The sequence below is a fragment of the Nicotiana attenuata genome, chromosome 7 (genome assembly GCF_001879085.1).
Source record: "Nicotiana attenuata strain UT chromosome 7, NIATTr2, whole genome shotgun sequence".
Classification (NCBI taxonomy): domain Eukaryota; kingdom Viridiplantae; phylum Streptophyta; class Magnoliopsida; order Solanales; family Solanaceae; genus Nicotiana; species Nicotiana attenuata.
The window spans coordinates 114,164,467-114,236,555 of NC_031995.1; the positions used below are offsets into that span (position 1 = coordinate 114,164,467).

The following is a 72,089-nucleotide window of genomic DNA, read 5'->3' on the forward strand; positions in this document are numbered from 1 at the left end:
CTCTATAATTAACCAACTTGTTTCCTTTGTTTCTCAGTTTATTACTCTAGATTATCTTTAGTTAAATATTCATACTTTGGATTCACTTGAATAGATTAATTGTTGGGTTTAATTTAGTTGATAGTTAATCACAAGTCCCTGTGGGTGCGATATCTGGACTTACAATCCTATATTACTTGTTGACCACGTATACTTGCGTGTGCGTTTGGGAGCAACAATGATGCCTGTCTGAAAGCATTTGAAGAGCTCAAAAAGAAGTTAGTGGCTGCCCCCATTATTGCGGCGCCTGATTGGTCCTTACCATTTGAGCTTATATGTGATGCAAGTGACCATGCTATTAGGGCAGTGCTAGGACAGAGGAAGGACAAATTTTTTATTCCATCTACTATGCGAGTAAGATTCTTGATGATGCGCAGCTGAATAACACCACCACTGAAAAGCACTTGTTAGTTGTGGTGTGGGCATTTGAGAAGTTTTGAGTATACTTGGTGGGAACAAAAATCATAGTCCATACCGATCATGCATCAATCAGGTATCTATTTACAAAGAAAGAATCTAAAGCTAGATTGATCCATTGGGTTTTGTTGTTGCAGGAATTTGATATGGAAATACGAGATCGAAAGGGTACTGAGAACCAAGTAGTTGACCATCTATCAAGGCTGGAAAATCACAACCACGTGGAGGAGGGTGACTAAATTAAAGAAGTATTTCCTGATGAGAAACTTTTTGCTATCACCCAAGACCCTCCCCCATGGTACACGGACTATGTGAATTATCTGGTGAGCGGGGTACTTCCTCCTGAAATTGAATCTGAAGCTAGAAAGAGGTTTCTACATGATGTGAACTTCTACTATTGGGATGAGCCATATTTGTACAAGCAGTGTGCTGACCAAATGATGAGGAGATGCATACCTGAAAAGGAGGTCGAAGTAAGGTTGTATGATTGTCATGCATCACCCTATAGGGGCCATCATGGAGGCGATAGAACAGCTGCAAAGGTATTACAATCCGGTTTATTCTAGCCAACAGTATTCAAGGATGCCTATGAATTTTTTAAGAAGTGTGACCAGTGTCAGAGAACAGGAACAATCACAAAGAGGCATGAGATGCCTTTTAATAACATTCTGGAGGTCGAGATTTTTGATCTGTGGGGGATAGACTTTATAGGACCATTCCCATTGTTCATAGGAAACAAATACATTTTGCTAGCAGTTGACTACGTGCCAAAATGGGTAGAGGTGATCGCATTGCCAACAAATGATTCCATGGTGGTAGCCGCGTTTGTGAAAAAGAACATATTTTCGAGATTTGGGACTCCACGTGCTTTGATTAGTGATGAAGGGACACACTTTCGCAATCGGTTGCTGAATAACCTTCTAGCTAAATATGGAGTCCGCCATAGAGTTGCGACGGCATATCATCCTCAAACAAGTGGACAAGTTGAGGTGTCTAATAGAGAAATAAAGCAAATCCTAGAGAATAGAAAGGATTGGGCTGCAAAGTTAGATGATGCCTTGTGGGCATATAGAACTGCATATAAAACGCCAATTGGGGCGTTGCCATATAGGCTAGTTTATGGGAAAGCATGTCATTTGCCTGTTGAACTTGAACACAAAGTATATTGGGCCATTAAGAAGTTACATATGGACCTTGAAGCCGCGGGCGAGAAAAGACATTTGCAGTTGAATGAGTTAGTTGAGTTCAGGCTCCACTCTTATGAAAATACTAAGTTTTACAAAGAAAAGACAAAAAGATGGCATGACAAGCATATCAAACAGCGTCATTTCGAGCCAGGCCAACAAGTATTATTGTTCAATTCTAGATTAAAGCTATTTCCTGGGAAGTTAAAATCGAGATGGTCAGGCCCGTTTGAAGTGGTGAGAGTCACTCCTTATGGTGCAATTGAGTTGCGAGCTTTGAATGGAGAAAGAAAATTTTCGGTGAATGGACATAGAGTCAAACATTATTGGGGAGGAATAATTGATCGTGAGATGACCATGGTTGTACTCACTGATGAGTAAGCGAGATTCTGCGTTGTGTCGCGACGTTAAATCAAGTTCTTGTTGGGAGACAACTCATCTTTACTACTTTCATTTTATTTCTATTTTTTTCTTATTATTGTTGTAGTATTTGTTTTTGTTATGTAGGATTATAAGCATAGAAGGTAAAGCCATTGAAAGAGTGCAAAAGCGGGTTAGATGGTGAGACCTAAATGTGGGGTGCCACACAAAGGACCATGCCTGGGGGAAGTCTGAGTACACGTGAGCCGTTATTGCTTCGGCCTTTGGCCTTTCAGGGAGTTTCTTGTCCACCCTCGTTATTATTTTGCTTATTTGTGCATTGGGGACACTGCACTCTTTTAAGTGTGGGATGAGAGAATTCTCTAGATAATTAGTAGTAGCATGTTAGAAAAATATTACTCCCTCCATTCCAATTTATGTGAACCTATTTGACTGGGCACAGAGTTTAAGAAAAAATGAAGACTTTTGGAATTTGTGGTCCTAAACAAGTCAAAAGGGGACCAAAGTATTGTTGTGGTTATAAAAGCTTCTCATTAAGGGTAGAATTATAAGTTTAAGCTAAATTGGTACCAAATTTAGAAAGTGGTCATTCTTTTTGGAACGGGCCAAAAAGAAAATAGGTTCACATAAACTGGAACAGAGGGAGTAACTTTTTATTTTTGTTTTTGTAGTTGTGTAGTATTTTAGTAGCTATGAGAAAAAAAAAACGAAAAAAAATAGAAAAAATTGGACTCTTCCCGACAATGGATCTCCTAGATAGTGTTCTTGAGCGATTTAAGTATAAAGAAAAAGGACAAAAAGATTTTTTTTTTGTAGGTAGTGTAGTAATTCCCCCCTTGATTTTTCTTTGTGCCGCGGTTCTTTTTCAAGGGTTTTGTTTAAACCGGGTGTAGTTAGTTTTAGTTTTTTTTTAGGAGTAGGAGCCACTGTGAGATAAATTGATTGAAGCAATATCTCTTGACTTTGTTATGCCTTGAGAATAGTGAGTACTTTGGTTGTGACACTTAGGCTCAGTTTTTGACTCTTGTATAAGTACCTTAATTCGTATGATCTTAACTTTTCTTAACTGCTTTGGCTAGAGTGTCTAGAAAGGTCCAATCCTGAGTGAGTTATGTGTCATGTGTGTGTGAGGTTTGTGTGTTATTCTGTGTGTTGCATTTGATATCTAGAACTTGCCCCGTGTGTTTTCAAAGTGAAATAGTAACGTTGTTCAGTCTTGAAAGTGATATAGGCGTTTCTCTATTGAGCCAGATATATATAGTTTACCCGCCTAATTGTTATGCATCGTAGTTAACCCCTTTGAGCCTATAATCTTGTTTCTTTGGCAACCACATTACAAGCCTTACCCATTTGTTTGAATTAACCGTCTATTTGAACCTTTTCACCTCTCATGAGCACTTGAATTGTTATGAACTTTGTAAAAGTTAAAGTGTGGGGTGGTTGGTTTGGCTTTTGAGTAGAACTAATAAAATATGGAGAAATGTGCACTGTTTTGAAAAAATAAAAAAATAAAAAAAATAAAACCACTTGAATTGAAAAAGAAAGAAAGGAAAAAATAGTTGAATTGCTGTGAAAAATATTCCTTGATAGTGGTGACTCTTGATGTAATTGTGCTTAAAGAAGTATGCAGTTAATATACATTGATGTGAAGGTGGAGTTATGGTTTGACATAAATGTAGGGTTTAAATGTTGAAGTGTATGTATTAAAGTGCTTAGGGAGGTGTAGTCACTATTATATCCAAATGTATCCTACCCAACCCGCAGCCTACATTACAACCAATTAAAGTCCTACTTGATCCTAGCTGAATGAGCTCGATTAGTAGAGTAGTGCACCACGGGCAAGCCTATGGTGCATCTTTTGTGACATATGAATGTTATTTCTGAGAGTGAGTGAATTCTTTCTATATTGAGTTCCTAATTGTTCTTAAATTTTATTGTGTGTGGAACTACTCTCTTTTGTTGTGCGAGGGCACTTGATTCATGAAGGAAAGGTAATGTCATTGACATCTATGTTAGAGTAGGTGAGTGAGTTGTGAATAATGCGTGGTACTTGTGAGTCAAATCTTGAGGTGAAGATGTTATACTCATGTGCTTAGTCTATTTTAAAGATTCTTGGTGTGATGAGTTAGGAGAAATGTTTAAAAAGGTCATGACTATATAAAGTGTAGTTTGATTGCTCGAGGACGAGCAACGTTTAAGTGTGGGGTAGTGATGTTTGGTTATAATTACATATTTTTTGTGCATTACTTACCTTACATTTTGGGGCTTTAATGCTAAGCTAAACTATATTTTTGCTTAATTGGGTTTATTTTATGGGTAGGTACGTTGGAGATGAATCTTATACCAAATGACGAATTTGGAATACATGGTGAATTAATCTTAAATAGTTTCTTTATAATAGAGGACCAAAATTATTCAATGAATTGAAAAGAAGGAAACAAGACAAAGAAAGATACAATTTAGAATGAAGAACGCAGAAGTAAGGCAGCAAGAATTGAAACGAAGCAGTGGGCGACGCGAGCAATCTTGCTCGGTATAGAGCAGGCGTAGCGCTTTTAAGCTCGCGTTAGAGCTAGCTTCGCGAGGGATTTTTCGCGCGTCAGAGGTTGCGGCGCACAGTGTTACGCGAGGTGAAGCGTGCGTTTTGCCTTGCAAGGCGAGGCCCGTAGCGAGCGGGTTCCGGGTTTTTTAACCCTTTTTTTTCTCTTATTTGGTTTTGGACTTGGTTATTTCGTTTAAGTCTTTTCCCTACACATATAAATAGTCATTAAACACCATTTTTAGAGGAGTTTTTGGCGACCGGAGGCAAGAGCATCACGTGAAAAACTTGTGGAGAAGAAAATCATCGAGTTCTTCATCACTTTATCTTTTCTTTGTAGTTTGTTTATGCAAAATACTTGGAAGGTTGTTACTACGATCATGAGTGGCTAAAACATAGTTCTGGGGTTGTTGTTTAACGTTGACTTAACCTTGATTACAATTCACTAATATAGGGTTGTTTCTTCAATTCTGTAATTAATTGCTTAATTGTCTGGCCAGCAATTAGGTTCTATTTATTATCTATGCTATGCTTGGGAAAGTCATGTTTAGATTAGAGAAGAATTGAAGAGAGCATGATCTTAACTCTTGGGGGGGAGGGGGGGAGGGGGGGGGGATTGTGGTTAGGATAGGAATATACCTAGTCACCGTGCTTAATAAAATATCGTAATCTTAATGCGTTCTTGATAGATTGATTCATAGGAATATATGCGTTAATCTATTTTGAATAGGCGATAGTACTTCGGGAGAAGGTTATGAAAGCAATTGTTCGATTAATTAGCAACCATGAGTGAGTTGTATGAAAGGGAGAGTTAACTAGAACACAATAGGATTGGTGAATCGATCACAATCTTGGAATATTTGTCTCTATTGAATACACCACAATTATTTTGCTACTTGATAATTTAGTTACTACTTAGAATTATAGTTTATTATAATCACATTCTTGAACTCAATTTTGACTTGACTGAATAACAATCTTGGTGATTTTAGTGGGTAGTTGATACAAGTCTCTGTGGATTTGATACTCGGCTTATCATTTTATGACTTGTACGACCACGTATACTTGTGTGTGCGTTTGAGAGCAACAATAATTCCCAAGGTTGATGGAAGTAGCATCACCAACTATCCAAGCTGTCGCTTTGGCACGAAGAGTACCCCTTTTTTTATATTGACCCATAAAAATGAGTGAGAGGAATTGATATTATGCGCCACATACTTTGTGATCAAGTCAGTTCTATTAATCGTCACACAATTACTAGAGAAGAAAGTGAGAGCAACATTATAACGTAACTAGCGAGATTTTACCATCAAAGTCCAATTAAGAAATCATGCTAACCAAAAGCCAAAAGGGAGCGACTACCTTTAATTTCCACAAATATAAAGATACCTTTAAGCATCTACATATAAAAAAATGAAGATGGGTTACAAAACGAGAGGATCCAACTAGAATTCACACAAGCGCACATGGAGTACTATGAAGTCTAAAATTTATCACTAAAATCCTAATATACATTTGTTTCCTCTTCATCAGTTAAACTAATAGAATAAAACTGACGATGCCTCTTTCAATGCTACCAAATGTATTTCTAACAAATGTTTAGTACTATAAAAACTTTTAAAACTGTCAAATATTGGATGGAGACAGGTCCAAATAATACGACATGGATAGTAACTTGAAATTTGAGGTGTAGAGTCATGATTGTTGTATAATTCAAGCTAATAGAATACACTCTAACACGTAGCAATTAAATTTCTTGACATATATTTTGGACTTTTATTAGTCTCTTAACATGTATTTTAGACTTCCAAAGAATTTGAACAGGACTTTTACACAAATAGATTATACACTGATTATACATATTACATATGGATTACATGTCAATTTTTTCTAGTTTGAGTGGTGAGGCGAGCAACTATTTTGGTCAATTCTTCACTTTAAAATATTAAAAGTACTCTCAAATCTCAAAAGAGAACTATGCCTCAAAAAGCAACGCCGTCCTACGACAAATTCATTTGATAAATGTTTTATTATACTGTATAAATGCTAGTGGGCTACTATAGCCTTCAATAGCAGCTCAAAGTTGGCCTCCCGAACCCAATAACAAGTGTGGTCCAAAGCAAGGAACTTTAGTTTTCATCTAATTATTCTCTTCCTGTCGCTAGAAATTACAAATCTCAAATTTTCAGTAGAAATATGTAAATCTTTTACTTTTCTATTTTTATTCACCGTTGTTTTTCTTCTGATCAACTAGTAAAAAAGCTGCTTCAGAAACCTGCAGACTGGCCTTCGTGTTTAGCATTACTAAAGAGACCAATAAAGTCAAATATGAACGCCATTATTCTAAGCACATCATTTGTTCATTTATCCGAGGGACCATCTAGGGATAGCAATGGGACGGTGCGGGTGCGGGGCGGTGCGGGTTTAGGCATATGCGGGGCGGGGCGGGTTTAGATATATGCGGGGCGGGGCGAAGCGGGTTGAAATAATTTTTTTGCAGTTCTATGCGGGTGCGGGGCGGGTGCGGGTTAAGATTAAAATTTCTTACAAAATTACAATTTTTCCGGCTATCCTTATTTTCTTCGGCTTTCACCTTCGGAAGGTGACCTTCCTCTCTTTGTTCTAATCTATGATGACTGAAGCTCTCTAGTCTTGTAGTTTATAAAAAAACTTTTGACAAGATTTTTCAGTTCAGATTTTTTAATTCTTATCTTAATCAACTTTTGTCCTAGTTTAATTGAAAATACTTTTAGCACTTCAAATTCCTCTGCATATGTGACAGCTTACAATTCAAATTTAAGTAAATAGAACATAAACAGAATCAAAATAGACACAATGTTTTCGGTCAGTTGTTTATGGCTTTTGGTTTCTATTACAAAAAGATTTTATAGTGTATACCATTGTGAAATTATAAAAAAACACCTCGACATTTTCAGCCAAGTTTAAATCCTGTTCACAATGAAAATTCCAGTCAAAAGCTTAAACAGAGACTAACAAATGAAAAGAAGAAAAAAAATCAGCGGGGCGGGTGGATGCGGGTGTAGATGTGGGGCAAGTGAATGCGGGTGAAAGTCCTATGCGGGGCGGGGCGGGGCGGGTTGAAACAGGACCCGCCCCGCACCCGCACCGCACCGTTGCCATCCCTAGGACCATCAGAGAGCTCAGTTTTCAGTATATGAATATTGCAGATTTGAGTTCTAGATTTATTGATCATTAAGTTCGAAATCTATTACTTGTACTTTTTTAAAGAAATTTTAAATCAATGTCACCCCATAACATTAACACTACATTAGCTCTGTCTGTTGTATGATTCATTACAAATATTATTGTTTACCCTAGAATTGGAGTAACAATTAAACTTAAATTGCGGTTTTAAGAATATGTGATTTAATCCAATACCAATTGATAAACAAGGGATTAAATAGATAAATTAGAGAACAAAGTAAACCAAACCAGCATGTAGGCCAAATCTCGACCTCGACTTGCGATAGTCTCGAGGTGTGATAATAGGAATAGCAAATTATAAAGCAACCATGATGAACAGTATGTGAAATAGCAAGGGAGTAATGTGCGTATATTTTCTTATCAGTCAACCATGTCTTACAAATGAATGGGATCCCCCTTTATATAATAGGGGAGTCCTAAATAAGGTACACTTCTAATTATAGTAGGAAATCATATTTGACAACTGTTTAACCGCCGAAGACCACCATTCCGAAATTCACGCTGTGATCTCCAGCGTGTTGCGGGTATCTTGCTCTTTCCGTTACTGAATCATACCGGCATCATCTCGAAGCATGCCTTCCTCTGACCTCGGTAAGTGATATCGACCTCGACATTGGAAAGGAACTTCGACCCCGAGCTCGACGTCCTGGTCTTCCGACATGGTACCATTTTCTCCATCGAAGAACGAAATCGGTTAGCCCTGATTTCCACCATATACAGATAGTCCCCTCGTTTCTTAGAATAAAATGATAAGAAACGACTTGAACCTCGATTTTCTGGAGACCCCGATAATGACGTCATCCCAGTGACGTAAGTGCTCAAGGTGATAGAAACGTCCCGTCAGTTTGGTTCCCCAAACCATTAATGCTTGCTAGTGATGGTCGGCCACTAGTGCCACCGAACCATCGTCGTGAATCTATAAATACAGGTTCCCCATTTGAATCAAAACTTTACTTCCATCTTCACCAAGTTTTCTAAGTTTCTTCCTCTCTCCATCTCTTCTCTTTCACCGCCCGTTGATTCAATTTTTTAGCAAAAACACCAATTTTCATCTCTTTCCGCTTCCCTTTACCTGTAACAATGGCAAAAACTTCCAAGACCGTCCCGCAAAAGGAGAAAGCTTCTTCCTCTTCTTCCCGGCCGGCCGGTGACAAAACGTCGGTGGAACCGCTCCTTCACAAAATTGTTCTCGGCCCTTGTGTCCTAAAAAATGACTTCAAAGTCGAGAAACTTCCATCGGTCCCTGGCCGATGTGAACACATATCGAGTTATATTTGCTCGATAACGGCGAAACAGCTCGAAGTCGTGAAGGAAGACTACAACTGGGGGCCCAAGGTCGTGGTACAGATCCCCGCCCCCGAAGAAAGTATCACCACTCACGTGGAGGGGTTTCTAAGTGTTTGCACTTACCCCTTCACATTGGGTCCTCTTGACCCAGTGATCGTCGATTTTTGCAAGATGTACCGGGTTACCCTCGGCCAGGTGCATCCCTCATTCTGGCGTATAGTGATTATGCTCTGCTTCTTCTCGGGTAAGGCCAAGGGATTGGAATTCACTCTCAGCCACCTCATAAGGTTGTATCGACCTCGACTTTATCGAGGATTAATCAAGCTTCAAAGCCGATCAAGGAAGTCCTTTTTTGCAAGTATCGATGAGGACAAGGACTGAGGTTGGATGAGCCGGTTCGTGTAGGTAAGGACCTGCGACCTCATCCCCGAGGAGAAACTACCGTTCCCCGAGAAATGGAACCCCGATCGTAAGTATTAGCCATTAATCTTCGTACTTTATTTTTTGCTTCGTGTAACACTTTCATCTGTTATGCAGCGGTTGCCTGGATGCCTCATGCGGTCCCCGACCTTGAAGACTTGGCTCGAAAGCTAGCTGCAACTTTTTCCCATGCCGAGCGCTGCTGGCGTGACTTGGCAAGGGGCAGATGGGAGGCTAAAAATCATGGTAAGTTTATCCTGTATGCTTACGACATCCTTTTCTGAAACATTTCTTTTCAGACATACTTGACTCCCTTTTACACAGGCCTCGGGGATGTTGCTGAATTGAGACCGGCCTCACCTGGAGAAGAGGTGGTTCTCAAACCGGCCAAGGACAAGAAGAGGAGAAGGGCCTCGCCTTGTGTTACCCCGGAGCCTAAGAAGAGTAGGGATCATAAGCCGAAGGACGACTCTGCTGCTTTGTCTGTCGGCGTAGCCCAAAAGCTACGAGATGAAGAAGAGGAGGGGGAAGATGCCGATTGTGAGCTGGTGCCTCGAAAGAGGGGGAGCATCAAAGCTTCAATAGCGGCTGGGCTGGTGATGGGTGAGGAGATTCACCCTCGGACCGAGGAGATCTCGGAAGGTACTCCAAGCAAAGCCCCCGAGTAATCGGGGATAAAAGATACCTCATGCCGTGATAAACAACGGCGAGCGTGCCCGAAGGGTTCGGTTCTAGGGCTCTTCGGAAGGGAGAGAGTGCCCTAAGTGACTCGCTTGGGGCAATTAATATTGATGATTAGCCGCCCGGCCCGGAACTCTAAAGGGCAGTTTCGGGAGGCTCAATCCTTGGAGACACCCGATGTGGGAACGGCCCACAATGGGGAAGACATATTTCATGGCTACCTTGCGGGGGTCGATGACGTTTCTGACCTAGATGCGCCGATGGTTTTTGACGAGGCACATCGCCTCCTGAACCAGGTAAACTTCATTTCCCGTTATTACGTTTGCTTTTATCTCCTCTTTCCTGATTTCTTTCCTTTCTCCATCGGTTGTGATGCTTCATCGGGAAGCGTTCAACAAGTCCCAAGCCGAGCTGATCCGGTGTGAGGCCGATCTCAAAAGGCTTGCTGGGGAGAGAGACGCCCTCAAACGCCTCTATGTGCAGAAAGAAGAGGAGCTTAGAGACCTCTGAGCTGAATTGGCGCAGGCTCATAAGGAAGAGGTCGAGCTAGAGGAGCAGCTAACTAACCTTTTGAAAGAGTACGGTCTCGATCCAACTGTGGAGGCTAACACTTCAATATCTCAGTTACAGCAAAAGCTGGAAAGGATCGAGTTGCTCCGAGGGGAGGTCGACCAAGTCAAAGCTGACTATGATTGGTGGAAGGAGAACATGGAACGCCTTGCTGCGGAGAAAGAGGCTGCTTTGGCCAAACTGTCGTCGGCCGAGGTCCAACTTCGGGGCTCTAAATAGAAAGGTTTAGCCCAGGCCAAAAGGATCGAGGAGCTCGAAGCTAAGCTTGTAGAGGCCGAGGCAGAGGTCGGGGAGACGAAGATCGTGGATGATAAATCCATAGCCGTGTACTTGGCCGATACCAAGGCTGCTCAAACACAGCTAAGGGAGGCTTCCACTTGAGAGCCATGGAGCAATGACTTGGCGAAGTTCCAATCCCGGAGGGAGACCCTCGAGGAAATCCACGCTTGAGGTTTTGACCTCTCCGAAGAGATAGCTCAAGCTAAGGCGCTTGAAGCTGATGCTAGTTTTTTTGTCTCCTACAATGATGACGATGATGATGAAAGCAGCCAAGGCGGGTCCGATATCGACGAGGGGCCCGAAGAAGAAGCTGCCCCCGAGGGAGAAACCAGCCCCGGGCATAGTTAGGATTTTATTTTTCCTTTCCTTTTTTGTAAGACCTCTGTCGGTCTCTTGTACATATCTTTCTTCATCAATATATAAAAGAAAATTTCTCTTGAATGCCTTCTCAATTTTTATAAACATGTTTTTGCCTTGTAAAATTTTTAACACAACCTTATGCTTTGAACGGTGCATTCGAGACTTTGGTTTTGGGTGACTTCCTCGAAGTCACCATGGCCGAGTTCGAATAAGGTTCGAACTTGAGGCATAGGCCATTTAGGGTTTGTGTCGGATAATGGTGAGTCCCCGAGCCATAGTCAAGTTATTCTTTATTTGGGCTTGGTATAGTCGAACCCTTGGGTTCGGATGGAGTGAGAACAAGATCTCGAACTCTAAGTGTATTGGCCCTTAGGCTCTTTAGATCGGGCCGATATGGCCTCTAAAAGATGGTTGTTATTCCCCTCTTTCGGCTTAAAATACTTAGTGAAAATATTTTTATGCCTTAGCATGTATTTTTTATCCATTGGGTTTTTTGAGGGTTCGATGTCGATTGAAACCCCTCTGCTTTTTGTGCCTTAGCACATTTTTGTTAAGATAATTTTATACCTCTTAAAAGTTTTTTGAGGGCTGATTTAATCGAAGCCCTTTTGATTATTTGCCGAGGGTAGCCTTTTTTAGCTGGTTTTTTAAAGAATGTGAAGGCCTGTTGTGATTGCGGGATTCGGACGTCCCCGAGCGGCATTAATCTGGTCGTAGCCTTTGGGTATGCTTCTTGGGCTTATTTCCCAATAACACTTCGAACTTACTCAAAGTGTTAGTCCCCGAGAATGATGGCCTTGGCCTATAGATCGAGGGGTGCCTCTTTGAGGTCTTATGAATTCGAGTTTAGATAACTCGAATATGTCGATCGTCGATGGCAATCCCCAAGTGTTCGAGGTATATTTGCGCTTGGCCCTTGAGCCATTTCTCACAAAATCATAAGCACGGAGCTCGTATAGTAGAAAGTTTTCTTTGAGACACAAAATGTTTGATATAGAAAGAATGCTTCTTGAAATAATTTATACATGCATACATGTTTTGCCATCGGGGCTTGACTAATCTATATGGACACGGTTCATTCAATCGTTTGGCCATTACAAAGTTTCCCCATCAAGATCCTTTGACATGAAGTATTTTCATTGAAAATATAACCTCATAGGGTGATGTCCCCCAGTATTCGAGGTTGACTGAAAAGAAGCCTTGGATACTGTTGAATTTTCCTTAGGTAGCACATGATTGTTTCCTCGTTAAAAACCTCACCGAAGAAACCCATTTGGGATAAAAACCGATCTAAGGGAAAAAGAGTGCAACGCGTGCTTTAAAACCTAAGGTCCTCGTACTGAACAGTTTCTCGACGTCCTCGATCGTAGACCTGAAATAAGTTAGTATCAAATACAAATGGAAAAGGGGTAAAGTCATACCTTAGCAATAATACCGTTTGAGGAGTGACACATTCCAATTGTTTGGCAATTGTTCGCTTCCATTGTGCCAAGTTTGTAAGATCCTTTTTTGATGACACCGAGGACCCGATATAGTCCTTCCCGAATTAGGCCTAGTTTCCCTTCATTTGGGTCTCGAGAGTTGAGGGTGACTTTCCGTAGAACTAAGTCCCTGATTCCGAAGTGGCGAAGGTTGGTTCTTCTATTATAATATCTCTCGATTCTTTGCTTTTGCGTAGCCATCCGAACGAGTGCAGCTTCTCGTTTTTCATCCAATAGCTCGAGGCTAGTATTCATAACGTCGTGATTTGATTCTTCCGTCGTATGTCAAAATCTAGCACTAGGTTTCCCAACTTCGACCAGAATCAAGGCCTCGGAGCCGTATAATATGCCCAAAAGACTACGGGTAACATTTCTCTCCACTTCCGCTTAGCGTCGTTCAACCTTTTCTTTAAGTTTTGAAGGATAGTCTTGTTCGTCGATTCGGCCTGTCCGTTCCCAATAGGATGATACGGTGTTGATAATATCCTTTTTATTTTGTGGTCCTCGAGGAATTTTGTTACCTTGCTGCCGATAAATTATTTCTATTTTCACACACTATTTCGGCGGGTATCCCAAATCGACATACGATGTGATCCCGGATGAAGTCTATAACCTCTTTCTCTCTTACTTTCTCTACCGCCTGTGCTTCAACCCATTTAGAGAAATAGTCTGTCATAAATAAAATGAACTTAGCTTTACCTGGGGCTGTTGGCAGAGAGCCGACGATATCCATCCCCTATTTCATGAATGTCCACGGGGATAGGACTGAGTGAAGTTATTCTCCAGGCTGATGGATCATTGGTGCAAACCTTTGACATTTATCACATTTTCGAACAAACTCCTTAGCGCCTTTTCCATGCTATCCTAGTGCTCTAATGATTTTTTGAATTAACGATTCGGCGCCAGTGGTTCCCACAAGTGCCTTCGTGGACCTCTCATAAAACATAATCGGTGTCTCCTGGTCCTAAACATACTGCCAATGGTCCATCGAATGTCCTTCTGTATAATGTTCCATCTTCATCCAATGTAAATCGAGCAGCTTTGGTGCGAAGGGCCCTTGACTCTTTAGGGTCCGATGGGAGCTTTCCGTTCTTCAAGTATTCAATATACTTATTCCTCCAATCCAGGTCGAGCTTGTAGAGTTTATCTCTGCATCACCTTCCTCGATCACAGATCTCGAGAGTTGAACGACCGTCCCCTAGCTGATCTCATTTTCCTCGATCGACGAACCTAGATTTGCAAGTGCATCGGCCTCACTGTTTTATTCTCGAGGTACATGCTGCAAAGTCCATTCCTTGAAACAGTGCAAAGTTACCTGCATCTTGTCCAAATAACTTTGCATTCTATCTTCTCGAACTTCAAAAGTTTTGTTTACTTGATTCACCACCAGTAAAGAGTCACACTTGGTTTCAATGACTTCAACTCCCAAGCTTTTAGCTAGCTCGAGACATGCAATCATGGCCTCGTACTCGGCCTCATTGTTAGTCAACCTAGAAGTTTTGATAGACTGCCCAATGGTGCTACCCGTAGCCGGCTTCAAAATGATGCCTAACCCGGACTCCTTCACGTTCGAGGCACCATCGGTAAAAAGGGTCCAGACCCCTGATGATGTATCTTGTTTTAATAAAAGTTCTTTTTCAACTTCGGGTACAAGGTTGGCGCGAAATCATCTACGAAGTCTGCCAAAATTTGAGACTTGATGGCCGTTCGTGGTTGATATTCCATAAAGTACCCACTGAGTTCGACGGCCCATTTGGCCAATCGGCCTGAGTCGGTCTTGTGCAAAATATTACGAAGTGGATAAGTGGTTAATACGCATATGGGGTAACATTGAAAGTACGATTTTAACTTTCTAGAGGCGTTTATCAGTGCAAGTGTCAGTCTCTCTAAGTGTGGGTATCTAGTTTCTCCTTCTCCTAAGGTTCGACTTACATACTAAACGGGAAATTGCGTACCTTGCTCTTCTCGAACTAGGATACCACTTACCGCGATTTCCGATACTGCCAAGTACAAGTAATGTTTCTCATCTGCCTTTGGAGTGTGAAGCAGTGGTGGGCTCGATAGGTATCGCTTTAATTCCTCTAATGCTTGTTGGCTTTCCGGGGTCCAGGTGAAATCGTTCTTCTTTTTGAGTAGAGAGAAAAATATGTGGCTTCGATCCAACGACCTCGAGATGAATCGGCCTAAAGCTGTTATCCGTCTAGTTAGCCTCTGCACAGCTTTTACACTGTCCACGGCGGTGATGTTCTCGATGGCCTTGATTTTATCAGGGTTGATCTCGATCCCCCAATTTGATACCATGAAGCCCAGGAATTTGCCCGAAGCGACCCTGAAAGCACATTTCTCGGGGTTGAGCTTCAATGTTATATTTCCTCAAAATCTTGAATATTTCCTGCAAATGAGCCAAATGGTCCTCTGCGCACAGGGACTTAACTAGCATGTCATCGATATAAACTTCCATTGACTTACCTATTTGTTTCGAACATTTTATTTACTAGGCGTTGGTAAGTAGCTCCAGTATTTTTTAGCCCAAAGGGCATTACGTTATAACAATATGTTCCATACTTGGTGATAAACGAAGTCTTTTCCTGGTCTTATGGGTTCATTTGAATTTGATTGTACCCGGAGTAGGCGTCGAGAAAGATAAGGATCTTGTCGCTAGCCGTGGCGTCGATCATGCGATCGATGTTAGGCAATGGAAAAGAATCTTTAGGGCATGCCTTGTTTAAATCCTTATAATCTACACACATTCTAAGTTTGCTCCCTTTTTTAGGGACTACAACTACATTGGCTAACCATTCTGCATATTTCACCTCCCGAATGGACCCTATTTTGGGAAGTTTAGTTACTTCATCCTTTATGAATGCGTGCTTTACCTCGGACTGGGACCTTCTCTTTTGCTTCACCGGTTTGAAGCTAGGGTCAAGGCTCAGCCGATGCGTTGTTATCTCTGGTGGGATCCCTGTCATGTATAAATGGGACCAAGCAAAACAATCTAGGTTATCAATAAGAAATTGAATAAGCTTTTTCCTGAGTTCGGGGGTTAACCTCGTTCCCAGGTATACCTTTCACTCGGGCAGGTACTCGATCAATATAACCTGTTCCAGCTCTTCGACCGTCGATTTGGTGGCGTCAGAATCTTCGGGAACAATAAAGGTTCGAGAAGTTAGAAAGTCTTCTTCATCTTTTTCTTCTATCCCCTGCTTTCCTGATTCGGTCGAGGCTGGTGGCTGTAATTGCTATTTGGCTTCCTGTTTACTTTTGATGCTCTATCTTCCCGAGGTTGATAGCGTTGATATCGATGTTACCTCATCGACCACAAACATTTCCTTTGCGGCATGTTGCTCCCCGTATACTATTTTTACACCATCTATCGTCGGGAATTTCATCATTTGGTGGAGATTCGAGGGGACTGCCCTCATGTTGTGGATCCAGGGCCTCCCGAGTAGGGCATTATACCTCATGTCACCCTCGATCACGTGGAATTTGGTATCTTGAATGTTTCTAGCCACGTTCACGGGTAAAATAATCTCCCCTTTAGTTGTTTCACTGGCCATGTTAAAGCTGTTTAAGACCCAAGCTGCCGGCACGATTTGATCTTGTAGGCCGAGTTGCTCCACGACCCTCGATCGGATTATATTCGCCGAGCTTCCTGATCCACCAAAACACGCTTAACTTGAACTTTATTTAATAAGATAGAAATTACCAGAGCGACGTTGTGTGGCTGAGAAATGCATTTTTCTTCTTCGTCGTTGAATGATAAGGAGCCTTCGGGCACATAATCTCGGGTTCGTTTTTCCATAGTGATTGATACCTTAGTGCGTTTGAATATGGGTCCCTGTAGACTGTCGACCCCACCGACGATCTTATGAATGACATCCTGGGGTTCCTCCTGTTCATTTTTCCTATTGGCGTCCCTTTCTCTGAAATGATTCTCGAACACTGAGGAACTCTAGAAGGTGGCCCTCATTGAATAGACGGGCTACCTCCTCCCTCAACTGCCTGCAATCTGCGGTCTTGTGAGCATGCGTGCCATGATACTTGCACATCAAATTTGGGTTTCTTTGGGAAGGATCGGTCTGTATGGGTCTGGGTCACCTAGTATCTTTGATCCTTCCGATTGCCGATACAATGCCTGATGTGTCGATGCTAAAGTTATATTCCGATAACCGAGGAGCCTCTATGGGATCGACATGTTTATCAAAACCACTTTTGCTCATAAGTCCCCGAGAATTCTGTCCTCGATAACTTCTTCGATCGTTCAGGGCGAAATTGCATCCTGAACCGTTGTTCCTTCAATCTGCAGTATATGGTTGATATCGTTCTCCGTTCGACCTTGGCTCCCTGTCGACGTCCCTCAGGGTTTTAACTACTGACCTGTTTGGATGTACTGAACCGGAAGGGGCTCTTAATTGGTCGTCCTCGACCCTGATCTTCGATTGATATCGATTTTGCACATCTGCCCAAGTTACACCTGGATACTCGACCAAATTTTGTTTCAACTGTCGTGATGCTATCGAACTCTGCTCGTTCAACCCTTGGGTGAAAGCTTGAACGGCCCAATCATCTATGACCGGTGGCAACTCAATGCGTTCCATTTGAAATCGGGATACGAACTCCCTCAGCATTGCGTTATCCCTTTGCCTTATCTTGAAAACGTCTGATTTTCTTGTTGCGACCTTTATGGCCCCGGTGTGTGCCTTCACGAAAGAATCTTCTAACATGACAAACGAATCGATAGAATTTGGTGGTAAGTTGTGATACCAAATCATTGCTCCCTTTGATAAAGTTTTCCCAAATTTTTTCAACAAAAGGGACTCGATCTCATCATCATCTAGTCATTTCCCTTTATTCCGCATGTGTACGAAGTGATGTGTTCATTAGGATCGGTGGTCCCGTTGTATTTAGGTATATCCGGCATACGGAACTTCTTGGGAATGGGCTTCGGAGCCGCACTCTGAGGAAAAGGCTTCTGCACGAACTTTTTTCGAATCCAAACCCTTTAGGATCGGGGGTGCCCCCGGTATCTTATCAACTCGGGAGTTGTATGTTTCCACTCTTTTATCATTGTCTTCGATCTTCTCTCTCCTGACTCAATTCTTTTGGTGAGCTCCTCAAGCATTTACATTATTACAGGATCAGTCCCCGATTCGTTACCATTTGACCTTTCTGGCACTGGATTGGTACGGCGAGTGATTTCTGGCTCGACCCCACTCGGAGTCCTGTGTTGATTTTGCAACTGAGCAATAGTGGCCCACTGAGCCTGTAGTATCTCAAATATCACCTGAAGACTTACTTCTCCGTCTCCTCTGCCCTGCGTACCTTGACCACCAGATCGTCCTTCCCTGCGTACACTCCCTTCGGGGTCCACGCCTAGGTCCGCATTTGAAGCAACGTGTGAACTAATATCAACTGGATCGGCAACCGGTGCTCCTCCGAGATTAGCCGGTGGCACCCCGACTCCTGGGGCAATTACATTATCGTTTTCCCCATGAAATCCTTGACCATCATCACCATGTACGGGTGCGTTTTGAGAGTTTGACATGTTTTGACCTGAGAGCAAAAATATTTGACAAGAACAAGTGTGAAATAACGTGTGCTATCAGAATCAGCACTGAAACAATCACTATTATCCTTAGCCCCACGATGGGCGCCAAACTGTTTACCCTAGAATTCGAGTAACAATGAAACTTATATTGTGGTTTTAAGAATATGTGATTTAATCCAATACCAATTGATAAACAAGGGATTAAATAGATAAATTGGAGAACAAAGTAAACCAAACCAGTATGTAGGCCAAATCTCGGCCTCGACCTGTGATAGTCTCGAGGTGTGATAATAGGAATAGCAAATTATAAAGCAACCCTGATGAACAGTAAGTGAAATAACAAGAGAGTAATGTGCGTATATTTTCTTATCAGTCAATCATGTCTTACAAATGAATGGGATCCCCCTTTATATAATAGGGGAGTCCTAAATAAGGTACACTTCTAATTATAGTAGGAAATCATATTTGACAACTGTTTAATCGCCAAGACCAATCCATTCCGAAATTCACGCCGTGATCTCCGGCCTGTTGCGGGTATCTCGCTCTTTCCGTTACTGAATCATACCGGCATCATCTCGAAGCATGCCTTCTTCTGACCTCGGTAAGTTATATCGACCTCGACATTGGAAAGGAACTTCGACCCCGAGCTCGACGTCCTGGTCTTCCGACGTGGTACCACTTTTTCCATCGAAGAGCGAAATCGGGTAGCCCCGATTTCCACCGTATACAATTATTTTAGTTATGACCCTTTTTACACGAGTTTGGTAAAATATAACACGAGTGACAAATAAATAAACACGGTACATATTTGTAGTGTAACTTTCTTTCAAGTTATATTGTCATAGGAGATCATTTCCTTGAGAAGCTATATATAAGGTTAATCATTTCAATCTGTTTTATGGTTTATTCCAGAACATAGTAAAATTAGACTTCGAAATTCTTATAGCACCTAGGTCCTACAACGAAAATGAAATTAAAGAGAGTAATCTACAATTACCATTTCTTCTCAAATAGGAAAGGACATTGGAAAAATTATAACCAAGAAAAAACCCTGAATATTACGGAAGCGGCTCCCCTCCATTGCATTATCCCTCCAGTTTATCAAGTGCGCCTTTAATTTTATTACACCTGTCAACTATTAGATCTAAGGGTCAATATTTGTTTAACTGAAACACTCCCTTAATTATACCATGGTTAAGTCCCACTAATTGTATGTTTTATTCTTTCCCTATTTGGCACATAATATCTAGGCTAAAATCGTGTTGCTCCTCCTGGAGATTTACTACTTTACTACTGCCCAGCAACAATCAAAAAACTCATTTTCATGATATTATTATATTTTTCTATGGTTCATGTCTCCAATAATCTGTAACTTCTCCCCTCACAAAACCGAAGCTCTTTCAAATTGTTGTATCGCTGACTACAAAAGTAGAAGATTGATCCTTTTTTTCATTGAACCATGGTATAAGGGGGTGTTTTAGTTAAACAAGTATTGACCCTTAGATCTAATAGTTGACAGGTGTGATAAGATTAAAGGTGCACTTGATAAACTGGAGGGATACTGCAATGGAGGGGAGCCGCTTCCGAATAGTACTAGTTTATACAACTTACAGTCAGCTAAGGATACAGCAGGAACTAATTATTTGTGCACCATTTTCCCCCAATTAAAACTAAGGTACACAGTTAGGAGAATTGAGTAGTAAACTTGAATTTCTGGAGACCAGTCTTGATACCTACTGTCTTCAAATCATGTTGAACTTGTGCTCGAAAATCGGCGTAGGTAAAAGGCTTGTAGTTTGTGCTATGAATGATAGCATCTTCGGCAGGGAATACAAAATAACCTATTGATATTCTCTCTTTGTGTTTGTTCACCTTCACTCTATGCTTCACGCTCATATACTTGTCATCACTCATTGCCTGTGATAAAATTTAATATATTTACACAATCAGGTTGCTTATAAAATAATTACAAGTAAATCTTTATCATAAACATTAATTTTAACCTCATAAAACGATGACAACTTGCCTAATAGATAAACAACATTAATAATGTAATTTTTTTATATTGTCAGTGGAATCAATAAATTATAGTTCGGATTTGTCTCTCTACTATGGTATATTGTTTACATTTATTCCCGTTATACTTTTCGTCCAGATCAACCCCTACCGTTAACAAACTTGTTAGAATTGCCCCTAACCCTAACGGTCCTCCACTATGGCAGCCGACCCCTCAATTAAAGTGGGCTTATTTCCCTTGAATATTCAAAATCCAAAGTCATGTGAGGACTACTACAAAACTACACCAGGATTTACTCTTATTCAAAAAGTTGTTCCCCCTTTCGACCAATCTAGTCGTCATTGTGAAATTTCATCGAACGGTTGGGCTACACATCCCTTCGGAGCTCTCTCCTTCACTGACACCATTCATAACCCCTCAACTGAAGCGCCAAAAAAACCCTCCAAAGCTCTATAAACACTATTTTGGGGCAATTTTGTGGAGCTGAAGTGAAGAGCTATGGAGCTACAGAACACAGTGAAAGAAGCCCTAAATGCACTGTACCATCACCCAGACGACGCCGTCCGAATGCAAGCCGATTGATGGCTACAGGATTTTCAACGCACTATTGATGCTTGGCAGGTTTTGACACAACTTCCGATGGGAATAGTTCAAGGAAAAGGGGGTGGGTTTTGTTTGAAACTTTCTGTGTGGCCCTTAAAAATTGCTGACATGGACAATTCAATTGATGACATGGACAATCTAATTGAGGGGTCAGCTGCCCCGGCGGAGAGACGCTAGGGTTAGGGATAATTCTGACAAGTTTATTAATGGTAGAGGTTGATCTGGACGAAAAGTATAACGGGAAACACATATAAACAATATACCATAGTAGAGAGTAAATTCGAACCTTTTCCAATTTTCTAATATAGTTGCGACAGTAATTGTTAGATGACTGCTAAAAGTGCGCACTCCAATGTTCTATCTAGTACTAGCTAGGTAAGTAAGTTACAATACGTGCTATCAACGAGAAGATGTAATACTACATGGCCACTAGTTTTTGTTTCTGGTCCTTAAGGTTAAAATTGGACTAGTAGATGACTTAAACGTTTGTCCAATGAGTTATATAATGATTAAGAAATATTACTAGATATATGCTAAAAAACACTATATAAGTTAAAATGTCAGCCCACTCATTTGTACTATAATGATGGAAAGATTGATTAATGTTATCATGGTTGGTAAAACTCTCTTTCCTAAAAAATTTAAGGAATATATTATATATATTAATTAAAATGTCAGTACATTAAATTGAACGATGATGATGAAAAGATTGACGAGATCATGGCTGGTGCCTGGTAATACAAGATCTCCTATTCTCAGTTCATTATATTTTCCAGAATATTTTATGATAAAACAAGGACAGCGGCCATTGTGCGAGTTAAAAATTAGAAAAAAAAAAAAGAAAGATAAAATGCAATGGATAAAGTAACAATCAAGAGATGTGGTAAGATCGATAGGATCTATTCACTTTTAAGTAGAGGTTTAGGCCTTTAGGGTTCGAGCTCGAAAATGGAAAAGATCCTAGTATAGGAACTGCTTCCTCTTTAATGAGTTTTACGCGGTGCAAATCCGAATTAATCGAGGTCCCAATGCGAATACAAAATATCGAATAACCCTAAAAAAAAAAATCGAAAAAGTGAACGAATTACCTGCAACATGTCACCAATATTGACAATAAGTGTATTGGGATGAGGATTGACGTCAAGCCATTGATGATCTTTGCTGTAAACTTGAAGGCCTCCAACTTCATCTTGGTGAATAATGGAGAGGACTGAGCTATCTGTGTGCACGTCAATCCCCCACGCTCCTTCTGGCTCGTGGCAACGAGGGTAACGATACACCCTCAGTAAACCAGTGGCTACTGAGAGATGAGACTGAGTCTGTAATGGTCCCAGGTTCAGGTCTGATGCCAAAACCTTGAATATTGACGTAGCCAGCCTACCCTGGTGTTTCCCATATTCTTCTAGCAAGCATCTATTACCACCCAAAATATGTAAGAAATAATTTTAAGCAGTACTGGAATTAGAATTTCCACAAAGAATGTATGAAGAAAAGTCAAAAGAATTCAACAAATAGCATATATATATTATAAAATTTAGTTATCTACATCGCGTAATTTTCAAGGGAAGGAGTGTCAACCTTGAACCAGGGTGGCTATGCGACTGGTTTGAATTTCTATATACTTATATGTATTAAAAATAATTATACTTTGAGGTTTGTGAAATTAATTAAGTGACTAATAATAGCATGTAACTCTTTATATCAAGTCAGATGTGATAATTTTAAAATTATAATAATAACATGCTATATAGTTAGTTATGTTTTATTGACAGCGTTAAAATTCTTTTTGCTATCAATTCATATAAATTAAGCTCCGTAAAGAATATGAAAATGAAAAGAGAATGACTTGACTAATAGAAAAAATTACTCCCTATTTATTATTTTATATGGTGGTATTTGATTAGATATGAAGTTTAAGAAAGAAAAAAAAAAGAATGTTGTATAAAATGAAATGAAGGTAATATCAATATTAGAGAAATACCAAGAAATATTCTTGATTAGGAGAAACTATTAAACGATTGGAGTCGTAGGAGTCCGGAACCAAAATGTGGTTCTTTTGAACGCAAAGAATCGAAATGCTAGAAAAATTAAAAAAGATGGTGACCATTTGATATATAACGCCCTTTTAAAGGGTGTTATAGTACTTAACTGGGCAAACGGCCGTTAAGGCAGGGGCGGACACCGCTTCGTCGGAAAATTTACTAAATATATGTATCAATACTATGAGGAAACGGATACGTAGAAAGAAATGACACCATTTAACGCAAATTGTCTCCTAGCGCATTGGTTATGTGCTTGATTTTGCTCTAAGAGGTCAGAAGTTTGAATCACAATTGCAAATATTTGAGAGAGCCTCTATAGTTAAAAATTGTGATTAAGTAGGATTGAACTCGGATTCTTTTCTAACTTAAGATTCGACAGAACTAATGGACTAAAACTATTTACTGTCTAGAAATATGATAATTAAAGTTATTTATTCTTTTTCTTCTATAGATTTCGACACCGCATACAAAAGTTCATGCATACGCCCTTACGTTAAGGTATAGCGCCGTTTAAAAGGACATTATATATAAAATGATCACCATTTTTTTTTATATATTTTGATTCTTTGAGTCCTAAAGAACCATATTTTGGTTCCGGACTCGGAATAGTAGACCCACTAGGCAAAAGGATATCAATAATTGAAGAGAAAAATCACGAAAAGTTGATTGATTTTGGGCTTTGTGAAATCACTGGACAAGATCATTCTGATAAGACTGACGTCAATTGCTTCGTACACGGTCCTAGGTTGCCGAATTGATGTTGGAAACAGTAATTATTTTTGCGTGGATGTTCTATTTTAATTGGCTAGCACTAAATACGTGACAACATTGTCGTTCGGGAAAATAAAGACTAGGGAATCAAAGCAGAGAAATCCTGTGTTTATTGTTGATTAAAAGCAACGAGTAGAGACAAAGGAATCAAGGAAATCCAGAGAAATTTTACGTTTCTTGTTAGTAAATAGTCTTAGTAATTAAATATCGTGAAAGCAGAGAACCAGAGGAGAGAAAAGGTTGGGTTTGTACTAAAAATAAACTAGACAATCTTATTGGTTATTTTGATCCGCTGAAGAAGATGAAAACGAACAGGAAAATAAGCATCTATTATTGATATACCGTACACTTCATTTTATTTGAAACACTTTTTTCCTTTAATTAATTTTAAAAATAATATATATTACTTCTGCTGTTTCAGTTTATTTGAACCTATTTCTTTTTTGGTCCGTTCAAAAAAGAATAACCCATTTCTAAATTTTAAACAATTTAGCGTAAACTTCCAATTCTACCATAAATAAGAAACTTTTATAACCACACAAATATTCTGAACCCCATTTTGACGAGTTTAGGATCACAAATTTCAAAAGTCTTCATTTTTTTTTAAACTCCGTATCCAGTTAAACATATCACATAAATTAGAACGGGGAGAGTACTATTTTACTATATTCAGAAGTCTTTTTTCAAGAGTTTATATGTCGAAACTTTTTTTCTTTCTAAATTCTACTATCTTAGAGCAAAATATTAAAAATTAAATGAAAGGGAGAGAACGTCACATTTCAGGCTCATTTTTGGCGTTAATTATGGAGAAAACGTCACATTTCAGACTCGGCGAAGAAAAAGATAAAATGGGATATTTTGGTTGCTTTCACAATTGTCGTTATCTCTGTCTTTTCCTCTAGTCGAGTATGGACGGTAATTGTGATTAAATGAAGAGTAGTTATTGGCATTGCAGGTACAATTATTTGACCCGTGAAAATGAAAAGATGGGGAAAAACATCAATACAAGGGTGTGTTTGGTACGTAGGAAAATATTTTTCTAGAAAACTTATTAATCTCGACCTACTCCTTTGAGTTTTGGTCTTCAGAAAAAAGAGGATAGACTAAAAATGAAAGTATCTATAACACATACCGATAGGGTACTCATTAAGCAGTTTTTATACACATTGATGGGAGTAAATCCTTTTTACGTTACTAGTGAATTTTAATCAGGTTAATTATTTTTCCATATTTTAGATTTACTAATTTCAATTGATATGAACTGTTGATTACCTGTTTTAATTTTTTTTTTACATAAACTGGTTTATTCAATGGCGGCTGAACTTTTCCACAGGTGACATTCATATTCGAAAGACCCAAAAAAATAAAGAGAAAACTTTGAAGCAAAGACGTAAAGAAGAAGAAGAAGAAGAAGAACCTGAAAGTTTCGAGCAATAAATCTTGATAATGAAGATGTGATAATTGAGATAAAGAAACATTGAATCCTTCCATCCATTGTAGGCTCTGCTGATTATTTGGTTTTTGTGGTATAGCAGATCCAGAAGGAGTTAGAGCAGGAGTACCCCAAAAGTAGGATATAGGAGTATTATTATTGTTACTTGAGAAGAAGGCTATTTTAGTTTCATAGGGCAGAGAGAAGAGCTTTATAGCATGTTCTTCAATTTGGTTCAATAGCGTAATTGGAATACCATGATTCACCATACGAAATAATCCCCAATTTCTACACGCTTCACTCATACAGCTTGTTGTGCATTGTAAGTCAATCACAGGGATATTAGCAGCGTCCACTGCTAACTTTGACAGTGTCTCTGGTCTATCTCTGTCCAAACTTGGGATGTTTACTGGGCGAAACAATGGAGGGTAGGATTCAAAGTTAGATTCGGACATGATGTTTCTTTAATTCAACTAACCTCTGATTTTTAGCTTAAAATAGCTACTATTTTATAGGAGGATACGTTCAAACATGGGAAATGGTGAATTTGTTACGTCGTTTGTGTTTATCAGTGGCATACACATCCTTTTGTAAGCACTGTCATCAGCAATGGCGTAGCCGGGTATTTTTCCTAGGGTGTTCAAACTTGAAAGACGTAAAAGAAATTCCTGACAAAGGGTGTTCAATTTATATCATATACCTTTAAAATCTAATATTTTACCTATATACGCAGTGTAATTTTCCGATGAAGGGTGGTCAATTGATCACCCTTACCATAGTGTAGCTTCACACATGGTCATCAGATACATATATATAGAAAATTCTTCTTATGTAGATGTATAAATAATTCTTTTAAAAAAAAAAAATATACTCCTATAAAATAAAATAGGCTAAAACTGTTTAAAATAGGCTAAATTCTAAATATTACTATGGATGGAATACTAGAGGTCAAGCCTTGCACTATTATCTTGGAATGTATTAATACGATAATATTGCAATACAAAATTCAGCGTATGCCACTAATATTTATATATGGCGCCATGAAAATATCGAAGATAAAACCATATGATTTGAGTTTCATAAGGGCGTTGGTTGAAATAAGATTATCATTTTAGTATCCTTTCGGTAATACAAAGGTTAGATCCACTTTTTCAAACGGTGCTTTGTTGACATTCTCCTACTTAACAGTTAATTACCACTATCTATCACATCTTTATCAAATGAAATGTGTCTAGTCTGAAGTTCCTGATTCAACTCCCTATGAGAGTAAACACAAAATCATACAACCATATTCTGTTTAGTGAAAGAGATGATTTTATTAGGGTTTTATGGCAATTATTAGTTAGAAAAATGAGGTAAGAAATTGATTCGGGTAAGGGGGCTCCGACGGGTAGATTCTGGACAAAAGTGGACAGGCTTGTCTGGTCTGTCCACACGTTGACATGGTCCCTATAATAAGCTTGATGTCCTTCTACAAAGGACTGACTATAATGATACAGAAGATATCAATAAGCTAAGAGTTGTGATGAGATGAATATAGTTTCTCTATCCATAGTATGAAGTCTCGAAAACAAATTTTGAGAACAAAAAGGTTCTGTGAATTTCAATTAATCGACACACTAAAATGGATACAAATTACGAGATGAGAAACAAAAAAAGTACTGATAGAATCCATCGATAAGACATGCAAAATGAGAGAAGATGAAGTTGAGAGAGAGGAAGAAGAAGAAGTGTTACTGTTTTCAATACAAAGGGAAGGGGTTGTTTTATATTGGTGGTTAGTGGTTGACAACTATACCTAACAAACCACTTAACCGACTAACCTCCTCTAATTACATAATACACATACATACACTGCTGTACATATATGAATACAGCTATGTATTCAATACTCCCCTTCAAGCTGGAGAGTGAAAAGGATCAAACACTCCGAGCTTGGATAAAAGAAAATGATGTTGTGCTGAACCAAGGCCTTTTGTCATTAAATCAGCTAGTTGTAGGCTTGTAGGAATGTAGTGAGGGCTGATCCATCCTGCCTTGATCTTTTCACGAACGAAATGACAATCGATCTCGACGTGTTTGGTTCGCTCGTGGAATATTGGGTTGGCAGCTATTTTGTAAAGCTGCCTTGCTATCACAGTACAGATTGACTGGAACATCAATTGCAACTTGTAGCTCCTTGAGCAATTCTAGGACCCAAGTAATTTCTGCAGCTGCTGCTACAAGACTGCGATACTCAACCTCTGCTGAACTCCTGCTAATTGTAGGTTGCTTCTTTGGCTTCCACGAGAGCAGTGAATCCTCAAGTTTGACAATGTAAACAGTTACTGATCTCCTGGTGTTTGGACACCCTGCCTAATCAAAGTCACTATATACAGAAAGGTGATTTATGGGAGAGTTATACAGAAGAATACCAGGCCTGGGGACCTTTAACATATCTGACCACTCGCAGAGCTGCATCCCAATGGGACTGTTTGGGATGCTGCATAAATTGACTTAATACCTGGACTGTAAAAAATAAATCTGGCCTGGTAACCGTTAGGTAAAGAAGCTTTCCAATGAGTCCTTGGTAGCTTCCTACATCGTGCAATTCTGCATCTCTAGTATGCCCAACATGTGTGTCATAATCAATGGTTGTTAACTTCTGATTGAGCTCTATAGGTGTCTTAATAGGTTTAGCAGCTGCAAGTCCAACATCTGATATTAATTGAAGTGCATATTTCCTTTGAGTAAGAAGCACTCCTTTGTTTGACCTCAGAACTTCAATCCCAAGACAATACCTAAGTTCTCCTAGATATTTCACCTTGAATGAACTATGTAATGTCTGTTTGGCTGCCTTTACAAGAACAGGATTGCTTCCAGTGATGAGCAAGTCGTCTACATAGACTAGAATAATGACAATATCTGATCCAGCCCATTTTGTGAACAATGAGTGATCATAGGGACTTTGTGTATAACCAGCTGCTAATAGTGCCTCAGTTAATTTACTATTCCACTGTCTTGAAGCCTGCTTTAACCCATACAAAGATTTCAGCAGCCTACATACCTTCTGTTCCCCCTGCTTGTGGAACCCTTGAGGCAAGCACATGTAGACTTCTTCATAAAGATCACCCTGCAGGAAAGCATTATTTATATACATTTGGAATAGGTTCCATCCCTTAGAGGTTGCTATACTTATGATGGTCCTGGCAGTGACCATCTTTACAACAGGAGAGAATGTTTTATGATAGTCCAATCCTTCCTGCTGTGTGTAGCATTTTGCTACCAGCCTTGCTTTAAACCTTTCTACTTCCCCATTTCCCTTATATTTAATTTTGAACACCCATTTTGAGCCTATAGCTTTCTTCCCAGAAGGAAGATCTACTACTTCCTAGGTTGCATACAAGGCATATAAAGATCTACTACTTCACTTATGATACACCTTCAAAGAAGGAAGATCAATCCATATACCTTGATTCTACTTCCATTGCTTCTACAAAGGCTTTGTCAAGATAAGCTTCTTTGAAGGACTTAGGTTCAGTAGGTTTCTGAGAATGATCCTAAAAAGGATTTTTAGTTCTCAGAAAGGTGATCATAAGTGATGAAATTGGAGATAGTGTAAGGTGTATCCTTGGTTGATTTAACTGTAGAGACATAATCTTTGAGCCAAAATGGAAGGTTTGGAAGTTCTGCCAGACTTTCTAGTACTCGCTGCAGGTATAAGATGTTCTTGATGTGTTAGTTTTTCAGCTAGTGTTTCCTCTGAGTAAGATGTTGGTTCTGTTTGGTTAGAATTTGGTGCTTCAGCATGGTCTGCATCTGGTTCCTGCAAGATAGGTAGTGTAGGAGGTTCTTCTTGTTGCTCCAGTGTGGCTGATGGTGGAGTTGTTGGTGGTGATACGGGTGATTCTGGCACAGCTTGTTCAGCCATATGAATTGTAGCAGGAGCATTGCTACAATGTGGAGTATCTATGATCAGGCTGAGTTGTCTCTTCAAGAGTAACCCCCACTAGCTCACAAGGAAACAGATCTTCATTTGCATCTGTTTCTTCTTTAAATGGAAAGATATGTTCTCTGAATGTGACATCTCTACTCACTATTACTCTTCTAGAGTCTAAGTCATATAACCTGTATCCCTTTTGAGTCTCTGAGTATCCTATAAGGACACATTTTTTTGCTCTAGCTGTAAATTTATCTCCTCTTGGTACGTTCTTGCAAAACATAAACAACCAAATACCCTTAGATGGTCTAGCTTGGCAGTTTGTTATGCAACATCTCATAAGGACATTTCCTATCCAAAGTCTCAGTAGGCAATTTGTTAATCAAATATACAGCAGTTTTGATGTAGTCTCCCCAGAATCTAAGTGGTATTGAACTCTGAAATTTCAGAGCCCTTGCAACTTGTAAAATATGTCTATGTTTTCTTTCCACAGTTCCATTTTGCTGTGGAGTGTATGGGCAACTGCTTTGGTGTATGATTCCAAGAGAAGCCAATAATTCATTACATTGAGAGTTAAAGAATTTAGTACCATTATCTGTCCTCAACACCTTAATTCCAACATCAAATTGATTTCTTATCATTGCAACAAAGTTCCTTATTAGAATAGCTACTTCACATTTAGACTGAATCAAGCATACCCAAGTGTACCTACTATAGTCATCCACAATAGTGACAAAGTAATGCTTTCAATCATAGGTAGGAACTCTGTGAGGCCCCCACACATCTAGATGGACTAATTGAAAATAGCTACTCCCTCCGTTTTAAATTAAATGAGGTAGTTTGACTCGGCACGGAGTTTAAGGGAAAAAAGAAAGACTTTTGAAATTTGTGGTCTTAAAAGCTTAAGGGGTAAAGCTTTGTGGGGCCATGGCTTTTGTGTGGTTATAAAAGCTTCTCATTAAGGATAAAATGGGTAAAATAAGGAGTTTAAAGTTGAATAATTTCTAAATTTAGAAATATGTCATTTATTTTGGAACAAACTAAAAAGGAAAGTACCTCATTTAATATGAAACGGAGGGAGTAGTAGATTTACTATTGCTAATAGGAAATTTCAACCTACATTGCTTAGCCAAAGGACAAACTTACAGTTTTGTTGAACCAGAGAATCTACTTTATTCCTCAGAGCTAGTATATTCCCCATTGCCTTTGTTGATGCATGTCTTAGTCTCAGATGCCAAAGCTCATCGTTAATTCCTTGCTGTACAAAATATCCTGCTGCTGCTAGTGTTTTGTTCTCCTTTAGTAGATACAACCCATTGTGCTCTTTACCAATCCCCATCATCCTGTCACTGTAAAGATCCTGAAATATATAAAAATTAGGGAAAAAAGTGATAGAACACCACAGATCTTTGGTGAGTATAGACACTGATAGTAGATTGAACTTAAAATCTGGCACATGCAACACATTCTTCACTATCTTATTTTCTAATATAGTTGTATTTTTTGTGTGAGTGATTTTTGACTTGTTTTATGTAGGCACCTGCACTCCTTGTATTCCTTGGCTATCAACACTTTTAACATCCTTTAGAACATCCTTACAGTAGGTGACATGATGAGTTGCTCCTGAATCTATCACCCAATCACACATATCTGCACTAGACAATAGAGAAATTATACCTGTCATATTTGCAGAACATTCCCATGCATTAGGCTTTGACAGCAAATTGACCAATTGCTTGTAATGCTCTTCTGTAAAGAATTGGCCTGGTGCTTGAATTGTTGGCATTGTTCTTTCTTCGTTTTGCATTAGTTGTGTTTGCATTTGCATTATTGGCATATGCTTTCCTCCAGCTGTTTGATTCTTCTTTTTGCTTTTGAAATCAGGTAGATATCCAATTATCTTAAAGCAATTCTCCTTCAGATGGCCTTTATACCCACAATACTCACATATTAAGCCGGGCTTCCTAGGTCTAAAGTCTTGATCTTTTCCTGCCAACATTGTGAGTGGATCTCTGTGCGCATCTGTGACACCTAAGGTCCTCTGACTTTCCTCTTGACTAACTATACATAAGCCTCATTAACAACCACAACTGGCCTTTTTGCCAACACATTACTGCGTATATTGCTATAACTTTCATTTAATCCCATAAGAAATTGCAACAGCCTTATGTTTTCCAAATGAACAACAGAAGGTCAAGATTCTTCACAATCACAAGAGGGCAAATGGGCTAATACATCAACTTCATCCCATAAATCCTTTATTTTCGAATAATAGCTGGTGACATAATCCATACCTTGCCTTAGAGTCGCAATTGCACTCCACAGATGATAAATTCTAGTGAGATTAGATCTGTCAAATCTCTCCTAAAAATCGCTCCAAACTTTCTTCGCATTTGACACGTACACAATACTCGGCATCAATTCACTTGATACGGTGCTTCCAATCCATGACAACACAACAGCATTGCATTTTTCCCATTGCTCCGCCAATTCTCCCTTGTAATTGCTTTTCACACAAGTACCGTCTACAAACTAAGCTTACTCTTTCCGCGTAGTGCTCACTTCATCGCTCTGCTCCACAGGGCATAATTTTCTGGCCCTGTGAGTTTGACCAGTATCAATACGAGTCCTGGAGCATCTCCAGCTTGGAAAAATAGCGGATGATTGTAGTCAAGCAAAGCAACATCATTTTCGGCCATGGCTGCTCAAAAAGTGAGTTTTGTTAGTGATTTGTTCCTGATTTCCGGCGGAGCTTAGATCTGAGCTGTAAATCCAATGACCGGCGCTCTGATACCATGATAGAATCCATCGGATCTTCTACTGTAAATGACATGCAAAATGAGAGAAGATGAAATTGAGAGAGAAAGGAAGAAGAAGAAGTGTTACTGTTCGATTGATTTTAATACAAAGGGAAGGGATTGTTTTATATTGGTGGTTAGTGATTGACAGTTGTACCTAACTAACCACTTCACCGACTAACCTCCTCTAATTACACAATACACACACATACACTGTTGTACATATATGAATACAGCTATGTATTCAATAAGTACCGAAGATTACAAAAGAATACGGGCGAGGGAAGTTGGAGGTAAGCTATATTTTTGTGCGAGTGAATTAATAATTGAGAGTTGTGACTTGTAATTATCAATCTACTTATTTCCTTTTTTTCAGGACTCTTTATTATGCTGCTGACACCAGAAATAATGAAGGATTCTGATACTAACACTGAGGTCGACCCGTCCCTTTTACGTTCCTCCACATGGGCTAAATGGAGTCTATGTTCAATGGATTCAAGTCGATCCAATATTTTTGACACAAAACGTGTGTGTGAAAAAAAAAATATTAGACTACAATTTTAGTCTATTTTTTTGTCATTATTATTAAAAGGATGAATTGCACTAATTGAATACTACATGAAACTCTTGAATTTTCGTTATTTTAAAATCTAGAAATATACTGTTAAAATATTAGACATCCAGTATATTCTTATGTCTGTGTAACCAAACAAAGACTTTTGGTTTAGTCCCAGATTCTTGGATTTCATATGTCTAAATGCAATTAACATGGATGCCAATTTGCTTAGTGGCCCAATATCTCCATGGCTTTGCCAACTCTTCATTGAACTTGTCAGGGAATCAGCTTTCTCGAAAAATTCCAACATCTTTCTCCATCTCTAAAGGCAAAATATCCTTGATTTTTCAAGCAATTGGGGCCTATATATCAGATCTGTATCCATGCTTACAATGTGGCATTGCTGGAAATAATAGCATTTGTCATTCGTTGAGCGTTGTCCAAAGGGTGTCAATTAACATCACTTTCCTGCAAAAATATATACTAAATCATTTTAAATGTATATATATATATATATTATATATTGATCGATTTGGCTTGTCATATATTTACTTTTTATACTCCATATACCTTGATTCTTCTCAGTAAAAATCCTGACTTTACCACTATTTGTCGTTGTACGGTGTTGAGGAATCTGTCAAGTTCATTTGGACTCATTTGGTTTGTGTACAAAAAGTGCTCCTAAATTACATACTTAGATTTTAAAAAATTATGTTAATTTTAGTTTTTAACAAACAAGGTTGTGCCAATGTTTAAATTTGAGGGACGCTTTAGATCATTCTCTTGAAATCGTTAAGTCTAGTGGATGTCAAAATTGAAGTGCTTATCGGATTTGATACTCATCAAGTGCTAATTATATGTAATATATTGTTTTAGTGATATATTAGACCTGTATTAAATACCATATGTATATTCATGTCAAAAAAATACAAAAAGAAAATTTAGTACGTGACACGTAATATACATTTGTCATTTGTCCATATTTGAGTTAGTCTTCGAGTTGGCCCGCTGATGAAACATTTGTAACTCGGGTACTTTTCATGTCGACGCTATAATAACAAGTGTATTATCCGATTTAACATTGGTTTTGTTATAAATATATATTATATTATGGATGTTCGTTTAGTACTCTGTTGTAAATAAGCTTCCTGAAGAAGCTTATTTGTATGAGACTCCGTCGTAAATATGTTATCTATTTGGTACTTTATTGGAAATAAGCCTCCCCAAGAAGCTTATCATTTCGGTACTCCGTTATGGATAAATATTACCCCGGGTAGAAGATTATCTATATCTGGCACAATAGCAGCTTACAAGCAGCTTACAAGCAACTTACAAGCAGCTTACACAGCAACTTGCAGTAGCAGCTTACACAGCAGCTTCCTTTCTTCTATAAATAGAGGAGATTTCAGTATTATGTACATTAGTTTGAAATTGAATAATACATCAGTTTCTCTCTATACTCGTCTTTACTTTACAGTCTTTATTTTATAACACGTTATCAGCACGAGACTCTGCCATTTTGAGCACTTACTTCGATTTATTTTCTATTTCGGTGTTCATATATGATGTAAGGCGATGCTCTTACGTCCGTGGTTAGATATTGTTCAGTCCAAGCATATCATAAGGCAGATTATATCCTTGAGGTGGTGAGTTTTTCTTCTTGACAATAGTGATGTATATATCACTTACCTCTGGAGTGGCCAAATCTGCGTAAATTAATTTGAGCCCTTTGCTTATATTTTAATATTGCTTGGTTATATGTTACGTATACAATACCTATTTTGGTATTTGTTTTCTTCCTAATTATTTTAATAAAGGATTACAAAGTGGATAATATTGTTAGATCCACTTAAACTCCAGCAGAGTTTGCAAAAAATATACAACCACCAGAAGTGGTTATGTTTCGCATATCTCAATGTAACTAAATTTTGGTAACCACCAGAAGTTGTATATGCCTATAACCACCAGAAGTGATAATTTAGGCTTTCTATGGTTATAATTGAAGATAAGCTAGAGAAATATTCTCTGTATTACATACATGCCTCGATTTGCTCCTGAAGTAGTATAATCGTAAAAGAGGTTCTAAGACATCACATAATTTAGTGTGATTAATGTATATTCAGATAATTATATTCCGTTCCCTGAAGGTTGAGAACTTTTGATAAATATTAATATATTCCCTAAAGTGATTCGTAAATATGAACGCGCACTTGATGTAAATGTATTATAATTCACCTCCAGATGAGGTAATATGATTGAAAGAATATATAATCAATATTTCGTATTTTAAATTTGCTCCTGAAGAAGTAACACAATTGAAATGTCCTCCTGAAGTAGGAAAATATTATGAAAGTGTGTCTTTCTGTGCTTAAACAACATAATGAGCTATTCAAAGTTTTTTAAGCAAATTTTCATTCCCTGGAGTGAATGAAGAAATAACACAACTCACCTCCTGAAGAGCTAGAATAACAGAGGATATAAATATTATTTTGTGGCATAAAAATCATTCCCGCACGTACCTGTTGTACGTAAAACATCTTGGATAATTTTATTAAATATCATTCTAAGGCAAAAGCATTCTTGTAGAATACTTTCTACTACAACCACATTAGTATATTATGGTTAGTTATTGAGTTCCCCGAAGGAAATAACAACTCGTGTATCTTTTCTTAAAGGATGTAATGACTATGTGGTTGCCGCATTGATACAAAATATTCAGATGTTAATGGTATTTCTCCTTGAAAGAGATATTTGTCACATAGTTAGTGGTAGAATATTAAAATTCTTAATTTTCGTCACTTATAAATTTAGAATTGGCTTTGTATTGTCTATTTGATTATGATTTTTTCTCATGACACCAGAAGTGTTTGAGCAATATTTGGTAGTACAAAATTTATCAAAAGCTCCCGAAGAGCTATCTGTTTGTCTAGAAGATATATGACACCAGTAATGTTCGATAAATATTAGATTGTGGATAATAAATGAAGGCTCTCGAAGAGCTTATATACAAATATGTCATTCATATTATATGATTATGGTCAAAACATGCGTTATAGTGAACCTGAAGTTTACTAATACAAATGGCTATCATATTGAGACTATAAATGATTAGAAGATTGAAAATCTTCATGTTTCCACAATCATAAGGGGTAAAATAATATGCATGTGAGAAGTTACCCGCCTTATTCTTCAATTTGTAATATATTATGTACCACAGTAAACTAGAAGTTTACTAATATAAAAGTTTATACCATAGTAAACCAGAAGTTTACTAAAAGATAGCACATGCCATGATAAACTTGAAGTTTTCATTTGCCATCTAGTTTAAATATGATGAGCTAATTGAGAATTCAGATCAACATATACTGAAGAACTAGAAGATTCTTCAAGAATTCTCTTATGTTGTTTGTTCTCATAATAAATTGATTATACCAGCTAAAGTTGGGACTAAGACCCTAATCTGAAATATATAAAAGGTGAATATGGGCCCATTCACCTATCATGTGAACCACTTATAGATGCATATATGAGATAGTTACATGTGTGATTATTGTCAACCTGCAGTTTGGCATTTGAAATTGTTTTTCCCAATTAAGAGCATAATTTCAGATTATGAAATCAAGACAGTTCATCTTGAGAATGTTGGTTTATATCCAAGCTGGTTTAGCATTGAATACCTCCAATTAATGGCTAAACTATTGCTTTTGAGAACAAAGCTTCATGTGTTGGTCTAAGATTTTCTAAATTGCATACAGCAGCATGTGTATGCATTAGACCAACAATATATGATAAGTCCTCCCCTCACAATTGTTTAGGATCAGAAACCAAATATTTTTACTATCTAATAACTTTTGATGTGTGGTATATGATTAATTTCTCTACCACAATGCACAAAGATAGGTTTCCCAAAGAAGATTGGGGATATATGTTAGTTTTTCTAACATTTGGGGGATGGAATAAACAACTGGAAAATATGTTATATGAATCGAATTATCATTAATATGATCCTCACTCAGAAGATAATTCAAGTCAAATGCCAGAAACATTTGCTGATCCAAAATTAAATATCATATTTCATCTGTAAATGCTCATATTAAAATTAAATTCTCTGAAGGATAAAGTTTACTGCACGCATGAAGCGTAGTAAACCGATCGATTCCAAAGCTAACAATCCGTGAAAAATGATAGGAGCAAATGATCAAAATGATCATAATGAGGAGGAAATGAGCTCTAGAAGAGCCCACGATATAATATTTCATGAAACTCCAGAAGAAGTTCAGGTACCTGAAAATAAAGAAAGTGATGAGATCTCAACAAGTTATGTCGCTTAGGAATCGATGCAAAATGATCGTCGACGATATATTTGATACAATATAGTGCAAAATATTATAAAAGATTGTGAGGATCGGACCTGTAGTCCAGACACCTGAAGATGTCATATCATTTAAATGTAAGTCATAACCTATATGACTCATTTGATTAATTTTATATGAAGATCCCTGAAGGATTTAAATGCCTGAAGCATATAGTTCAAAGTCTCAAGAAATGTACTCAATCATATTACAAAGGTCTTTGTACGGTTTAAAGCAATCTGGGGACATGTGGTATAATCGCCTCAATGAATATTTGCTGAAAGAAGGTTATACTTGTTGTTTATATTGATGACATAAATCTTGTTGAAACTCTAGAAGAGCTCCAAAAGGCAATTGAATATCTTAAGAAAGAATTAGAGATGAAAGATCTTGGAAAGACAAAACTTTGTCTTGGTCTGCAAATTCAATATTTAGCAGACAGAATCTTTATCCATCAATCTGCCTATACAGAAAGGGTCTTAAAACGCTTTTACATGGACAAAGCACACGCATTGAGTACACCAATGGTTGTTCGATCACTTGAAGTGAATTAGGATCCGTTCCGACCTCTAGAAGAGGATGAGGAACTCCTTGGTCGTGAAATACTCTATTTCAGTGCAATGGATGCACTTATGTATCTTGCTAATGCTAACAAAGATAGTGCAGATATGCAGGTTATTTATCTGATCCCCATAAAGCTCGATCTCAAACCGGGTACGTATTTACATATGGAGGTACTGTCATATCATGGCACTCCACAAAGCAATCTATTGTTGCTACTTCTTCAAATCATGCTGAGATAATAGCTATTCATGAAGCAAGTAGGGAATGCGTATGGTTGAGATCAATAATTCATTTTATTCGAGAAAATGTGGTTTGGAATGTGAGAAAAGACCCAAAATTTTATACGAAGACAATGCTGCATGCATAGCCCAATTGAAGGGAGAATTTACAAAAGGAGATAGAACGAAGCACATTTCACCAAAATTATTCTACACACACGATCTTCAGAAAAATGGTGACATTGATGTACAACAAATCCGTTCAAGTGACAATCCGACAGATTTATTCACTAAATCTTTGCCAACTTCAATTTTTGAGAAGATGGTATACAAGATTGGAATGCGGAGACTCAAATATTTGAAACAAGGTTTTCATCAGGGGGAGTAAAATACGCGATGCACTCATTTTTCCTTACTAAGGTTTTTTCTCATGGGGCTTTTCGTATAAGGTTTTTAATGAGGCACCTAGCAATGCGTATTACTAAATATGTGTACTTTTTTTCCTTCACTACGATTTTTTTCCCACGAGGTTTTCCTTAGTAAGGTTTTAATGAGGCACATTATCTTTTAATGAACATCGAAGGGGGAGTGTTATAAATATATAATATTATGGATGTTCATTTAGTATTCCGTTGTAAATAAGCTTCCTGAAGAAGCTTATCTGTATGGGACTCCCCCGTAAATATATTTTATCTATTTGGTACTCTATTGGAAATAAGCCTCCCGAAGAAGCTTATCATCCTCCGTTGGATAAATATTATCCCCGGTAGAAGATTATCTATATCTGGTGCAGTAGCAGCTTACAAGCAGCTTACACAGCAGCTTGCAGTAGCAGCTTACACAGCAGCTTTCTTTCTTCTATAAATAAAGGAGATATTAGTTCATTATGCCCATTAGTTTGAAATTGAATAATACATCAATTTCTCTCTATACTCGTCTTCTTTACAGTCTTTATTTTATAACAGGATTTACAGTTTTCACAAAGTATTTAACTTTTATTATAAAGTATTATACAATCTGGTCTTGTACTGTGTTCTTCTTCCTTCTTCGATTTAGGACTGAAAATCCTACTAAACTCACTCGAGGTCTTCACTAAATTGCGCCAAAATTTAGATATAAACTCCTTTAAGTATTTCTAACTATCCGCTACACTTCCAATTAAAATCTTATTCAATTTTGAAAATTCAATTCTGGACCTCAAAGTTTTGTTTAATGGCGGTTAGCTCTTATTCAAGTTTTTTCGCTCCAAATTAATAGTTAAACACAAATATGACTTGGGAACAGTAGCAAACCAATGTGAATCACTTGATTTTCATTTTATTTTTCTTAATAGATTTGCAACTGTTCAAAGTCAAATCAGGAACCGGAGTTCCGAAATTTCTCGATTCAACCAGGCTTGATTACATTTGCAGTCATTGTCCACTTACCCAAGTAGCTTCAGGGTGTGTTTGGTATAACGGAAAATCTTTTTCGTGAAAAATGTTTTTCAAGAAAATATTTTTTTGAAAAACAAGTAGTAATCTTATTCATTTTTCGATGTTTGGTACGCAAATTAAGGAAAATGACTTCTCAAGAGTATTCATAAATAATTTAGATATAATAAACATGAAACCATAAACTTTCAAACCAACAACCTAACGGACCCATAAATTTCATAAACTTCAAAATCGCGGAATTTCGAACCTGTAAACTTTATAATTTCTAAACCCGTAAACTTCCAAACACATAAACCTTCGAACTCATGATTTTGAAACTTGTAAAATTTTGAGCCTTTAAACCGATACTTAATAAAATTAAAACTGAAAAAAATATTTAAAATTATCGGGGGGGAGGGAGGGGGAGGGGGAGGGGCTGGGGAGCAGGGGGGTTGGGGGCGGGGCTGGGGGGCAGTAAAACAAAAAAAAAACAGAAATTTAAATTACAAAAAAAAAAGTAAAATTTTTTTTTGTGCGCGGGGGGTGGGGGTGGGGTGGGGTGGGGTGGGGTGGGAGGTGGGGGTGGGTGCTGGGTGGTGCAGAAAAATGAAAAAGCAAAAAATTTGAAATTGCAAAAAAAAAATGTAAGGTAAAAAATATTTATTTTTTTGCGGGGGAGGGGGGGCTGGAGGGGTAGTAGGGTGGGTGGTAACGGAAAAACTCAAATTTGAAAAAAAAAAAACTTTTTTTGCAGAGGGGGTGGGGTGGGTTGGTGAGGGTGGGGAAGGTTGAGAAGGAGCTTTGGAAAATGTTTTCCCTTCTTTTTATAAGGAAAGCATTTTCCTCCAATTGGAGGAAAATGAATTGATAAGGAAATTTTTCAAAACATTTAAGCCAACCAAACATGGCAAAATTGAAAAACATTTTCCGGAAAATGTTTTCCTTCATACCAAACACGCCCTCAATCTTAAAATCTTATTTTGAAAATATTATAGCAGATATATGAGTCATCAGCTAAAACATACAACTTACATATAATTTAGATACAAAATTGTTATTGCATAAAACTTACATATAATTATATTATTGTATGCAATTTGTATATCTTTTGTATGTATTTTGTATGTCATCTATATGTTACTGTATGTCCAGCGATATACTGCATATACATGTCACGCCCCAAACCTAGGGAGGCATGGCCGGCACCGGTGCCATGCTTGGCCCGAGCATACTAGAGGGGTGACCCCTAATATTGGCCGACGAGGCCTACCTGCAAGATGACAATACTAATCAAGGTCGATGAGACCATATTCTGAATCATCTAAAAATAACATCTCTCTCGTCTGAGGGGCAAACTTACTCAAAAGCTAATTTACATAATTGTACATGCCGACAAGGCCGCCATGAACGTCTACAACCAGCAATACGAAACTGAACATGTACACGGGGCTGACAAGGCCACAATACAGATATACAAAATATATAAAATTCCTCTACAAGCCTCTAGAGATAACATAACTATATCATTGTCGGGGCAGGGCCTCGACCTACCCATCAAACCTGTATATATAAAATAGACTCCAAGATCTAGACCTGGTAACTCCGGGGAAGTGGAGCTTACCAACAAGCTAATGCTTGGCTCTGTCTAATGCGAAGGCCATTCTAGGATCGCTCGTAGGTGCTCGGCCACAATAGGCTCAATATATAACTTACCATATGATCTGAGGTTGCCCAATAAGGGCCTACCCACCGATTATAGCTCGATGGCGGTACAAATACTGTAATACTTTCCAATAGGGGCCTGTCCACTGATTATAGTTCGATAGCGGTGAAAATACTATAATACTCTGTATATATTGACCCTTTGCTCTCTTGACTGGAAGAAGACAATACTGAACTGAATATAAAATCCAGATAAGGAAAAATATTGAAACTTATGAGACTAAGATAATGTACATACATTCAGGAGTACGAACTTCTCTTTATGTCTCGTTGTCAAGCGCAGTTACGAGATCGTAGAGGAACTAGCAAGTCCTGGAGGATCAGTTTATACATGTTCAAGGAATCAAAAGGAGCTTAATAAGTGGTTGACTCAATGGAAGGATTTTAAAATTGAAGCTTCTGTTTGTGATTTATCATAAAATTCTGAACGAGAGGAGTTTATAAAGACTAATTAGAGATGGTTTTGTATATAATTGGTAAATATAATTATACTAGGTAATTTCTCTCTAATAGTGGTAATTAACTTTATTATAATTAGATAGGTAAAATTCCTTGTAACTTTGCCATGTATTCCAGGTTTAAATTGGGCTTGAGATACATTGTGGGTTCATAGCGCGACAATTAAAACTTGTCGGTTTTGTATGGGGTAATCCAAGCACATTAGTCATTATGGTAAGCATTAAACAAGCACCATATCTATAAAAGGGCCATAGCTGTCTACTACAAAGACCTTTCTGGGAGAAATTCAAAAATAGCCACATTTACCACTGGTCGTTGAAAAATAGTCAAGTTTCAAAAGTCATCGAAATTTAGCCACTTTAAATCTGAGCGAAAACATTGTTCAAAATCCGGAAAAATACGCCCGCAAATTTTACGGGAGTTCAAGCATAATTATGCTGGAACTCCCGCAAATTTTACGGGAGTTCAGGCAAGTATAATTGTCCAGTATAATATACTGGAGTTTGGAGCACTGGTGCTCCAGTCTCCCGCAAATTTTACAGGAGTTAGCAAAGTATACCGGTCCAGCATAATATGCTGGAGTTCGTACACAAATGCACCAGAACTCCCGTATATTATACTGGACCGGTCCCTGTTGCAGCAAAATAGTGGCTATTTTTCATTGACTTGATAAACGCTGGTTATTTTTCATTGACCAGTGTGTAAACTGGCTATACCATGACATTTTAACGACCTTTCTTCTCATAAATAACCTCTTCTTTGGCGTGTCGTAAACTCGTGAAGCAAACTTGTTTATTCAGTATATATCAATAAGGAGAAATAAGCAGTCGTCACGATTAAGAAGCTATTCTAGTTTAGTAATTAGTATGATTTAAATGGATCAAATAATAGTTGTTTAATAAGATTCCAAGGTTCATTTTGCAGAACTTCAGAGTTTTGGACATCTTGCTTGTTATTTTATTCTTTTCCTAAATTTTTTCTTATAGGGTCCGGTAGATGAAAGTTCAATAATTTCCTTAGGCTTTGCGGTATTGGTTCATACTAATTTTAGGATTAGCACGATTGCTCGTAAAAATAGCACGGGCTAGTAAGTTTTCGGACTGGTCATTCATAAATAGCCGGCGTTTGCAAAATCATTGAAAAATAGTTACTATTTTGCTGCAACACGAAAAGTTCCAGCATAATATACTGGAGATCGGTGCACTTGTGTATGAACTTCCAGCATATTATGCTGGTACTCCAACACGCGGAAAGTTCCAGCATAATATACTGGAGATTGGAGCACCTATGTATAAACTTCCAGCATATTATGCTGGAGTCCAGTATATTATACTGGAATTCAGGTATATTATAATGGAGTGTTTTCCGGATTTTGAACAGTGTTTTCGTGCAGATTCATCTTTGCATGAAAAATGGCTAAATTTCGATTATTTTTGAAACTGTGGCTAGTTTTGAATGATAACTCGTAAATTTGCCTATTTTTGAATTTCACCCGAACTGCACGAACCGCTCAAGATAGAGAGATGTTTGTTAGACTTGGCTAATTAACGGTCCTTATGTTTGTGTACTATTAATCTATTAGCATAATTTCCTCGTATTAATGATCCTTTCAGGTAGTAGTGTGATGAGATATTTTTTATTTTATCGTGTTACTGTCATTTTAACTTTGTTAATGATGAGTGTTGGTTTTCTCACGCACTCTGGCTTGGGGCTGTGACATTAATTAATTAATTTCTTGTTAGGTGCCTTTCAAATACATCCCTTGGCATTACATGTGCTAGTGTATTATTTGCAGGGATGGCCTCTTTTTGGCCACTCTTTAAATACTATTCCATTAGTTCAGTGATTTAACTATAAAAGTAATAGAATGAATTTTTCTTTGCAGACAATTTTTGAAATCATAATTTAAAGAATGGCCTCAAAATATATCATTTGTGCAAATGGCCCCATTTGAGTTGCAGAGACTCAGTTGCTGCAGCTAAGTGAAACAAGCCCGACAGAATGCCCTCCTCCCTAGAATCCTAGAGGCCCAGGCCCTCCATCATGTCATGTGGTTCAATTCAACTCTTTCCTTGGAGATGCCGGGTCGGTATATCCAATTATTCTAACTTTTATGCCCCACGTGTTTAAGGAGCATTTGCATCTATACCCGCTTTTTGGGTCACGTTTTAACTTGTGCCCGCTTTGTAAAAGAAAATTGCAAGCGTACCCACTTTTTCGCGTAACTTCAGCATACGGGGCTGAAGTAGCAAAGCCAATTACGCAAAACTTCAGCATTCTAGTAGACGGGCCTGAAGTAGCAAGTATGCTGAACCAAGTGTGCTGAAGTTTTTGTTTGTAATTGCTGAACTTAAGCATAGTAGCTGAAGTTTTGTTCTCTATTTGCTGAAGTTTTTGTTTGTAATTGCTGAACTTAAGCATAGTAGCTAAAGTTTTTTTCTCTATTTGCTGAAATTTTTGTTTGTAATTGCACTAAATAAGCTGAAGTTTTTTTGTCCTGGATTCATTAGTTTTGTCATTAAGCTTTTTCAAAAACTTCAGCAGAAGATGCTGAAGTTATTTAGTTCATTTGTAAAAACTTCAGCACTAAAAGCTGAAGTTTTTTTTTATCCTGGATTCATTAGTTTTGTCATAAAGCTTTTTCAAAAACTTTAGCAGAAGATGCTGAAGTTATTTAGTTCATTTGAAAAAACTTCAGCACTATACAAGCTGAAATTTTTGAAAAAGCTTTCTAACACACTAGATAAATAATCAGATTGCCAACATTATCTAAATCATAAATTTTGGAAATAATAAATGTGAAAAGAACAGAATTATCATTGTCTACTAACTTACGTACGTGAAAATATTCACAAATTATTGTCTACTAACTTACGTAATTATTTATAATTTATTTTTAAATAATCTGATAAACATATTTATGGCAATCATCCCATGAACTGAAGTTTCATAGCAGCACCAACAGTAGCAGAAGAAAGAAGAAGAAGAAGAAAACAAAGGAGGAGAAGGAGGAGGAGAAAGGGGGCTGACGTTGTTTAAAAGTGGGTACAAGTTAAACTTTTTAAAAAAAATGGGTATAGATTAACTGGGGGCGACCAAATAGGACGCCCCGTGCAATTTTTACCCTGTTTAATTGAGTTACCCACTCCTATTGGTTTATTTTTCAATCAGAAAACATAAGATATCTTTTGTTTAATCAATTCGGTATGCGAATTTTATTGATATGCTAATCCAAATTCGCGTTGCCTAGGATCTATAAAAGGAGAAGCATTTAATAGAATTTCTTCATTCACATGTTTCTAATTCGAGACATCTGACTAAATTGTGATGTTGGATAGGTAATTTCTCTTTAAAATTGTGAATGTTGCCTTTTCTCTACAAAGATTAGACTTATGATTGGCATACAACATATCGTTGTATTGCAACATCCATTATAGAATGTACAGGTTGCCTTTGAACAAAAGATGAAAGAAACATTTTGAAGCAAATAGAGTAGCAAGTTTTCCCAAAATTTAAAGTTTGTCGTGTCTGAAAGAAACAAAAGGGGCCATGTGATATTTGTTTGTGCATGTTTTGGCAAGGACGTTTTTTATCCGAGTGATCCAGAAGACTCCAGTCCAAAGAAGTAACTGCAAGACTTGGAGATAATTAGTTCGAACAGTCCATAAAATGATAATCCTAAGAATTCAACTTATATCACTACAGCAAATTTGATTATTAGTGATGAATTATTTCGTCACCCAAAGTTTATTTTTCGTCACCAAAGAACTTTTGTGACGAAAGTTTTTTTGTCAATCGTTCGTCCTTAAAACACCATCACTAATAATATACAAAGACAATTTTGTGCTTCGTCGCTAAATAAAATTATATTAACTACGAAATTTTTTTTCGTCCCTAAATATAAAGTATTTACGACAAACTTGTTTGTCACAAAAAATATGAAAAAAATCGTAGTTAATAGTGTAGTTTCGTCACTAAAAAGTACATTAATGCCGACAAAACTACCTCGTCACTAACTATTAGTTTAATTAGTGACGATGCAATTTTGTCACTAAAGACTATCTTTTATAGACAAAAAAGTATTTCATCCCTAAATAGATAAATTAGTAACAACTTAGCTTTTTTTAAAAAATATATAATTTTGTAATGGAAAACTATTATTTTGTCGCAAAAAGTATTTCTTTCAATGATAAAATAAAATTGTTACTATAATAATCATGATTAATGACAATTACAATTGACATAAAATAAAGTAAATTCGTAGTCAATAAAAAGGTGAACCGCGAGTAAACTAATTGGAAATAATATAATAATACATACAAGGTAACAACAAAAATTTGCACCCATGATCATAAAATTAAGAACTATACCATATTACAATAATATCTCTTACAAACTCCTAAAACTAAAACACATAAATAAAGTAAAGTTTATCTAACGCGAAGTCTAATCAAAATACATGAATATTGATTATAAAAAAAAAGTATGTTGCTTCTCCAAATGCTAATGTGTGTCTAATAATTTTCATCTTCATGTACCTGAGAATAGGAAGAAAAAAAAAGTTATAATTTTAGTACATACTTAATGATCACATAATTTAGAAAACATATATTTTAAATGTTATTTATAAATCAAATATTAATTAATAATTAATAAGAATAATAGAACGAGAAATAAGTACTGATAAAGATACTTACTCCAATTCTTCTTTGGCTATAACCATATTCATACTAAGAGATAAAATTTTGAGCTGTTAACCTCTCAAAAATTAGAGAACAATAGACAAAATTTCTTCATACCCTTACAATAAAATTAAAATAAATAAAAACACAGTAATACATACATGTCATATGCCATCTGGAGATACCCAAATTTATAATGCCCTAAATACATATCGAAAGAAAGTAAAGTAAATTATATACCTTGTCTTGAAATGCCCATCATCCCAGATTAGGTCTTCTATGCTGTTAAATCAAGAAAAAGTTTTGGAGAATAAACACACATGCACATACAGAGAGATTGAGAAAGTGAGAGACAGAAGTAATATATTGATAGTGAAAATGATAACAGACTTTACTTGGGCAAGGGTTTGATTGGGGGTTGAAGATCTCATAAAGAGATATGAGGAGGAAAATTGAAAATAACGGTAGTAGTCAATAAAAAGAGGGATTTGGGAAAAAGGGAGGGAAATTTGCCGCTACGTTTTTCGTCAACTTTGAAGAAAAATTTGAAACCAAAAAAAGTTGCAAGAAAATTAAGAATTTTATTTTATGGCAAAAAGAAATTAAGTATGTTATCAATGATAAAAAAAAATTCACTGTAATAACTATGAAAATATATTGTTGTCAATTTATCTACACTTTGAACATATTGTATTACCACAAGATTAAAAATTTTGTTAGCATAGCAATTCATGATTATTATCATATATACCAATAATTAAATTAAATTGCTGCCATTTATTAAAATTAACAAAATATTACGGACTTTGTGGGGAAAAGAATTATTGTTGTCAACTGCTTAAAAAAAGCTAAAGCTAATAAGTGGCAATGTAAGTCTAGAAATAACCAATACTGAGTTAATATTTTATAATAAATAACTTAATATAAGTTGTCATTTGTTGGACAAATACAAAGGAAGAAAAAATAATTAATGATAACTCATTTAGAATATATTTTGTCTTCTACTATTTCATCCGTATTACTTTAAGTCTATGTTTATACCAATTCGTTTCTTAATACTATATTGGAACTAATGTTACTAATTAAATGAATATTCATAAATATTAGAGCAATAATTAAATAATTATTTTATTTATTGTGAACTTTATTTTGGAAAGGATAAAAAGGTGAACGAAATTTCGCTAAGGTTTTTTTGTACTTTTAATATATTATAGATAATACAGTTAGAGCCCATTTGGATTAGCTGATTGTAAATAGCTGATAAGCTTGAAGTGCTGAAAAGCTTTCCTATGTGCTGGAACTGATTTTTAAAATAAGTATTTACGTGTGTTGGATAGAAGTGTTGAAACTGATAATAAGCAGTTGATGTGTCTGATAAAAAGTGCTGATAAGTTATTCTTTTGTTAAAATGACTAAACACTCTTAAATTCTTTTTCAAAAGATTATAAATTAAAAAAAATATTTGTAAAGAAAAGAATTTAACAACGAATATGGATTGAAGAAATTCGGAAAATTTATTTTGAGAAAAAGTATTTTGTGAATTAGAAAATATTATTAAGGATAAACTACTAAAAGTGTCGGTTAAACTAAAAGTACTTATAAGCTGAAAAGCTATAAGTTGGGGGTGACCAACTTATGGCTTATGACTGATTTTAGCTTATAAGCACTTGGCTTATAAGCACTTAAGGTGTTTACCAAATGCGTAAATAAGCCAAATGTGCTTATAAGCCAGTTTGACCAGCTTATAAGCTTAGCCAAACACCCTTTTAATCACCAAGCTTTTTCACCGCTAAAATATAGTAACTAATTTTAGACAAATAATGATTTTCACTAGTTGCCTACAATATTAGAGATGAAACTAGCTTGTCACCAATAATATTAAATATTGTGACTAATGTTACTAAATAACTAACGACAATCCATCTTTTTGGTGGAAAACCTGAGTAGATAAAATTTTCTACGAAATATTTGTTTCTTCACTAAATGTATGTGCATGTGCATTTAAGTACGACTCGAATTTTTGTTCCAAAAAATCAATACTTAGTGATGAACTTTTTATGGTACCTAATAATTTCATAGGTCAAATAGAGATGATACACTAATCGTCACTAATTTGTTTATGCTATTAGTGACAAAAACTAAGGTTGCAAAAAATATAAAACTTTTAGTGACGAAACTATTTCGTAGTGAAAATATAACTAATTTTAAGACGAACAATTATTTGTCACCAATTGTCTACAACATTAATGACGAAACAATTTGTCACAAATAATATTAATTTTGTGGCTAATATTAATCAAATTTTGGCGCCAATTCATTTTTTTGTGGGAAACTTTAGTAGACAAAAATTTTGCTACGAAATTTATGTTTTGTCACTAAAAGTATGTGCCTCATGTATTTAAGTACGAAATATAATTTTTGTCACAAAAATGAATAATTAGTGACAAATTTTCTATTGTAGCTAATATTTTCGTGGTTAAAAATCACATTTATTGTAGTGTATATTTATTAGTAATAGTGTAAAATGTTTCTTGCACTATCACTCTATCAGTATATTTTAATATGTTATAACACATAATCTATCTTATTTTTCAAATTACTAATCCTATTTTATAGATACGGATAGTTTGTTATCTTCGAGATACCTTATAGTGTAATAAAAGTTCTTTTAAACTGTCAATATATGGAAGTCAAAATCCGTTATCCTAATACAACTATATGAGATGTGAGCAGGGGAGGATGCAGCGTAGGAGTGCCGGCTTCAACTGAACCCAGTATTTTCGATCCGAAACATAAATTTATATGTAAAAATCTACCAAAACAAAACTGCAAAAACTGGTAGATATGAACTCATAACTTTAAAATATAATGGGTTCAATGCTAAGAAATTAAGAGGTTGAACCATAGAATTCGAATCCTAGATCCGCCTCTGGCTGTGAGCATCAGATATTACTCGTAAAGCCGACTATGTATTAGAGAATTACTTGGGAGTAATGCGACTACTAGTTTAAATTTTAGCAACATTAAATCTAATCAATGTATTGTTGTGAGAACCTGGAAGATGCTCGATCTTAATCTTTTATATTAATTTGCATGAACTACTTTTCTCATTTTTCACTTGATTCTGATTTAGTTTGCACGTATTGCTCACATGTCAACTAAAATGCATGGAGATTTCTATTAGCTAGCTAGTTTTTCTTCCAGTTGACGTTGCAGTTTAATTTGTTTCCTGAAGATAACATAACAAGTTCAGAGTTTTGGTTTTTCCACTCTTATTAAGAATAAATAAATTGAGCTTTTGACTTAATGATACAGCGATTTCAAATCGAAGCAATGCCCATACATATCACTTCAAAAACAAATTGTGTGCCTGCTAGCTGTGTCTGATAGTGTACTGTACACTATAACTAGCTTAGTCATTTTGATGATAGGAGATGGGGGAAGTTATTATGTGGTCCGGCCTTTTTTTTGACCCCACGCATAGCGGGAGCTTAGTGTACCGACCCATTTGAGCTCATTATCAAAAAGCAAATTGTGAAGTGAAAAGTTTCAGTTATGATGAGGAAAAAAAGGTTGTGCATTTTTCTTTCTTTACGGTGAAGAGGGGCCATAAAATTGATGATTCCATTCTGAGCAAAGAAAACTAGAGCAACTTCTCGTTGACCCAAATTAGACGGTTAATTAGATATATATCCATCATTTGTTTCGTAGCTACGTAAAGGTCACCAGTTGCCAATGTCAACGTCTATTACAGGACTGCATTATAAATAAAGGAAGCCTTTTGGTTCTCTGCCTCATTATTTTCCAACAGATCGAGAGATGGCGGCTGGTCTTGGGTTTCGACGCTATTTATTGTGCATCTTGTTTCTTCTTTCAATCACTATATTTTGTGTTTCTGCCCGTAACTTCATTTCTCTCTCAGGTATATACTATGCGTCCATTCCTTTATATAGCGACTTTTATCTCTCTGTCTTTTCATCCTTTGTCACGTACCTAGTGGAAGTAGTAGTTTTTATTTTTGTTGGTATAATTATTTGTTTGAAATTCATTGGTCCAACTAACTGCATAAATTTCTTAAAAGAGGAAAGCAATCTCTACTAAAATTTTATTTATTTACAAAACTTTAAAACTATGAATCTGCCGTTTCCTAAAATTTAATGTACTGCAGTGTTCTTCGGGTGGTCGGCAATGTTTTTTTGGATTCATATGCAAATACTTGACGCCTTCAACTTTTGAACCGGAAGTTAATCTGAAATAGACTAATATGTTAAAAATTGTAGTAATACATAAATGGTATTGACAAGTGACAAAAAAGGCTCGATGTGATCAGTCGGTAGTATGATTCCATTTACTTTCTCCGTCCCAAATTATGTGATGGTATTTGATTAGGTACGTAATTTAAGGAAGAAAGATTTTAGAAATTTATGGTTTAAAACAACCCAAAGAGAGTTAAGTTACTTAGTAATATAAAAAGATACTATTCTTCTTAAGAGTAACACATAAATTAGGAGGGAGGGAGGGAGCAGTACATAAATCTGTACTAGTAATTACTATGAATACTGTGACGAATATTCTCATATAACATAGAACTTACATTTCCAGTTACTATACACTATACTGTGTGTTCTGGAAAGTGAAAATTTCTCTTCTTTTTTCCTTTTGCAGGGGAAGAGATGGAAATGCTACAAGTGAGTCCACAGGATTATGGTGAACCTTCCGCAAACAACAACCACTATCCTGGCAGGGGCAGGTTCAATGGTGGTGGCAGTGGCCGTGGCCGCAACAACTGGCCATGACAATTAATTATTCACTATATATCCTCATGAGCGCACATTTTCTGTACGTTGCACAATAAAAATCTGTTACCTCGTATATTTTGTACTCAGTTTGAATCCTCTGCTGTTCGTGCCATTCGTGTTATTTCATGCGTCTCTTATACATATTACAGAGAATTCTTATTCAACAAGTGTTAGTGAGGCATTAAAGGTCTAGGACCAATGATGAAGCAGTTTCATTATATTGACAAGAACTTCCTAAGATTGTTGATACAGTTTCGTCTTTGTACACCCAGAATAAATGTGATTTATATAATTAAGAATTATTAGCTATGGAAATAAATTTGTTTGCGGATTATATATTAATCATTTTATTTGAAAAGATTCTAATTTTCTTACATTTAGTGATTGGATGCATGAGTCATAAACTTAGTAACTAAAAAATATGAAGCTTGTAACAACGATTTGTCTACTAAACTTCCCCACCGGAAAAAATCGTTGGCTGAGTAATATTTAACTACAAATCGGAGTTATCAGCCATGTATTATTTTGAATTAATAACAACAAAGTTTCTTCATAAAAATACACTATTAAAATGGTACTACTACAAGTTTGTAGTTAGACAATACTCCTTCCGTCCCAATTTATATGGCGGTACTCGGATTTCGAGAAACAAACGAGTTTTTCTTTTATCTCAATTTTTTTGATTAATTCTTTGAAAGTTTTGAATTATAATTATTATGTATTATAGTACATTTTACATAATTTTCAAATATGTAAATTTTATTTCAAAAAAATTGAAATATTCTATGATAGAATTCATGGTCAAAATTAAGTAGTTTAAATCAGTATTTTAAAAGGCATTTTTGGGGCGAGCCCTGGGGCGAGGTGCACCAAAAACGCCCCGAGGCTATAGTGTGGGGCGAAAGTCTCAAGAAAGCGTATGCCTGGGTGTTCGGGGCGTACGCCCGGGCGTTTGAGGCGTAAGCCCCATAGACTTTTTCAAATTAAAACAAAATTTGTTGAATAAGTCTTTTATATAATACCCAAATTCTCAAAATTCAGCTTGGTAATTACTCAAAAGTTTTAAAAAGGAACTGAAATGTATTAAATTTAAACGACAAGACCTTTTTTATTGATTGAAGCTCTAATTCATGGTCTTTCCCAATTCTTTATCTTGTCCGCTAGTCTGCTAATATCTCCCAAAAGCAATGAATACTCAATTTATTTTTAAAAATACAAAAAGAACTCAATTCTCCTTCATAACAGCAAGTTCAAAGTTCAAATTGCAGGTTAGTCATCCTTTTTGTTCCTCCATGTAGAAACCTTTATTCTTTTCGACTCAAGTTACTTGTGCTTTTATGTAGTGTATATTAGATTATTTTGACTAATTTTTGTGGGGATGAAGCAATGTATGTATCTATATATATATATATATATATATATACCGTAATTATATTATTTTATAAAATATAAAAATAAAATATCTATGGGGCTTATGCCCCGTGCCTCAGGGCTTACGCCTCGTTAAGGCATATATAAAACGTCTCGTCTTACGCCCACGCCTTTTAAAACACTGGTTTAATCTCCAAATCCGCAAATTGTCACATAAATTGGAATGGAGGAATTATGAACATTGAACTTTAGTCACACAATTTTTATTAATTACAATAGCTTTTGCCATTCACAGTGTATGTCATATTTCTTCATGTGGGGTAATTTCAAAAAATCTCAATAAAAATAAAAAAGGTACTAAATTAAGGTGTCAACTAGACCAGTCCGTTCAGGAACAGGCCATATCTTTTTAGAAAAATTTTCATAAAGCATTATCTTTTAGTGATAATTAGCTATCTGTAGATACCATTTGCTATATTACTGATTGTAGATACGTTTTCTGTTGTTATAAGATGTATTAGATGTATTTAAGCACCGTATTCATGAATACAATAGTAAAAATAGGCGTGAATCAGGGAAGTCCAGCTAATCAGTTGTTGTATTCGAGTGTATTAGACTGTATTCATGGCGTGAAACATGGGATTTCAGCTGGACAAATTATTGTATTCGACTGTATTCACGGCGTGAAACAGGGGATTGCACTATTTTTAAATGGAAAGTGAATCAATTAACATAATAGACTCCTAATATAACTCAACAAACTCAACTATAACACACAAATTTTGTATTTCCAGTTATAAAAAAGATTCTCAACCGAAAAACACCCCAAAAACATAGCAATCTTCAGAGAAATTATATAATACATCTGAATACATAAATTATATAAATTAAAAAAATATATGAATATATTCATAGAATACAACGAGAAATTGAATACAATAAAATACATGGAATACAACGAGATACATTGAAATACAATGAAAAAAAAGACAATGAATACAATGAAATACATGATAATACAATCCCACACCCGACTCTTCAGACCCCAATTTCCTCAGTCCCAGACCAACTTCAGAAACAACAATCAGCCCAAAAAAATTCCCAATAGAGAAACGAAGAAAGTCAAAGATAATTCGCGATAGAAAATTAAGAACTGGGCTTGTGAAGCAGGATCCACCAAACTTTGAGATTGGATGGAAGAGAACAAAGACTAATTTCCGGCATCATAGAAAATCTGGTAGCCTAATTTCTGACGGAGATTGGATGAACAGATGTTTGCCTAACCTCTACGGCAGCATAGAAAATCTGAATGGACTCTGTCCAAATTGTCGAAACCATATGTCAACATATTTGACGTGGTAACATATATGCGTGCTCCGATGGAATTGGAGAAATTGGGATTGGAGAGAACGTAGGTGATGTGGGTGAGAGGAATTTTGAGATTGAGCATCGTGTTTTCAGGGAATTGGGGAAGAGAATAGCATATATCAAAGTAGAGAGAGAAAAAAAAAATAGTGTAACTGAATATCGTATTTAGTGGCTTAGGGTTAGGAGGTAACCAAAATTAGATATTTTGCTATAAACATTAAAAAGTATCTATAGAATATAATTTTTTTAAATGATATTTATTTAAACTAAATAAGGTGTTAACCTTTCCATCTTTTTACCACGGTCCAGGACCCGGCCCACGCCCTTACTAATCAAAAACTGTCAATAAGACGAGCAACAAAATGCATGAAGAACAGAAAAAGTTGTTAGCTTGGCCTGGTGGTAAGTTATAATCGTGCTCATTGTATCATGTGCAAATATCACTTATCGTAGTTAGTGGTGGCAAAATAGATTAAAAAAATAATTATTCATTTATTAGGGTGAAATTTAAAAATAGCAAGATTTACAAGTGTAACTGAAAAATTGCGACAGTTTCAAAAGTAATCGAAATTTAACCATTTTCATGTAAAGATAAATCTGAAAGAAAACACTATTCAAAATCCAGAAAATATTCCAGCATAATATACTGGAGTTCGAATTTTTTACATGTGAACTTCCAGCATAATATACTAGAGCTCCAGCATAATATGCTGGAAGTTCATACATAGGTGCTCCAATCTCCAGTATATTATGCTAGAACTTTCCGTGTGTTGGAGTTCCAGCATAATATGCTGGAAGTTCATACACAGACACACCAATCTCCAATATATTATGCTGGAACTTTCCGTATTGCAGCAAAATAGTGGCTATTTTTAATGACTTTGCAAAAATATTTTTTCAATTACCAGTCCGAAAAGTGCTATTTTCGCTCATACTATTCATTAAAAGATAGGTTAAATAATAAACTTTTTATAAATGGGTCAAATATGGATAGGATTATTATCCATTTAAAAATGGATAACCAATGTGTTTAACTTTTACGATTATAAAAACATATATTAGGCCCGATACCCCCCCCCCCCCCCCGTTCGTCAACATAAAAAAAATACACCATCAAATCATACAATTACTGGGAATGCAACTGCAAGTAATTCATGATAAAAACATGTTCCACATGTTTAATGGGCTCAAAGACTCGTTGGAAAGTAATCCAATTGGTCTGCAACTATGTGGAGCAAAAGAGAAGTAGGTCGTCCTGAAACTTATTTTCCTTTGGGATTAATTAGCAAAAGTTTCACGGGCACCCAAGTTTTTCACTACCATTTAATTTGTACCCATTTTTTTTTTAAAGAAGTTTCACTGGTACTAAATTTTGGATAACTTCAGATACGCTTTTCTCTTCGTCTTGTATTCATGTCTCATGTATTCAGAAGCTTCACTGCTGTTTTCTTCTTTTTTGCATAAATTCAGGAGCCGTTTGGTTTCTTCTTCTTCTTAGTTACAGAACACTATTGTAGGTTGTCCTTACGGTTTCTTCTTCTTCTTCTTCTTCTTCTTCTTCTTCTTCTTCTTCTTCTTCTTCTTCTTCTTCTTCTTCTTCTTAGTTTCAAATTAGATTTGTTGTTGTTTTGATAATTTGATAATTGAGATTTGTTATTTATGATATTTGAAAGTCATATTTCAAATTTGAGCTCATTTGGAGTAGATTTGGGCGTTCAACTGTGTGTTGAATTATTGAAATTCGAAGAACAAGTTCATGTTTCAGAACTTAAGAACCGTTTTTTGAAGTTGCATTGAAGAGATAGATCTGTTTAAGATCTGATTTTTCTGAAGTTGCATTAGAAAGATAGAAAAACTTAGGATCTGATTTTCGAAGTTGCATTAAAGATATATAACTACTTAAGATCCAATTTTCTAAAGTTGCATTAGAAAGATAGAAGAACTTCATATCTGATCTCTAAAGTTGCATTGAAGAGATGGAACTACTTAAGATCTATTTTCCAAAGTTACATTAGAAAGATAAAAGAACTTCAAGTCTGATTTTGAAGTTGCATTAAAGAGATAGAAAATTCAGATAGGGTAAATTTTTGCAAATTCTTATGCAATACGTGTATAATTGTAGCCCCAAAAGTGGATATATGTGAACGTCCCCCAATTAATTGTATTGGAATAAATTCTCAAATACCTATGGAAGCCAAAAAAAAGTACTATTAGCTACATGATCCCTATTTTTGCTCTTCTACTTTTTTTTCTATCCTTTTTCTCGTCCCCTTTTCTCCTTTTATTTTCTATTTCCTTCGTTCTCTTTTTTCTCCTTTTCTTTTTTCTTTTTCGTGTTTTGTTTCTTTCTTTTCCTTTCTTTGTTCGTATTTTCTGATAGGCTTCAGAGTGGTTTTGGACTTAAGAAAATTGTTGTTTTTGGTGCAGGTCTCTGAGCTCGCAATTGCGAGGTCAGTGTCGCATTTGCGAACGTCCATGTCTTCTGTTAGGTTCGTATTGGCGAACAAGTAGTTCGCATTTGCAAAGTGGTACCGGGGGAGAGTGATCGCATTTGCGATCAAATTGTCGCAATTGCGGAAGTCCAATTTCGGATTTACGAACAAAACCATCGCATTTGCGATGTCAGCAGAGATGGGGGATCTTTGCATTTGCGGGTTCACAATTGCGACATCTGCGCCTGGAGAAAAGAAGGAAAAACGGAAATTAGCTTATTTCTTTCAAATTCTTAACCCTAAACATCTTAGAGGCGATTTTACCAAGAGCTTTTCTTCCTAAATTCATTGGTAAGTGACTATAGTCTACTTTCTTTCAATTAACCATTACATTTTCTAAGATTTCACATCAAATTTAGGATTTTCATGGTAGAAATTAGGGATTTGGGTAGAATCATTGTAAAATAGGAATTTAGACCTCGAACTGAGGTTGGATTTCGAATTGAATTGCATAACCGGGCTTGGGGGTGAATGGGTGATCGGGTTTTGGTCCAAACCTCGGGTTTTGACCAAGCGAGCCCGGACTTGACTTTTGTTGACTTTTAATAATGATCTCAATTGATCCTCTTTCATTTGTGGATAGTTTCTAAGGCTTATTTTGAATCATTTGGTTAATAATTTGCTAGATTTGGTTGGTTTGGAGGCTTGTTCGAAAGGCAAGGCCGTGGTTGAACTTTGAGTTGATTGCGGAGTGAGGTAAGTGTTGGGTCTAACCTTGATTTGAGGGTATTAGGAACCCTTGAGCTATGTGCTATGTGGATTTCATGAGTAGCGGCGTATATGCGAGGTGGCGAGTGTCTATATGCCGTCAATCACCTGTTTCTTCCATATCTGCCCGTATTTCATTAATTATAGCAGTCCATGTCTTGATTGTTACATGCATTAATTGCTTCCTATGCCTTAACTTGCTACTTGTCATTTATTAGTCTCGCATTATAAATGTTAATTTCTTCCATGCTCTAGTGCTTAATTGATATTTGCCTTAATTGTCTTGTATCCTTTAACTGTCATATATTTGACTTGCCTTGTTGCTCAGTATTGATCGTAGCCTTTCATGATTTAGTTCGAGATTCCTTCTTGAATTGTAGCTTTCATATTTTTTAATAGTAGGGATTCTTGTGATTCGAGTTGTTAAACGGATTGCACTTATTGATTTATTTATGGATCAGGTTGCACGCCTCAACGGATGGAATAAGGGAAGATTTATTTGATACGGTGGGATCGGGTTGCGCACTGCAACGAGTGAAATTTGCGTGCTGCAACAGTTTATGTGTTTCTATTCCTTACTGTATTGTGTTGGCTTCGATACTTTCGTACGAGACTCTAAGGATTGGTATTTCTGGCATTTACTAGTTTTCTTTGAGGATTGAGTTATTTTCATGAATTAGCTTCCTTATTTCGTTCCCGTATTTCCTTTCCTGTCATTATTCTATACTACGTACAGGTTATTGTAAGTGACCCGCCTTAGCCTCACAACTACTTTGTCGAGTTTAGGCTCGACACTTACATAGTAAATGGGGTCGGTTGTACTCATACTACACTCTGCACTTCTTGTGTAGATTTTGGAGTCGGTCCCAGCGGCAGTCAGTAGATTGCTCGGGTTGACTATCAGTACGGAGACTTGAGGTACAGCTGTTCGCTGTTCGCAACCCTTAACTCCCCTTCTACCTTATCTTAGCTGTGATTTTTTTTCTTTCAGACATCTTTATTTTCATTCAGACCTTTATCTTTATTATCCTAGTAGCTCGTGCACTTCTGACACCATATTAGGGATTGTATTAGATATTTCAAATGTTATGGCTTTTCGCACTTTATTCTGTTTTATCTCAATTATTTCAGTAATTGATATTAGTTAAATTTGATTTGTTCAAAATGGCTTTAAACTATTCTTATGTTGGCTTTCCTAGCAAGTGAAATGTTAGGCGCCATCACAGTCTTGAGGGTGGGATTTTTGAATCGTGACAAGTTGGTATCGGAGCACTAGGTTGCCTAGTTCTCACGAGTCACGAGCAAGCTTAGTAGAGCTTGGAGGATCGGTACGGAGACGTCTGTACTTATCTTCTAGAGGCTATGGAGTTTAGGAACAATTTCCCTTCTATTCTTCTCTATCCTGCGATTTTATTCTATCATTGATGATTGAACTCTTGTATTCTTGTTCTCTCACAGATGGCGAGAACACACACTGCATCTACTGCCAGATAGGAGTCGGAGCCCCCTGTGGCAGCTACGACTAGGGGCAGAGGTCGAGGCCGAGGTCGCGCTAGAGGCCAAGGCAGAGGCAGAGCTCAGCCTAGAGCTCGAGCAGCAACACCAACAGTGGAGCCTCAGGTATATTTTGATGAGAAGGTTCAAGCTCAGACTGTACCCATTGGACCAGCTCAGGTCCCGGAGGGGTTCATAGCCACTCCAGTGCTTCAAACCGCTCTAGTTCGTCTGGTGGAACTTATGGAGAGTGTGGCCCAGACCGGTACTTTTTCGGTGGAACCTACCGTCTCTCGGGATGGGGGAGGAGCACAGACTCTCGCTACTCAAACCCCGGAGCAGGTGGTTCCCTAGTTTCAGACTCCAGCAGCCCCACCAGTTGGGGTAGTTCAGCCGGTTATTGCAGCACAGGCTGGTGATAGGCCCGCTTTGTCTTTTGAGGCTATGTTGATGTTGGATAAGTTCACCAAGCTCTTTCATGTTCATTTCAGTGGTGCATCTTCTGAGGATCCACAAGATTCTTTGGACCGTTGCCATGAGGTATTGTGCAACATGAGTATAGTTGAGACCAATGGGGTCGATTTTGCTGCATTTCAAATTACTCGTTCCGCCCATAGATGGTGGAGAGATTATATGTTGACTAGACTAGCTGGGTCGCCTGCACTTACTTGGGATCAGTTCTCTCAGCTATTTCTAGAGAAGTTCATCCCTGTCACCCTGAGAGAGGAGTACCGCAGGCAATTTGAGCGACTTCAGCAGGGTGGTATGACTGTCACCCAGTACGAGACTCAATTTGTGGACTTAGCTCGCCATGCTACTATCTTGATTACTACTGAGAAGGAGAGAGTGAGGAGATTATTGATAGGCTCACTTACACTATCGAGCTTCAAATGGCCAAGGAGGCAGAGAGTGATATTTCTTTCCAAACGACCGTAAATATAGCTAGATAGATCGAGTTGGTTCGTGCTCAGGAGAGAGGGCTGGTGTTAGATAAGAGGCCTCGTCATTCAAGTAGTTTTAGTGGCGCCTCATCTGGAGGTAGGGGTACTTATGGTAGGGGCCATATTCCCAAGATATTTCATTCAGCGCTTCAGGCATCTCACAATGCTTCAGGGAGTCGTGGTCCTTATGTGCCTTACTCTAGGCAGCCAACCTACAGTGCACCATCAACTCTTATCAGTGCGTCTCTGATTCAGAATTATCACCATGGTTATCTGGCCCGTTCGGGTCAGCTTTAATTTCAGCAGCCATAGCAGCAGGATGGGTGTGTTGAATGTGGTGGTATTGAGCACATCAGGAGGTCATGTCCGAGATTACTGAGCAGCATACCATAGTAGAGTTTTTGTGTCATGGTTCCGGCATCGGTTACTCCACCGCTCGCTCAATCAGCTAGAGGCAGGGTTCAGGCAGACAGAGGTAGGGGTCAATCCATTGGAGGTAGAGGCCAGCCAGCTAGAGGCCATCCTAGAGATGTAGTTCAGAGTGGTAGGGCTGATAAGTGGGGATTTTGACTACTTATTTGCGCCTTTTAGCTTTCGTATTAGTCCAAAAGCGTTTAATTGTGTTCTCAAAAACTGATGAAATATGCTTAATTACATGAGTATTGTATAATGATCCACTAAGATGAAATCCAACTCAAGAAGGAGTGATCTGAACTCAAGGACAAAAACAGGCACTGAAGCTCAAAGTGCATACCGCAGAATATCATATGCCACCGCAGATTGTGAAGACAAGTTTATCAAAGACAAGTGCAAAGTGCGGTCCGAACATGAATTATGCGGCCGCAGAAGTTAAGCAAGAGCAGAAGTTCAGAGAGTTTGCATATCCAGTTCAAGGGAAGTGTGGACCACACATTATTGTGTTGTCGCAGAAGATCAACTATGCGGCCGTTAGTTGCATTTGTGCGATCCGCAAAACAGCTTTGTGCGGCCGCACCCAGAAATGTGCGGATTTCAGAAAATGAGAGATACGGTCGCGGTTCAGAATTGTGCGGCCGCAAGATTAAAATCCTGCGAAGCTGAAGCAAAGTGCGGAACACACATGGATTGTGTGGCCGCAGAACCTCTGGAAGGGCATTTTTGTCCAAAAATTCCAGCTTTGTATAAATAGAAGAGTTTTGCCTTTTTATGTTAATTTTGAATATCAGCAGCCACAGTAGACGTTTTTCTTTACCCTCTTTAGTACTTTTTGCCATGTTGAGCTTTGTGAACATAGATTTCATTATTTTAATTATCAATATGGGTTTAATTATCATTTCTTCTTCTATTCTTCTATTTTAAGCATGAGTATCTAGATTTTCACTAGGGTTGTGACCCAACCCTAGAGTGTAAGCTTAATGGGTGTTTGATTTATTGCTTGTTTATGGTTGGGTGTTTATTATTTAGCCTTGTTCTTGCTTTTAATTGTAGAATTAATGGTTGCAAATATTAGTTCATGCCTATTTGACTCGGTCTCTACTTGAGAAAGAGTGACTTAGTCTAGGAAAACTTGGCTAACAAGAAATTTAGGTAAATCAAGAGATTGATAGTCCTAATTAAAGGGTTGAATCTAGAGATAGTAAACCCCGACTTGAGATTTTTATCAACCGTTTTGTTCAATATCCATTTGGACTTGAGAAAGCCAAATTGGGCAAAATCACTCTCTCACCGAGAGGTATTTAGTGGGTACTTAAGTGTTGACAGCTATAATACACCCCGACCAACAAAACAAGCTTTAAAGTTTACAACCCGTTAGGCAAACACCTAGGTGAAGGTCATAGTTCTAGGCTTTTTATATCATTTGAAAAACAACATAAACAATTTCCTAGTTTTAATTATTCATCTTGCAATCTTAGTTTAAATTAGACTTAGAAACAACCAAAGTTTGTGGAAGTGCAATTTGAGATAGTTCAAGCTCATACGCTATAATATATACCCCTAAATCCCACTCTTAGCTCCCTGTGGAATTCGACCCCGACTCCTTGTTGGGTATTACTATTGCATCGACCGTTTCACAACCTCAAATAGAGGTATGACTTGGACGATATCAATTTTTGGTGTCGTTGCCGAATAAAGGGTATGCAAGCGCCATAGTCCCTCCCCGCATTAGGGCGGGAAACTTTAAAATCACGAATGTAATGCTCACATTGCTAGAGCAACGGGGATTCTTCACCGGGGCTCCGAGACAAAATGCATACAAACACTTGAAGTGGTTTGTGGACACTTGTTGGGGGAGTAAACAGACAAACGTATCCGAGGATGCTTTAAGGTTGAGGCTATTTCCTTTCTCTCGACGAGGGAAAGCCTTGGATTGGTTACAGAGATTTCCAAACCATTCCATCCATACATGGGATGAATTGGTGGAGAAATTTATTTCCAAGTTCTTTTCTCCCAGTCATATGGCTACTCTTAGAGACGAGATTTTAGCATTCAAACAAGAGCTCAATGAGTTGTTGCATGAAATATGGGAGAGGTACCGAACAATGGTCAAAGAGTGACCCAATAATGACATGATAGAGGCTATGATTCAATAAACTTTCTCTTGGGGGATCAATACTACCAATCAATACATGTCAACCAACTTTCCGGTGGAAATTTCATGACAATGCCGTATGCGGAAGCTTGTGAGATTTTAGATGAAATGGCGGATACTTTATCGACATGGCAAAGTAGAGCAAATGTTCCTCAATGTGATCCGAACGTGATTCACCTACATAAATAATTGCATGATCATGGGCAAGCCATTGCCGAGTCAACCACCATAATGAATCAATTAGCCAAGGATCAACCTCAACAAGTGAAAAATCCGAAGCAAGTCAACGCCATGGAGGGAGTTAGTATGATGGTGAACAAGAGAAGGTAAAAGGGTCCACAAGTGCAAAACCGTGTGGAGAATTATGTGCAAGAAGATAGTGGGTTTGATCAAGATGAATCCTACAATGAACAAGAGGAGGAATGTAATACGCGAATAACTTTTAAGGGCAAAGCAACAACTCTCAAAGCCCGAATCAACAACAATAGCGACCTCAAGGTAATCAAGGTAATTGGAATTCTAACAACCAAGGTAATTGGAATTGTGGTAACAACCAAGGGAATTGGAATGGTGGAAATAACCAAGGAAATTGGAGTGGCAACAACCACGGATATTGGGGAGGCAACAACAAAGGGGGATGGAACAATAATCAAAGCAATTGGGGTTCGGGCTTTCAAAGGCCCCCGATGTATCAACAACCAAGCAACCCGCCTCCTTATCCTTCCCATGGTCCAAGTTCTTCCAATAATGAGATTGGACGAATTGAGAATATGTTCAAACAAATGATGGAGAAGAATGCCGACAGCGATGCCCAACTAGCCTTACACAACACATGAATTCACAACTTTGAAGTTCAATTGGGGCATTCTTGCAAGCTTTAAACACTCATCCTAAGGGGGTACTACCAAGTGACACGGTGGTGAACCCAAAGGGTGAGAACAACACGGGACATGCCATGGCCATTACTACAAGAACTGGAAAAAGTGGGGATGCACCCACCTCAAGTCAAAGGAAACTTGTGGATGATGAGCAAATGGTACAAGAAGATGAGACCCCGAACAATATGGTGCAAGCAAATGATGAAGTGCGGATTGATATTGATGACAATGTGGATGAAGCTCAAGAGGAAGTGAATCCGTCTAGGGAGCACATTGTTGACATACCAGAATCGGTAGTGCAAAAGGCTAAGGCACCAATGCCTAGGCCTCCTCCATATCCTCAAAGGCTTGCCAAGCAAAATGGCGAGAATCAATTCAAAAAGTTCATTGACATGATGAAGAGTCTATCTATCAGTGTGCTATTGGTTGAAGCTTTGGAGCAAATGCCCAATTATGCAAAGTTTATGAAATATTTTGTGACAAAGAAGCGGTCGATGAATTGTGATACTATTAAGATGACTCATCAAGTGAGTGCATTTGTGCATTAAATGGCTCCTAAATTGGATGATCCCGGTGCTTTCACAATTCGTTGTACCATTGGAAGTGCCGAATTTGCTAAAGCTCTTTGTGATCTTGGGGCAAGTATCAATTTGATGCCCTATTTGGTTTTCAAGACTTTGGAAATTGGGAAACCAAGACCCACATCTATGAGATTACAAATGGCCGATCGTACCATGAAGAGACGGTTGGGAGTAATTGATGACGTGTTGGTTCGTGTTGATAAATTCATTCTTCCGGCGGATTTTGTTATTCTTGATTATAAGGTTGACTATGAGGTGCCGATTATTCTTGGGAGATATTTCCTTGCTACGGGAAAGGATCTAGTTGATGTTGAAGCGGGAGAACTTTCTTTCCGGGTTGGTGATGAAAAAGTGGTTTTCCATACGTGTAACTCTTTGAGGCAACCCAATAGCAATGAGGTGTGCTCTTTCGTGGACTTGGTGATTGATGTGATTGTGGATGAAACAAGTGCTGTGATGAATGTTGATAATACATTGGAGGCTGTCTTGCTCAACTGTGATCGTACACTTATGATCCCCGCAAATTGTCCTTGGATCTTGAAAATAGAACAAGGAATGGGGTCATACACTTATGATCCCCGCAAATTGTCCTTGGATCTTGAAAATAGAACAACTCCTCCAACAAAGCCTTCAATTGAGCAGCCTCTCATCTTGGAGTTGAAGCCATTGCCTTCATATCTTCGGTATGAATTTCTTGGCCCTTTTTCTACTTTATCGGTTATTTTTTTCTCTCGTTTGACTAACGTGCAGGTAGATTCTACATCGGCGGTGCTACAAAAGAGGAAGAAGGCTATTGGATGGACATTGGTGGATATTCAAGGGATAAGCCCCGCTTTTTGCATGTACAAGATTAGCTTGGAGATAGATGCCAAACCATCTATAGAACATCAAAGGTGACTCAATGAAGCCATGCAAGAGGTTTTCAAAAAGGAGATCATCAAGTGGTTGGATGCCGGGGTTGTTTACCGCATTTCCGATAGTTTGTGGACTTCTCTGGTTCAATGTGTCCCAAAGAAAGGGCCATGACGGTGGTCACCAATGATAAGAATGAGTTGATACCTACAAGAACGGTGAGCGGGTGGCGAGTGTGTATGGACTATCGGAAGCTCAACAAAGTCACAAGGAAAGATCATTTACCACTTCCCTTTCTAGATAAAATGCTTGATAGATTGGCCGGACGTGCTTTATACTGTTTCTTTGATGGATATTCCGGCTACAATCAAGTTCTTATTGCTCCGGAGGATCAATAGAAAACTACTTTCACATGTCCGTATGGTACTTTCGCCTTCTCGCGGATGCCATTTGGGTTGTATAATGCACCGGTGACTTTTCAAAGGTGTATGATGGCGATCTTCACGTACATGGTGGAGGATTACCTTGAAGTATTCATAGATGACTTCTCGATAATCGGGAATTCTTTTGATGATTGTTTAGCAAACTTGGATAAAGTATTGACTAGATGCGAAGAAACAAACTTGGTGCTCAATTGGGAGAAATGTCATTTCATGGTTGAGGAAGGCAATTTCCTTGGCCACAAGATCTCAAAGAATGGCATAGAAGTCGACAAGGCAAAGATTGAGGTAATTTATAAACTTCCACCTCCAACTTTAGTGAAAGGCGTGCAGAGTTTCTTAGGCCACGCAAGATTTTACCGGCATTTCATCAAGGATTTGTCTAAAGTGGTGAACCCGTTGTGCAAGCTTTTGGAGAAAGATGCTGAGTTCCATTTCAATGATGATTGCAAGAGGGCCTTTGAATTGCTAAAGCTCAAGTTGACTACTACTCCCATCATCACCGCTCCAAATTGGAGTGTTCCTTTTGAGCTCATGTGTGATGCTAGTGATGTAGCGGTAGGGGCTATTTTGGGGAAACACATCAACAAGATTTTTCATCCTTTTGAGATCATGTGCGATGCTAGTGATGTAGCGGAAAGATCTCCTTGCCATTGTGTTTGCTATTCAGAAGTTCCGCCCGTACTTGATGGGTGCAAAAGTAATTGTCCATACGGATCATGCGACACTTCTTTATCTTATGAGCAAGAAAGATTCCAAAGCCCAGTTGATGAGATGGGTACTTCTATTGCAAGAATTTGATATAGACATCCAAGATCGAAAAGGGAGTGAAAACCAAGTGGCGGACCACTAGGGCCGTTCAAAACCGAACTGTAATCGTTAACCGAACCAAACCGATGGTTTATTGGTTTATTGGTATCGGGTTACCGAGTTAATGGATTGAGTTTTTATAATTAATGGCTTAACGATTTGGGGACGGATTACTCAATTTTCTTATCGGATAAATCGTTAACCCGTTAAGAATTTTTATATTTACACTTTTATCCCTAGTAGCTCAAATACACACATTGCATGTTCACAATAGGATAATATTTTTTGACATGAGAATGGGATCAATGAGGTATAGATACTCTACTTTTATTAATTGATCAACTTAAATCACAAGGGTAACTTCAGATAGTTTCGTAGATCATGCAAGACAGAAACTTCAGATAGTTATGCTACTTTGATTAATTGATCAACTTAAATCACGAGGATAACTTCAGATAGTTTCGTAGATCATGCAAGACAGAAACTTCGGGTACAATTGAAGATTTAGGTCATAAGAATAAACGACAGATGACCGACTATCTAATAAAATGATATGAGAATAGTAAAAGGTGATGGAGTACTGCTATCTGAAGCTTAGACCGAATCACCTGGCTACATCACCAACTATATCTTCCTCCATTTCTTTCTTACGTTCTTTCTATAAAAGCTTTGAGCTTTCTGTGTTGTTACAGTGAGCTTTGAACTATGCAGTTTGCCGTTTGGTATTTACAAGACTATGATTGTTAAAAAAATTTGTTTGATTTAGCCGATAAACTGCCCGATAATCATTAATCCGATACCAGTTCGCCCGTTGTCTTATTGGATGGCTAGCGGATTACTATATTTATAATATGATAACCGATAAGCCAAACCGTTAAGCGTAATTATCCGCCCGATAAGCACCCTACAGACCATTAGTCTCGTTTGGAAGAGGAGATGAGGCCGCATGATGGCCTTGAAATCAATGACTCTTTCCCCGATGAGCAACTCTTTGCTATTTCAATAAAAGAGGTGCCATGGTTCGCGGATCTACCAAATTTTCTTGTGAGTGGTATCATCCCGGATGAGTTCTCTTCATACCAAAGAAAGAAGCTCAAACGGGATTGTCAAGACGATTATTGGGATGAACCATACCTTTTCCAGATTTGTACGGATGGAGTGATTAGAAGATGTATACTGGAGAAGGAACAAGTTGAAATTCTTGGGGCTTGTCATTCTTCGCCATATGGTGGTCACCATGGTGGAGCAAGAATGACGGCCAAAGTGTTAAGTTGCGATTTCTATTGCCCACTCTTTACAAGAATGCAAGTGGTCTCATCAAGCGTTGTGTTGAATGTCAAGGGGCCGGTGGAATCTCAAAGAAAAATGAAATTCCCCTCTCCACCATTTTGGAGATTGATATATTCGATGTGTGGGGTATTGACTTCATGGGTCCTTTTGTGATTTATTGTGGAAACGTCTACATCTTGGTCCCGGTTGATTATGTGTCCAAATGGGTTGAGGCTGTTGCTTTACCCAACAATGAAGCGAGAAGTGTGGTGAAATTTTTGAAGAAGAATACTTTTACAAGATTTGATACTCCAAGGGCTATCATAAGTCATGGGGGATCACATTTTTGCGACAAAGTTTTTGACACCTTACTCACCAAGTATAGTGTCACTCATAAAGTCACAAACCCCTATCATCCACAAGTAAGCGGTCAATTGGAAGTCTCCAACCAGGAGATAAAGAGTATTTTGTCCAAAATAGTGAATGCTAACTGGACGGATTGGTCAAAGAAACTTGATAATGCTTTATGGGCTTATAGTACGGCTTACAAAACACCGATCAGAATGTCTCCATACCGGCTGTTGTTCGGAAAAGCTTGTCATCTTTCGGTGGAACTTGAGCACAAAGACACATGGGCCTTAAAGAAGTTGAATCTTGAGTGGGATGTCGTCGCCAACTTAAGAGTGACACATTTGAATGAGTTAGATGAGTTTCGCTACCATGCATACACAAGTTCGCCCTTATACAAAGAGAAGATGAAGTACCTCCATGACAAGTACATTTGGAACAAAGATTTTAGAGAATGTGATCTTGTGTTGTTGTTCAATTCTCGGTTACGGATGTTTCCCAGAAAGTTAAAATTTGAATGGAGTGGCCCGTTTGAGGTTGTGGGTGTGACACCCTTTGGTGCATTAGACTTGAAGAATAAAAATGATGAGGTGTTTAGATTCAATGGTCACCGAGTGAAGCATTATCTGGGAAAAGTTGGAGATGGCCACGTCGTGGCAGTAATTCATTTCAAGTGATGGTATTCTGTGCCGTGCCGCGATGTTAAATCAGGCGCTTCTTGGGAGGCAACCCATGTTTTTTTTTCTTCTTCTTTAGATAGGTCTTATTTTGTGCTAACTGGTTTTGAAGGGTCTTGCAGGAATGAGTGTGCTTTACAAAGAACGGTGGTTAGAAAAGTGGCTAAGTAGGGAAAAAGTACGGACCGCACATGTATTCTTAGGACCGCACAATTTTGAATGCCACAGCAGAAGGGATTTGCGGCCGCACAATTCTTGTGCGATCCGCACAACTTGAGATGAAAAATTGAACACTCTCTGAAGTTTTCTGTTCAAAGAAATGGCCAAAGTGTGGCCGCACAAGGAAATCTGCGGTCCACACCAGAATCTGCGGTTGCACAAGGAAGTCTGCAGACCGCAGATCATCAAAGAGTAATTGCACAACAGGTATCAGAGTGCGGACCGCAGAAGGAATTATGCGGTTGCACTCATCTCTTGAACTCTTGGCCCAATCCGTTAAGTATAAATAGCAACCCTCATGCTACTGTTGAACTTTTACACTCTCTGAGAAATTAAAACACAAGCTAAATCTTGCACAACTGATTCACTCATCTGCCACTTAATTCAACATCTTTGATCCTTCCTTAACACCACTTCATCACTGGTATGTTCAAATCATCTCTAGAATTTTTCAATTTTCTTAATTTAGTTTATAATTTGTTAAGTTATTTTTATACCATTTGTCAAATTAATATTCATGTGGGCTATAGATTGTGTTGGGTAAACTCTTAGTTGCTATTAGAGGGAATGGATATTTTCTTATCATGATTAATTGCTATTACCATATCCAATTTGTACGTGAAATAGAAACTCTAGGAACTCTGCCAGATTTAATTTTGAATTGTGTGTCTGCACAAGGAATTGTGCGGTCCGCATATGTGTAAGTTAGGGCATTAATTTAGCAAGATTGTGCGGACCGCACTTAAAATTGTGTGGTCCGTAGAAATTCAGCTGTGGCCGCAGAAAGTGTGTGCGGCTGCAGATAAGGGCATTCTCTGCCTTTAGAGAGTTGCCATTTTTGAGGTATCCATTGTGCGGGCGCACTCAAATTGTGCGGACCTCACTTCAGATGTGCGTAGGCACTTAAAATTTTGCGGACTGCAGAATCATCACTACGACCACACTTTTAAATTGTGCTGTCCGCACAACCCCACCTGCGGCCGCACTTGTAATTGTGCGGATCGCACTTCCCCAACCTGCATAATATTTTGTTCTGCAACTGTCTGCAATTCTGAACTTGAACTAGAACTGACTCCTGTTGTTGTTTATTGTAGAAATTGGTTAGGTCACGTGGTCGTGGTGATACATCAAAGGGGAGGGGTGAACCTTCCTGAGGCCGAGGCAAGAGCACCTTACCACTCGCCTTACAAAGAGCTATATCCAAAAAGGCGACAGCTGGGCGAGGTAGAGATGCAGAGACCGCTAAATCAAGTTCATATGTCCCGTCTAGGGAAGCATCGGAGGGCGACTCTGCGTAAGAGTAGCCTGATGCTCAATCATAGCCACAATAGCTTCAGCGGCGATTTCAACTCTGAGATGAACCTTCCACCACAGAGAGCACTTCTAAGGGTTCGTAAGGTGATAGTTAGGATTCAAAGCCTTTATCTACACATGCCCCCGACACACTAGCTACTATAGTGGATGAGGATGATATACCGGATGATGGCCAAGGGGGTGACACCAGAGTTGCCAGCCTTGAGAGGTCGAAGAAGAAAGAAGCTTGGGAATATAGGTTCTTCAGTTTTACTGCATTCAATAGATTCCGCGAGTGGTGGCTGTCGAGACCGCTCACTCTTGAGCGTAATTTTTATTGAAATATCAGGATAAATACAACCCGGCGGTGTCGGACAATTCCGGGAGAGGAAAGGGTGGACATGGTTCACTCAAAGTGTGGTGGATTCCAACGAGCACCTGCTCCGGGAATTTTTACGCTAATGTGGCGCATATAAAGAAGGGTACCAAGGTGACGATAGTGAGGAATTTGAAAGTAAGATTCGATAAGAGCAACCTAAACGCATATTTCGGGTTTGAGGATGTAGAGCCGGTGCAATATCTAGAGAAGTTCGCACTGGGTAATGCAGCTCGCATACGGCTAGCTGATATTCTGGGCTCCGGGACCACCACCACCATGTATCACAACAGGGGTTCCTATTCAGCGGAGCACCCTCAATTTTGAAGCAAAAGGATGGCAGACATTTGTGTGTAGCAGACTAGTCCCATGCTAAAATGTAACCAATCTCCCAATCCCGCGGGCAGTGCTAGTTGCTTACATCATGACCGAGTACCCAATCAATGTGGGTGCCGTGATGTCGGCCAACATGTCTCTGGTTGGAAGGCAAGGTGATAGCTCCTACCCGTATCCCAACACTATCACGGATTACCTTACGGATGCGGGGGTGGAGTCGAAGAGTTTTGACACAAAAGTTCGAGCAAAGAAGCCCTAAGCCCTTCACTTGGTATTCTCTGAAGGACTTAAGGAACCCAAAGAATAAGGGTCAGCTGACTACTATTGTAGGCCAGTTTGATGAGCCTTCGGTGCTAGCTGCAGATTCAGAAGACGTGCCTTGCACTACTATAGGGCCTTCTACCAGTACAACTGCCATGCCTCCACCTCCATCTTCAGGGTCTTCAACATCAGTTCCCACCACTTCTACTTTGAGGCTGGTGCATATGGCTGCTCATCCACTTTCTGCGCTGCGAGTCTCCCAGATACTAGCGAGCCTTAACAACTAGATGCAAACAGCTAGTGCAAAGCTGTTTGACTTATCCAGTGCTGTTGCAGCACATGCATCTACCCCGACACCCCAGATTCCTCCGATAGTGGAGGACATATTGAAGAAGATTTTGGAGAACCAGAAGACCGTCATGGACATTTTGGTGTCACATGGAGGAGTAATTGAGGAGCTTGGGAAGTAGGTAAAGAAGAAGATGAAATCCTAGGCACCCAAGAAATCAGTAGACAGACTGAGGAGAGAGGTCACCAAGATAGCAGTCGCTGGGAGACCTTCCATTTGATATGTTGATGGAGACAGATCCAGCAGCACCAGTAGACCCAGGAGCACCATCAGCACCAGTGGCACCAGCTGGCCAGTCTGAGGAGCCAAACCTTGCTACTGACATTGCTGAGGCAGTGTGACAGATGTTTGCCAACCCAGCCACTCCCAGAGCTGAGGATGATGAGATCTAGTTAGAGGAGGCTGAGGGCGGTGATGCTACTATGGACAAAGAGATGTTCAAGGCCACATATGGAGTCCTCTTTACTCTTACCTTACTTATTCTTATTTTGTTAAGCATTGAGGACAATGCTTACTTTTATTCGGCGGGGGGTAGGGGGGGGGGAGGGTGGAGTTTATTTGATATTTGGATGATTTGAAACTTGGTTTGTAATAACTGATAACATTTTCCTTTTTTTTCTTTTTATTATGTACATATTCTTCTCTCTCTCTCTCTCTCTCTCTCTCTCTATTGATGTATATATTTTCTCTCTTTCTCTTTCATTTTGTATATCCATTTATGCTTTCAGTAGCTTGCTTTGTAGCTTCTTTATTTTGTTATCTTAGTAAACAAAATTTAATTTAATAGCTTCTTGTTTACTCTGATAGCTTCTTTTTAATCTAGTAGTTTCTTTTCATGTTTAAGTGGAAAATAAGCCTTTGGTTTTTTTAAGGCCACGGTTCTTTCCAAAGGTGGTTTTTGTGTGAACCGGGTGACTCTTCCCAACGATGGATGGCGTAACGACCTTCTTAAGGGATTGAGTCTGCTTTTGATGTTTAGGTAAGAATAGTAGTAATAATGAATAAAAAGACCTAACTGAGTCAGACTCGAAGAGTCAAATATGCTTCACGTGGTACCAACACACTTAACTACGTGCTTATGATTAAAAACAAGTTCTTGGAAAGAAATAGCTCTAGTTAGTTACTTTTGACTCTTCTGTTGAATTAAGGAATCATCGAGTGGTTTAGCCGAACCATTAGTGAATTTCAATCTTGAATATGGTTGTTGTAGGCCCTTGACTCTATCCTCTTTAACAATCCAGTTGCGTGAGAGGTTGAGATGTTTTTGTTGCAAGTGCAAGTACCCGTGCAAATGGTCTAGAACTTGCCCGGAATGTGTTTCTAGGCAAAATTTTAAGTTTTGCTTGGCGTGAGAAGTGATTGTAGGCTCTCCTTGACCCGCTTTAAGTTTTTCATGTCCCACCAATTTTTTTATCTCTAGTCAACCCATTTGAGCCTAAAACCTTTGATAACCATGTTACAAGCCTTTACCCGTTTTGTAGTGACCCTCTCTTGGCACCCGAGCTTTCCTTAACACTCTTGAGAAAAAATTGGCTAAAACATAAGTTTAGGGGAGAGACAAGAAGTTTGAAAAATGTATCAAGGCACAAAAAGAGAAAAGAAATGAAGAAAAGGAAAAGAAAAGAAAAAGAAAGAAAGAATAAAGAAGAAAAATGCAAAAAGAAAGTGAATAAGTTGAGGAGTTGAAGGGATTCAAA

At 37.9% G+C, this 72,089-nt stretch overlaps 3 protein-coding genes across 3 annotated transcripts; 1 reads left to right on the top strand and 2 right to left on the bottom strand.

The window, feature by feature from the left end:
• Positions 19,336-25,845, bottom strand: LOC109229750 (gibberellin 2-beta-dioxygenase 8-like). The gene is made up of 3 exons (XM_019395303.1): positions 25,262-25,845; positions 22,120-22,444; positions 19,336-20,328 (listed from the first exon to the last, which is right to left on the bottom strand). Exons 1-3 carry the CDS (start codon positions 25,729-25,731, stop codon positions 20,095-20,097), a joined length of 1,029 nt encoding a protein of 342 aa, XP_019250848.1. The 5' UTR covers positions 25,732-25,845; the 3' UTR covers positions 19,336-20,094.
• Positions 30,329-32,084, bottom strand: LOC109230637. Its single transcript, XM_019396094.1, has 2 exons — positions 30,873-32,084; positions 30,329-30,555 (listed from the first exon to the last, which is right to left on the bottom strand). The coding sequence occupies exons 1-2, from the start codon at positions 31,192-31,194 to the stop codon at positions 30,542-30,544; spliced, it is 336 nt and encodes a 111-aa protein (XP_019251639.1). The 5' UTR covers positions 31,195-32,084; the 3' UTR covers positions 30,329-30,541.
• Positions 49,761-51,088, top strand: LOC109230638 (protein PSY1-like). The gene is made up of 2 exons (XM_019396095.1): positions 49,761-49,883; positions 50,627-51,088. The coding sequence occupies exons 1-2, from the start codon at positions 49,781-49,783 to the stop codon at positions 50,755-50,757; spliced, it is 234 nt and encodes a 77-aa protein (XP_019251640.1). The 5' UTR covers positions 49,761-49,780; the 3' UTR covers positions 50,758-51,088.

Excerpts from the sequence above, each read along its gene's own strand:
- LOC109229750 (XM_019395303.1), bottom strand. The coding sequence starts at position 25,731 with ATGTCCGAATCTAACTTTGAATCCTACCCTCCATTGTTTCGCCCAGTA. Across the intron at positions 22,445-25,261 it reads TTATTGCTCGAAACTTTCAG|ATGCTTGCTAGAAGAATATG; the intron begins GTTCTTCTTCTT and ends GGGTGGTAATAG. Across the intron at positions 20,329-22,119 it reads ATATTGGTGACATGTTGCAG|GCAATGAGTGATGACAAGTA; the intron begins GTAATTCGTTCA and ends ATTTTATCACAG.
- LOC109230637 (XM_019396094.1), bottom strand. The coding sequence starts at position 31,194 with ATGTTGGCAGGAAAAGATCAAGACTTTAGACCTAGGAAGCCCGGCTTA.
- LOC109230638 (XM_019396095.1), top strand. The coding sequence starts at position 49,781 with ATGGCGGCTGGTCTTGGGTTTCGACGCTATTTATTGTGCATCTTGTTT. Across the intron at positions 49,884-50,626 it reads TAACTTCATTTCTCTCTCAG|GGGAAGAGATGGAAATGCTA; the intron begins GTATATACTATG and ends TTCCTTTTGCAG.